The sequence below is a fragment of the Ipomoea triloba genome, chromosome 9 (genome assembly GCF_003576645.1).
Source record: "Ipomoea triloba cultivar NCNSP0323 chromosome 9, ASM357664v1".
Classification (NCBI taxonomy): Eukaryota; Viridiplantae; Streptophyta; class Magnoliopsida; order Solanales; family Convolvulaceae; genus Ipomoea; species Ipomoea triloba.
Window position 1 is genome coordinate 18973426 of NC_044924.1, and position 72089 is coordinate 19045514.

A 72089-nucleotide genomic window follows, 5' to 3' on the forward strand; every position below is an offset into this window, starting at 1 on the left:
CATTGTTTCTCTCAAATTGATGCAATTCGTCTTGCATGGCTATGACCCAATCCGAATCATTAATGCTTCGTCTATAGTTTTCGGTTCAATTTGAGATATAAAGCATGCCAGCATGCATTCCCGAATGGATGCACGAGTTTGTACTCTATCATGGATGTCCCCGATAATTTGATCTTGAGGATGATTTCTCAACCATTTTAGATCAGGTTGAAAGGTAGTAGGTCATGAGCACAAATGATGAGTGTAAAAGAAGGGTGTAATGTTGTTCCGCTGAGGATTGGTGTTATGGCACGAAACTGTGTGAATTACCAGGCACTAGAGTATATGAATTTATAGAATCCAAGTAACAGAGACTGAATGATGTGGAATAAAGAAAATCAATTAATTAAGGTGAAAACTATATGATAAAAGGTATGGGCCAGATTATGGGATTGTAATCTTGATGTTCCAACCAACTCAGGATTAGGGAAAGAATAATTAACCAAGGGATATATGGGCAATGCACAAAAGAATTCTACTCAGCTACTTTCGTAATCAATAAGAGAATTAGGCTAAAATTGCCCCACTGTCGTGATGCATCAATTATAACCTTAAACACCTAAGCATTGTAAGCCCCCAAAATTACCTCTACTTTCATAGCAAGAAAATTAGGTTGAAATTGGTAAGGCTCGAGGTCTCCATCCAACTTTCGTTGTAATGAATCCCTCTCCTAGACTAGCAATTAATTCTAGCCACAAACCAATAACTAGTGTAAAGAAATCCCAAATCAACATAAACCCTAGGCAAAAGATTCAATCCCTTTATGCAATTAATCATAAACCGAACATCAAGATTAACAATGAACCCCTAATCCAAACCCATAAGCGAATTACTCCCTCATGATGGGAGTAAACACAACAAAGCAAGAATTAAAGATAAACATTGCAAGAAATATAAAGGGAAGAGAAACTTAACTGATAAATAACAAATCCAACTTCAATCCAAGATTCCAAGCTTGAAATACAATAATCTAATGTAAAACTAGTCTAAACTATGCTGGGGAAATATAAACTAAAAGCTAGGGTTCAGAACTCTGTTCGGGAACCTCCTCTAATTGTAGAGAATAGGTCAAATATATAAGAGGTAGATGGGCCTTGGCCCATTAGGCAACTTTCAATTCTTTTCCAATTTGTATTCTTGTTTCCTTTCTTCCTTGTAATTCCCTTTTCTTCCAGAACTTGTCCAAAATGCTCCAAAATTCCTCCTTTGTAGTTCCTTGTAGATAATTCAACACTTGGACAATATAACACACAAACAATTCCCAATTTCACTAGGATAAGGGAAATACAATTAAAATAAGGGGTGAATTATTGTATAAAATAGTAGATATCAGTAGGTGGTGCTCCTTCATCTACTGTGGATTCAATGTGATTGCTTTCATCTTGTTGCACTTCTGGTTGACTTGTTTCATTTGCATCATTTTGTAATACTTCGGTTTGGGATGAAGTATTTGGTGGATGATTAGAAAAGATTGGATAATCATCTTCCTCTGATTCTGTCCCTTCGGATAGCTCTTCAATTTCTTCATCCTTTGTTTCATCAGCTTGTGTCTTTTCGGGGTTCACCTTATCTTCCTTAGATGATTCATCAAAAATCACATGTATTGATTCTTCAATCACCATGGTTCGCTTGTTTAGGACTCGAAAGGCTTTGCTCTTATCGGAATATCCCATGAATATTCCTTCATCAGCCCGTTCATCAAAAGCCTTAAGATGTGACTTTCTATTGTTATGAATGAAGCATTTACTTCCAAATATGTGAAAATATCTTACAACAGGTTTTCTGCCTTTTAGAGTTCATAAGGAGTGGCTCTATGAACTTTATGAATGAGAGACCTGTATTGAGTATAGCAAGCAGTGTTTATGGCTTTGGCCCAAAAACGTTTAGGCAAGCCAGAGAAGGCAATCATGGATCTTGCTGTTTCCTTAAGGGTTCTGTTTCGTTTTTCAGCAACACCGTTCTGTTGAGGAGTCCTTGCCGCTGAAAGTTGATGTAGTATTCCATGTTATCCACAGAAATCCTGAATGACTTTGTTCACGAATTCGGTTCCTTGATCTGACCGAATTTTGACAATGCTTAAGTCCTTTTCTGTTTGAAGTCTTCGGAGCAGATCTGGTAAAACCTTCTCGGTTTCATTCTTCTTCCTTAGAAAAGATGTCCACGTGTATCTCGTGTAGTCATCTACTACCACGAGAGTGTATTTTCTTCCACTCAAACTAACCGGATCAATAGGTCCAAATAAGTCCATATGAAGTAGACTTAAGGGCCGTGAGGTGGTGTTGAAAGATTTCGTCTTGAACGAAGACTTGATTTGTTTCCCTTTCTGACAAGCTTCACAAATCTTGTCCTTATCATAGATTACATTTGATAGTCCTTCAACCAACTCCTTTCTTGCAAGCTTGTTGATGGCTTTGAAGTTGAGATGGTTGAGTTTGTGATGCCATTCCGAGCTTAGATCTCTCCGGTGCCCACGGTTCGTCCACTTGAGTTCCCACCGAAGATTACTTTAGGACCATTCTTCGCTTTAAAGTTGCTCAATTCTGATTTATCACCTGTCATGTGTCTTGAGCATCCACTATCTACATACCAGATGGTCCTGTTTCCCCACATTCAAAGATTAGGTGTTTTTAGGTACCTATACTTTATTGGGCCCTTGACGGTTAGCGGTGAGCTTGGGCATCCATGCATACCTAGAACTTGTGAGGTTCATCCTTGGTCCATGATACCCGTTAAACACACGATAATCATAAAGGATAGCATAATAAGCTTGAGGTGACTTTGGTGAATAAACCTTTTGAAGAGGAGGTGTTTGTTTATTCGAGTTTATCCTTGTGTATGAGGTCTGCTTATGTCTATGTGTGAGCAAAAATTTTGCTCTTGTCATTGGCTCATAGTCCATGAACCAGTCCTCATCACTGGGATACAGTTTACCATCTCCGCCCATATGCTTGCTGGGAAACTTTTTGAAATTCTTGACACTATTCGGGTAAGAGTTCGGTCTTCCCTGAGGTCTACCTTTGCGTTGCCTCTGTGAATAGTGTTGCCTCTTATTGCCTTGGAATTTTCCCCTCTGTGAATAGTGTTGCCTCTTATTGCCTTGGAATTTTCCTTTAGATCGGTTATTCCCATGTGGTTGACCATTTGCAATGAAACCATGATGGTTTTGCATGTGAGGTCTACCATTTGCAATGAAACCATGATGGTTTTGCATGTGAGGTCTTGACACTATTCGGGTAAGAGTTCGGTCTTCCCTGAGGTCTACCTTTGCGTTGCCTCTGTGAATAGTGTTGCCTCTTATTGCCTTGGAATTTTCCTTTAGATCGGTTATTCCCATGTGGTTGACCATTTGCAATGAAACCATGATGGTTTTGCATGTGAGGTCTATACCGAGGGGTCTGATGACTTCTCGGGTTACCGTTTAGGGAGTTTCCTCTCGTAGGTTCCACAATTCGTGTTTCAGCCGAATCATTAGATTGGCTCATTGATTGTGGTTCTGTTCCATTTTCGGCGTTAATCACTGGCTCAAGATTTTCGGTTTGTCCTTGGACAAAAACAGAACTTAAACCTCCACTAGTATAAGGGTCAGTTGGTCATGTTAGGAGAACATGTTGATGAGAGCTGGAGTTATAACCGAGTCCGGTTCTACTCCCAGATGGTCTTTGATCATCTACCATTCGATCCATTAATCTGGATGAATTTGTAAATGTCGCAATTATCGCACGCAAAGTTTGCTCTCTATCATCCTTTGCTTTACACTCTTCCTTAAGAAGATTAACTTGCTTCTCAAGCTGGCTTATAGATTCAAGCATCTCAGCATTTTTGGACCTTAAGTCCTCGAGATCCTGTCTTTCTGCCAATAGCTAAGCATTCTCTTCCTTAAGTTTGAAGTGTGAATCCTCAATATCATCAAAATTCTTCATCATTCTTTCGAATGCTTCCCTAGGATTTTCATGATAGATGGATTCGGAACTATAATTAGATGAGTGGTTTTGTGAGGTTACCTCTTCTTCATCTGCCATGAGACATATTTCTTCATCCGAATCCTCTTGACTGAAGAGACATAGCAGTCCCTTTTCGTCTTTCGAACTGTCACTCTCAGAGCTAGAGCTAGACGTGCATGACTCATCGTTCTTTTATCCTGATTTCTCTTCCACAGCTAGAGCCTTTCTTCGCCTGTCATTCTTCTGATTTTTGTTTGTTTGCTCATCAGCATCATTGGATGTATTCTTCGGGTTGTTGTAGTTTCCCGAATTCTTCTTGTAGTTGTGCTCGTCTTGATGCTTATTGACAATGGGATAAGGACATTCTGCCTTGAAGTGTCCAGGCTTTCGGTAGTTGTAGCATAGCATTTGAACTTCTTCATTTTCGCGTGTTCTGGATCCACGCGGTTTGTCGTGGCTTCTATGCTTTGATCTTCTTGATTTGTCCGCAGAATCATATGACTGATTCTTTCTCATGAATCTTTTAAACTTTCTCATAAACAAAGCAAACTGATCGTCAGTGAATAAATCAGATGAAGGGTTAGGAATCGACCTTACTGTTGATGATGAAGGTTGTTGGTTTGCAACTAAGGCTATATTTCTTGTTTTGGGTTCTTCATCATTCAGAGTTTCCTTCTCAAACTCATAGGCTTTCAGATCACTAAAAATCTGAGCAGTGCTCGTTGTTTTGAGATCTTGGTGATCGCGCATAGCTACTACTTTCATCTCCCAACTTTTGGGTAGTCCTCGGAGAATCTTCAGATTTATCTCCTTTTGTGATAACTTTTCTTCATCAAGGTCACTTATGTCCATCAGTAGCTTCATGAAGCGAGCTTCCATTTCGGTTATGGATTCCTTTGGACCAAGTTTGAAATCCTCAAACCTCTTCATGTCAATCGTCAACTTGTTTTCCTTTTCTTGTTCGTCCCCTTCACCTATTCGCATGAGTACATCCCAAATGTCTTTGGCAGACTTGCAGTTTCTCACTCTTGGAAATAGCGATTCATCCAGAGATTTGTAAAGTATATCGTTAGCAATGTTGTCGAGATTCACACGGGTTCTCTCTTCAGTGGTCAGCAAGGATTTATCCTTCGGTATCATCTCTAGTGAAGTTGGATCAGTAAGTATTCGGTTGGGGTTTACTTGAAGGATCTTGATGTGTCCATCAGTAATCACGTCCCACATCTCATCATGGATAGCCGACAGATGAGCCTGCATACGAACTTTCCAGTCGTCAAATTTGTCTAAGTTAAACATAAGGAAATGCCTATGATGCTCCATTTTAGACATTGTGCAAAGCGTGAACACTTAAGGATTTTTCAAAGAGGATCACCAAGCAATATACACAGAGTGTTCACCGTTCAAGGTAACTGCTCTGATACCACTTGTTGGTCCCGATGGTAGCGATGTGAGTCTAGAAGGGGTGGGGGGGGTTGAATAGACTCACAAGGGATTTTTCAAAACCTTTTCAAGAGGATTATAACGCAGCGGAAAGATTATACCAAATTTTAGTTTTACTTTGCACGAAAGATCTTAAAAAAAAAGGTTTTACGTTTGCGTGAGATATGCAATGCAGTACGTGAATATAAAAAGATAGAGAGAGAGAGAGATTTTTATAGTGGTTCGGCTGTTAACTAAGCCTACTCCACTCTTCTTCACAACTCGTGAAGGTTTGCACTATATTCCCCTTGATAGTAAAAACTCCTTTACAACGTGCTCCTTTGATCACTTAGCCCGGCAGCCACGTTGATGTAGGTTTTTCAACTTCTCCCAAGTTTACTCCGCCTCTTTCTACTTCACACGTAGAGATGGTTGAAATATTGTGATGTTTCTCCAACTTTAAGTTTCTTGTGATTGAATATCTTGATGTCAACTTTGAGCTTCACAAGATCTCTTTAGAGCTGAATATATCGTATGAGCTTTTGGAATATTTTTATCACACTGGGAGTAATTTGCTTGCTTAACAATTTTCGCCTTTTCAACCTTGTCAAAGTGAGATGGGACAAGGGTATTTATAGGTGGAATTTCATATTCGTTGGAGGGAATATGAAATTCAAAACCTATTGACGTTTTTCAGAATGTCAGTACTTTTCTAGCCGTTTGTTCTCTTTTGTGCAAGGACAATTTGTCTTTTGTCCCACAAAAAAGGTGACAATCATTAAATGCTCCTTGGGATCGTTGCATAGGATCCGATTTGATATTCAGTTAAACCCATTCTCAAGGCAGTAGATAAGACAACTATCAGAGAATGTCTTTGTCTCGGTTATTTGAGAGAATGATTGACCTTATCATTTCCTTTGATCTCCTCGAAACAATCACAGTTTGATTGTTCGGTCACAAGAGTTCGGCCCTTCCATTCTTCGGCCTAAATTCTTTGCCTTCGGTTCTTCAAGTCTTCAACTCTTCAGTTCTTCGGATCTTCAACTCTTCGGTTCTAAGGACTTGAGTCCTTTCTATGAGAGATATTCCCGTGATGGCTCGTCATTAAGAGTTCGTCCAACCACTAGGACCGAGTTATTAGAGTCAAAAGATCTATCCTAGAAGATAAAAGAAAATTGGGGGTCTCCTCTGGGTTGTTGGTATCATCAAAATCAACAGCTCGGGGTTCCTAACAGCCTGGTCGTGAGGGTTTGACAGTGGCATTAGAAATACTGTACCAGGAGTTGGTATCTAGAGTCATTTCATACATTTCAATGTCGCGATCATATACTACTGCTTGAACTCGAGTTCCCTACATTTAAATATATCATTTATGATTATGCTTTTGATGAATGGAATAATAATAATAATAATAATGAAAAAGAAAGATAATGTTTGATTACTTACATTTTCATCTTCGAGGACAATGAGCATGTACTTTAGTCCGGTGTTGCAATAGCATTCTTTGTTTCATTTATCTTAATGACACGAACATTACAACTCCAATTCCTTGTTTGGGTGTCAATATCGATTATCTTTAGTTCAATTGTCATGTCTAATATCCTGATGCAATCAGTAATATTCAAACTATTGATATCACATAATATACTTTTAATTCTAATATATAAATTATGGAGTAAAGAGTAAGACAAATTATAGATTAGGTAAGCATGAGTACCAGATCATAAGATACAACGAATCAACTATACAAGTATGGTTTTTTTTTTTTCACAAAAAAAAAAAAAGAAAAAAAGTAGAATGAAAACACAATATCAAATAAGAGTCATGAGTATTTTAACATAATTGATATATATATATAATATTTGTAATTATACGGTCTAGGTATGATTCAAACCAAATATGGGCATAAGGGAGAACAAATAAAGATTAGGGCATAAGATATTAAATATACTAATATAGTTTGAGGGGATTCTAGCAGAAGGTTGAGTTTGCCGGCATATTGATCCCATTGTCACAGATTTGGGCATGCCTTGAAGGCTATTGAAGGTGGTGAGGCGGTGAAGAATGTCGGGAGGTTGGTGGAAGTAGAGGTGGGGCTGGTGGATCACCGGTGTGATGTGGGCAGGTGGCTCAACAGAGAGTCTTAGGAAGGTGAGGTTGGACGGAGGCAAGGCAATTTGCTTATATATAACATACCTGCAAAATTTTGTTGATGCTGCTGTAGAATAAGTTGGCCTTCCCTGCGGTTGATGTTGTGCTGCAGATTAATTTTGGTTTATACTTCTAGCCCGTGGCAATGGGTTATATATAGGTGTTCTGGGTTGACTAATGTAGTTAGAATTGTATAATGATTTGTGAGTTAGAATTCTATAAGGATCTATTAGTTAGAATCCTATAAGGATTTGTGAGTAGGGGTGTAAACGAATCGAATCGAGTCAAATATCTTATTATTCGATTCGAATTCGACTATTTTGAGAACTATTCAAATTCGTATTCGATAAATATTCCAATCAATTAAGATAAAATGTAATAAAATTTTAAATTTAAATAGAATAAAATTTTCTATTAATATACAATTATATTAATATTCTATTAATATATTAGTTTTTAATATATATATATATATATATATATATATATATATATATATATATATATATATATTCGAATATATTTGAATATAGTCGAATCAAATATATTCTTATTCGTATTCGATTCGAAATATGTATTCGAATAATTTGAATTCGAATCAAAATATTCGAATTCGAATCACGAATCGAACTAAAAATATTTGATTTGTTTACACCTCTATTTGTGAGTTAAAATTGTATAAGGATTTGTGATTTAGAATTCAATAAGCATTTGTATCTTCTAATATCACTATATGATCTTACAATAAATACAAAATTAAATAGTGATTTTTTTATTTTTATAATAAGAGAAGACTATCTTCTTTTGTCTTTTTTCTTTTTTCTTTTTTTTTTTCTGTTCAGAATTATTTGTAATGATATTCAAACTATTGATTGAGTTTACAATTACAGGCGGCAGCTTAGATGGTCACATGTGCGAAGCTTGAGAAGAAACATCAAGATCAATATATTATCAATTCTGTTTTATTTTGGTTGATATTTTTTTTAATTTCCTATTGGTTGTTGAGTGTAAAAATTCTACTGGTTGATACTTTCAAATCATTGGTTTCTAGATATTTTAATTTTTTATCCCATTAGTCGGTCATTTATTTAATATCCAAACTATATAGGTTTTAGTTTCTATTCGTTTTTATTCTTGTATGAATGAAATTGTTATTTTGTTATTTCCCTTTGCATAAATGTATTATTATTATTATTATTATTATTATTATTATTATTATTATTATTATAGAGTGAATGAATTTTACTCACATCAATCATTGAATCATTTTATTAGTACACTTAAAATTGGCAAAAAAACCAATAAACAGAGGAAAAATCATAAGATATTGTTAACTACCTGTAAATTTGAAGTTCAAATACCTTTTCTATAAGTACAATCAAGTTAATATATTGAGTTTCATCAATCTCAGTATAGAAGCCAACATTGCGTACATGACTATTGGAAATAAGTACTTATTATTTTTAATGAATTAAAGTAATACAAGACTCGTTGCTACAAGCTAGCTTGTTCAACTGTTGTAAATCTTAGAAAAGCAAATCCCTTATTCTTCTTGGTCTGAGGGTTCATCATAAACCTCACTTCAGTAACATCACCAACTTCACTCAAGACTTTCCTAAGATTATCCTCTGTAGCATCCTTGTCCAAGCCACCAATAAAAATTTCAAGCTCCTTGCGCTTGCGTCTTTCTTTAACAACTTCATCATGCTCATCCTCCTCAGCTTCATCAACCATCTGACCATGCTCCTCGCCAACATGGTCATCATCCTCCTCACTCTCAAGGTCCTCATTGACGTCTTCAACCTCCTCCTCAACCATATCACCTTCTCTCTCATCACCAATATATTCCTCCTCATGTTCTTCTATTTCTTCTCCCTCTTCCTGGACTTCCTCATATTCAATTCCCCTATCATCATAATTAGGGCCACCATACTCTTCGGTTTCATATTCAGGATAATTATCCTCCAAATCTAATCTTTCACCTTTTTCATATTCATCAACAGACTCTTTCTGTTCATATTCTTCTGCCATGAAAAAAGATACACATCCAGGACCATCAACAAGCTACCTTGGAATTTAGTCTGAATAGCTGGAGACTAAAGACTAAATTCCTATACCCCCAAAAAAAAGGTAGTTTAAGTAATACTGTAACATAATATATTTAATTTAGCTACAGAATAGTGAAAAGACATACGCACTGGAGGCCTGGCGCCCTGTTTGAGTTGACTCTTTTAAATTGTTGTAGGATAAATCACTACGAGAAATTGAAATAACATTTTTATGTAAAACTAAAATTAAAAAAATGCTATTTTCCCTTCATAAATTTTCCTCTCTGATTTAGTTGAATACATTTTGGCAAAACTATTAAGATAAGTAATTATGCAATCCCATGACTGACTACCAATACTTGTGGGAGTAGTGGTAATAAAAACTTGTGCTCATACTAACATGCTATCTTTGCTTTCCAAAATCCATCTGGGTATCTCTCCACTTAACATGTTATGCGCCATAAACCTAAATCACAAACAATAGAGTACTTATAAGGATGAGCAATTACTATGAAAATAATAATACTGTAATAAAATTTATTTATTAAAATAAAACTCAGATTGATAAGCATTCACAGGTGATGTACTTAGTCTTACACATTGCATTTTGTTGCCCATTGCACTTGGGATTTTACCATTCAGCATGTTGAAACTAAGATCTCTGCCAATGAATAGATCACACTTCAGAAACCAAGTAAATTACCATCAAAACCAAATTGTTGCTGATGGAAAACATTGTAGTTAGTCCAATTTTGGTAAAATGTCCCTCAATTATATTGTTTTTATGTGCAATATAAGTGCACCATAAGAGCCTATGATCTCAGAGGGATTTCCCCCATAATGTTAGACAAAAACAACTCCCAGTCATAAAAAACTCACAAACTTTTTAACTTGGGCATAACTCTTGTGTCTTTTGGGATGGTATCAGCAATCGAGCAATTCCTCAAAACTCTGCATTGGAAAGTGCATTAAAATACAAATATATCAAAGAGAAAATTTGATTGCCAGCAACAAAATATACTAAGTATATCCTACGCACAATGTTACAATATTCTCCATGGGAATTCGATTAGTAAGAGAGTGAAACAGCTAAAAAACCAAGCATATATATACCTGATCAATATCTTCGTAGATAGCAAGCTCCTCATGACCATAAGGACAACTATTTAACAAATAACAAAATCAGAAACATTCATAGAGGCGCGCACGCACAAACACACATATATATAGAGAGGACAGAGCTAATGCACTTACAATAGACCCAAATTAGAATATAACTTCTTGCGGTCTTCCCTAGTGAGCTCAGGGCCAATGCTGTATAAAAACCAAATAAGAAACCAATAAACAAAGTGCCCACACAGTATGGATAACATCATTAAGAGAATAAACAAATAGTGCTACTGTTTGGAAATAATAGTTTAAGAAATAACCTAGTAAGATTAATTGTTTGACCCACAGGCTGCAGTCAAGATTTCTTGATAAACAATGTTATCGGTGACATTTGTAGTACTTGTATCCCGATGATTATTGCAAATTAGCATCTTTACAGAATCTGCTTTTTTAGCTCTTGATAAGGCTACATATAATTGTCCATGAGAAAACACCGGTTGTCTCAAGTAAATCCCTACAAAATCAAATGTTTGCCCCTATGCCTTATTTATTGTCATTGCAAAACACACTTTAATTGGGAACTGGTGGCGTTTAAATGGGATTGAGCAATTTTCATTCTTTGAGGCTTCAAGTGGGACCTTGGTATGAAAACATGCTTACCGAATTGTTCCCCAGAAGCAATGACACAACGTATAACATGATCACGAAAGTCAGCACATATTAACCGTGTACCATTACATAATCCTGTTAGGAACATCATGTAATAGGTTTTGATGATACGAACTGTTAAGTGAAAATCCCCAAGTCTCGAAAGATAGGAATCAATGTAAGTTCGACAAGTAAACTAAGAGCGAAAATACAACCGGGTAACTTGAGCTCAACTCGGAAAATATTTAAGCTTGAGGTAAACTTGTATGAACATCTTAGAAGAATCGTGTTGTAATTTCATAGATAGATCAGTAGAAGGCACGAGACGACACTAGAGGAATAAGGGTCTGCGAGACATCAACTAAGTCTCGAGACATAAGCAGAGTTCGAGAGGTAGTACCTCTCGATACAACCATCCAGTTCGAGACATAAGCAGAGTTCGAGAGGTAGAGCTCTCGATGCTTGGGTTCGAGACATCAACCTTGGTCTCGATAAACTGACACTTCTCCAGTAATGCTGAATGACGGTCAGGAAGCATACTTAAAGTTTGGAGAAGAAGAATATCATGGAGATAAAATATTAAGGAGGTGCCAAAAGTGGACGCCACGTCAGAACTCCATAACAAACGGATAAAAGGTGCACCAATCCAAAGTCGGTCTTATTCCCTAAAACGAGGATCAATGGGAATTAAAAAAGAGTAACTTTTACCAAAAGTAGCAAGTGGAGCATGGACTCAAGAAAGTGGATTATGGAATATCCACTATCAAACAAAAGGTTCAAGTTACAAGACCACCACTCCATGAAGAATGCTGAAAAGATGCAAGTCCCATACACATCATGGGAGACAAATTTCAAACGGAATAATTTTCCCTCCAACGGAATTATTCCTCAACTCTCATATAAAAAGGACGTGAAGACACAAAGCGAAAAGAGGGGGAATAGAGTTGGAAAATTCGAAAGAAGTGTCTGATTCAAACGTTCAAGTGCAAGTGCTAAATTTGGAATATCATCCTGATATTCAAAAACAGCGAGAAAACACATCTTAGTGTTTGAGAGAGTTACATAACTTAAACTGCTACACATCTAGAAGGTGACCGAAGCTGCTCTACATCAAAGTTTATTCAACGATAGCTTGTGGTCAGATTGGAGCTTGTTACATTCAACTGTGACAACCAAAAGTCCTTGCTTTGGATTAAGCAAGAGAGGCGGAGTAACCTGGCAGCTGTCTAGTGAAGATCCTGAGGCTTGAGGCGGGCTTGNAGGCTTGAGGCGGGCTTGGTGATCAAAGCTCAAGTGCTCGATAGGTGGAGTAACAAGAAGCGGGGCGAAAAACCTGAGGCTTGAGGCGGGCTTCGTGATCAAAGCTCAAGCGCTCGATATTGTACTAAAAAGGGAAGTTTTAGTGCAATCCTTCAAGGGAGTTTCTGGAAGAAGAGTGGACGTAGGCGGGTTGGCCGAACCACTTAAAAATCTCTCTCGCATTTACTTTCTGTATTTATCTCTCGCTAACCTCTCGATTGCACTGCACATAAACACACCTCTCGAACTAACTCAAACTCGTGCTAACTAAAAGGGGATAACTTTTCCGCTGAGCATAAAACTTTGTCTTCTCCTCGTGAGGTATCGAACTGAAACATCCTTAGTTCGATACACACGAGAGGTCGAAAAGATTTGCAAAATCTTATACAAGTCTATTCACCCCCCCCCCTCTAGACTTGTACCCCATCCCCTTGGGACCAACAAATCCTTCTGCAGGATTAATATTCCTCAACAAAATTACAGGGCAATTCTTCTTTAGGATCAACTTGTTAGGAGGTAGACAAGGTACCGAGATACTATGCAAGAAGTCAGCAAATTCATTGTGGGAAGTAGAATCCAGCAACTCATCATAACTGACATAATATTTTTCCTCTCCAGGAAATCTAGCAATTAAAGTGTTGTTAATTTCATCCACATATTCATTCTTTGGTGTCAATATACCTCTCTTCATGAGTGGATAAGGATCACAACTGAAGTTCATTAAATCTGTGAAAACTATGTCAAGTAATGAATTGTAAGATTGCAATTCATTTGTATATGGGACAAGGAATGTTTTTGGAATTTCAATTGAATTGTGAACAACATATTTTTCTGTCCCATTTCACACTCGCATTAAGTATTTGCAAAAAGATGGATCTTCTTTAGCACGCATGTTTTCTGTCAAAACCAATCTCTCAACCACTGACCAAATTTTTTGTGATTTAACCAAACTTGCTTCTATGAAATCCCTTTTGCTTCCTGATCTTATTACAGGTAAAGTCTAGCGAAAATCACCTCCAAAGACTACAACTTTGCCACCAAAGATTTTGTCACAATTTGTGATATCTCTCAAAGTTGTTTCGACATTTTCTATGTCTCTACGGTTGGCCATTGTTGCTTCGTCCCATAGAATCAACTTGCACTCTCTAAGAAGTGCGGCTTCGGCACTTTGTTTCCCGATATTGCATATAAATTTATCATCTCCATTAATTGGTATTTTAAATTGAGAATGAGCTGTTCGGCCTCCTGGTAAAAGAGATGCAGCTACACCAGATGTTGTAGTTGCAAGTGCAATGTCATGGTTTGATCTCACTTTAGCCAAAAGGCACCTGTATAAAAACGTTTTGCCAGTTCCCCCAGGGCTATCAACAAAGAATACTCCTCCAGAACTTGAGTGAACCTGGGTAATTATGGTGTCAAAGGCTGCTCGTTGACTTTGGTTCAACTTCGTAATAGCAAGTAAATCAGCTTCATTAGGCAACAGATTCTTTTTTGCTTTTATTTCTTTTTGTATTCTTTGTTGTTTTGCAAGGCCAATATGATAAGAAACTAAAGCAAAGTCATTGATATTTTTACCCAACGATTCAAGTACATCACTTATCATATGGAGACACTTATTTTCAGCATCAATTATATTGATAGATGAGGAAATTAGATCTTCGCAAAGATGTTCCTTGTATTTCATCCACAAACCATGGGGAGAAGGAACATCACAAAAGACCAACATCGTAGCAAATAACCTTCGGAAACTTGTAGGCATTTGCCAACACATAACTTCCTGCAAACATTGATCTATCACTTGATCAATCTGCAACAATGTAACACCCCAATTTTCAACTCTTACTTGTATTACAAAATCACTGCTAATGCGTCGCGGAAGCTTACATCTAACCAGCAGAAAACTGGGTGTTACCGCCACGCTTAGGTATCTCTCCTATACCTAAACGTTAAGGCTAAACTTACAACCTCAAAATAACATCAAACTACAACATCAATATCAAACTTAATACATAAGGAAGTCCTCCTTCCAGAGTAACTATTCTAAGATAGAGTAGACCTCAACTTGTACTTCCCTTCTGTTCAGAGCTTGCTGGGCTACAGGGGTCCACACTAATCTGCAACTGATAAGAACACATTGAAGTGTAGTTAGCGCGACGGCTAAGTAAGGAAATCCAATGTCACTTAAAAGTAGACAAAGGTTTGAAAACACGCATAAGAGAGTTTTGTAACTATACCCATTTGATGAGATTTCACCTGAAAATAAGTTAACAATGAAGACTTGTACAAAAAGTGTTTAGTGAATCAACATTCACCTGTCTCTTACTTGAAATCCATCTACCTAGTTATACCCTTATATAAATTCCACTAACACTACATATATCCATTCTTAATACTATTATTATAATGGTACGAACCCATAGTCAACCATTTATGAATCAATCGATTCCTAGCACCATTCATATTAACATCCTTAATCTTACTCCTTATCATAAATTTCAGTCCATATTACAATCCAATTCTCATCGGTACTCCATAATCATACTCATCATCACAGTCATAATTATATAAGCATTTAAATAGTAATAACCAGCATTTACCATAATAAAGTTAAAAATATTCCAATTAACACCACCATTTCCTTCTCATTTCCACCACCTCACCACAACCTAGTTATTCCAACTAGGGGAAGCAGATCTAGGACCTTTAGTGTGCACACCCCTTGTTGGGATTCCAAGCCCGCAGGTTAGTCACTAGCTCTAGTAACCCTGGATATGTTTCTACAAGGTTACTCAACGTGGTTAACACCAATCACTTCAGGGCCCATTGTTTGTGAATCCATTGTGAATGTTAAAAGGAATAGTCTCCAACTTCACACCATAATTTCATTTTATCACATTCTTTTACTTTCTCACTTATGCACTTTAAACAGTATAAACATACTTTCGCATATATATATATATATATATATATATATATATATATATATATATATATAATAATAATAATAATAACGTAATTATGATCTCTTAACCCATCATCAATGTCAAAAATTACCATGATTAGAAACTAAGCCTAATTATCCTCTAATTATAGTAGCATCATCACCAACAATTATCATATCATGCTTCACATTTAATAATTACTATTAAACCATGAACCCCTCATTGCCACACACTTCATTATCACCATACGGTAATATGCATCCTCACCTATAATCGTCAATTAGCTCAACAACTTAGTGACATCACCATTATCAATAACATTATTCATTATTCCATCATCCTTATTTAACTCTATCCTTAGCAGTAATTTCACCACTAACAAATCATATAAACAGATCACTTCGACAACAATAATATTAACATCATCCCTAAGCCTCAAGCAACAACATCATCCATAACCCATAAGTAATTCATACTTAATAACTACTAATTACCTCCTCACTATACTTAATCCATATCTAACCCTTAACCTTAATTTCTTCATAATCCACCATCAATGACAACATTACAGTACCTTCAACACCACTAATTTATAATCTCATCCTCATTATTACTTCATCAAAATTTAATTATCATCACCCAATCATCAATATACTTAACATAACCAGTTCATCATTAATCCTTAATCATTCCCAAAATCAATAATATTTGCACTTAAACACCTCAACACAAAGCTCATAAATTCCTATTTCAACTATCACTAAGCATCCTTAATCATTATAAGTCCATAATCAAACTAATTAGTCACCATAACCCATAATTTAGCAATATACTAATCACCATTAAGCTTAATAAACGCCACCATCATCAGTATCAAAATCGGTCCAACATCATCATGTTTATACTCCTAATAATCTCTTAGGATCCTTACCATTCCATCATCTAACATCAACAACAATCAAGCTTAGTTTGATCTCACGAACATCAAACAACCACATCATCTAAACATCAATAATCAATAATCAAGCTTACACCATTTAATCTTACTCTCGAACCTACTGGACTCCACTGGACGCGCAGTGGACGCGCGTCCAGGTCCGCGTCCAACACGTTCTGCCTATTCTGGACAGTAATTCAGCTTGGCGCAGTCCGAAAGATTGAGCCGGTAAAAATAGTTCCCGAACTCTTTTTCACTTGAAATTTTTATGGTAGAACCCCAACGCATAGTACTTGATGTCCATAAAAAGTTTTGGTCATTTTGGTCAGCGAATGAACACATAAAATTCCATCTTTGCCCTTGGCAGTGTGCTGTCCATAATTTTTCTCTCTAGACCAGTTTTGGAGAAAAATTCGAAAACCATACTTCCACTACTCCGATCATTATGAAATTTTATATGCGGGTTCTACACTTATAGAACTACATGTCTAAAAACAATAGGATCAAAATACCTTACCAATTTTTCCCAATAAATCTCGGAAGTTACTGCCAGAATCTATCCTGATTTCTTTCAATATTTCCACAAGTATAAGCCTATGTGGACATAAATATAACATATACATGCATATCCAAGCTATGAACATGTATACAAAAATATTTCCAAAGCTCAAAAATACCATATTTCAACCAAATAATCAATTATCCAAATTCAAGTGACTAATCCAACTTAAGGGATTTCCTTACCTCAACCGGGTTACTAGTTCTCGTAGAAGGCTTTTGGAGTTGATTTCCCCAATTTCACCTTAAACCCTAGGATCAAAAGCACCACCATAACAAGAGATTTCAAGAAATTACTCTCAAATTCATGCTCTAGGAAGGAAAATAGAACTTTTTACCGAATAAAAACGAAGATTTACCGAATAAAATTGAGAGATGTGAAGGAATTTGCCATGGAAATTGAAGCTTTGTGAAGAAGATGGAAATGGAATCATCTCTCTCTCTCCTCACGAAATGGGAATGAAGAATTGAAGAAATGGGAAATTGCTTTTATATTGATCCCAATCTTATGTGATAAGCTTGGAAAAAAAATAATAAAATAATAAAATATCTTCCAACTTATCAGTTGGGGTCCAAACAGATAAAGTTTCGGTAGAAAATAATCCAGATAGAATAATTTCCGAAACTAAAAATTTATTCCAGACTAACCCTCAAAATTGGGCTAGGTTCGGTACACCGCGAAATTTAGCGATGTACGATCAAAATAAATTTTCGCTGCTATGAGCTGATTTAATTAAATAGGAAATTCAAGAATAATAGTATGGTGTCTAAAAATCCATTTCCTATGACAAACGGGTCCGAATACTAGCTCTTAAAATTTTTACGGTTCGTGACCGGTACGTAGGTTCGCAGCTTAATAACAACTATACTCACTTATAAAAATTCTTTTGAAATATCGGGATATCATAACTCATGTATGTCAATACCTTAGGATAAAATAATAATGTTAGGAAAATACGGGGTATTACAAACAATCCCAATTTCTCCGCTGCTTCTCTAAAAGTTGTTGTCATAGATTCTCCAATCATTTTTAAGTGTTCATATGATTTGGGTGCCCTGACATTCATCAACAACATTCTCAAATAATATCTCTCCCCTTCAATGGGATTAACACTTACCAGTCGACCTACAACTTCCCCTTTTTTCCTTAGATACCAGTGTTTATCTTTGCTTGACCAAACAAAGTACTCAGGAAACTCAGCATACAATAAATTCAATCTCTTAGTTGTTTCATTAGTCGCATTCATAAAAAAAAATTGAGTTAACATCGTCTTTGAGCTAAGTTGATTACAAGGTCACTCAAAGCTTGTTTGGCATCAAACCTCATATACTGGTAGTTCTCCAAATGAATCTGCAAGTCTACTGCGGATGGTTTTATTTCAGCAAGGGTAAACCCATATATTCTCCATGCAGCTTTAGGAGGTGATACCCATCTTGCATTTTGGTATTCTTTTATTTCATCAAAGTCAATGACCCCTTCTCCAGAAGATAGATTAATTGCAACTCTATCATGGCCTTTATATATATACTTGTATATAAACTTTACGCACTTAATAGTTGCACAAACTTCAACATTGATATGACAATCAAATTTAGATAACAAATATGAGTTATAGGGTATCACCCATTTGTTGTCCAATTGGTGACCATGAACGGTAACAAACCTTGAATTGTCCCGGCACTTATAAGTAGTATATGAATTCTCTCCTAAAACTGTTGCATTAGAAAATCTCTTGGGATATCTACTTTTGCAAAGTGAAACACCGGAATTCTCAACCATACATGGATTTTGAGGATTCAGAGAACCACATGGTCCATGTATCATGTGTTTTGCCACTAAGGAGTGCAAAGAAGGATTTTGAACTGGGTCGGGTATTTCTGCACTAACAATCGCATCAACATCCCTACCCGAGTAAAATTTGTGGTTTTTCCCAAGATTAATAAGAAATGAGCATGTGGGAGGCCACACTTTTGGAATTCAATCACATAAGTATATGCTATCACAACTCCAAAAAGCTTTTTTTTTTATGAGGTCAACTTTCAATTCTTCCAACTTAGCACGAAACACTCTTGAAATCAAATCAGGCCTATTCTGAGACTCATCACAATATTCAAGCGAATTTTTAATCTCAGGCCAATTTGGGTTACATGTTATTGTCAAGAAAATATCTGGCTTACCATATCATTGCACCAATGTCATAGCATTCATGTATCTTTTATGCATATCTCGTGGGCCTCCAATGAAAGAAACGAGTAAAATTACTCTGCGTCCCACATTCGATGCATTTGTTTCCCCACATGCAATGTTATCCACTAATCCTTGCATACTCTCTGTTCGAACATCACGCTGTTGTGTTCGGAAATAGTCCAACCTTTGTGTCTCAATTTTGATATAGGTGTCAAGTTGTCAACAATGAATTGCTGAAAGAGTCTTCCTGAATGTAGAAGCATAGATTGATCATTTGGCCGAATTTGAAAACGAAAAGCATAATATTCTCTGCATGAAACAGTGTTCCGCTTGCTCTGACCAACAAAGTTTTCATTCTCTTTGTGTAACAATGCTTGAATTGAAGAAAACCCCCCAGGCTGGAGAATACCTTCACAAATGGAAGAACTATTTTGAGATGATTTAGGAACCTTAGATATGCCCTCGTGCCAACCGCTCTCTCCGTGAGGGAACAACAGAGGATATTGCAATGGATCATAACAACCGTAATAGTATTTCACAGAATGTGATTGACCAATTTTTCCAAGGACTCTAATATCATGATTGTTCTGACCACTACCATCTTGTTCATCTACCCAAATTGCTGCAACTTGAGAAGAGGTAGGCATGTTGTAAACACGTTGATCTAAACTTGAATTTGAGCGGATCACAATATTACAATCGTTAAGACTTGATGTATCCTTGAGATTTCTAAAGAACTGTGAGTTTGGATTCCTTCCAAGTACGTCAATAAGGTTCTCAACAACACTTACCTCCATTCTATCTGCACCTTTGATTCTATTCTCAACCTCATGGTCAATATCAAAGAAATACAATTGCAAGTTTTTAGGAGGTTGGTCCCCTGGCACCAAATCATTGATAAAATGGTACATTTGTCCTTGGACCTTAAATGTATAGATCCCTTTATTCCTCCTAGTTAATTTTTTGTCATAGTTATGGATGCCTAATGAAGTAAATGCAAATGTGTTGTTGTAAGTTCTAACACATGCTTGAAATTGACGTGACACTTCATCTTTCTCAGAAAACAATTGTTTCAAGAGCGAAGGCATTTCATTAGACACCAAAACAACTTGACCAGATGAGCAACAAAATCCAGGTGGTTCATATTGGAATCTCCTTGCATTACAATAGGTGCAAGGAGGGCAATCTTTAAGAACAAAAGATTGGTATCGAATAGAAGAAAGATTATCGTTCTGTTGCAAACTTTCCTGATTAGATATATTGAGTACTATTTCTAATTGCATAATCAATTGATGAATAAATCTTAGACATGTTTAATAAGTTAGATCTCTTGTATATACGTTCATGAATTAAACTCACACAAAATTGCAAAACAGATATTTATCTCATCTAGCATCTTTCGTTTTTTATCAAGATCCATTGTTGAGTATGCATTTCGTCGTTTCAAGTTGTTCTCTACTCGTTCACTCTCATTGGAAGCATACGATTCCCTAGATGTTATACTCTTCTCCACACGGCTAGATTCAGCAATTTCAGAACGCCCAGACTCCATAAAGAGTGGTGCTAAAAAAAACACTATGTTAGGAATATATTGTAATTGTTTTGATGAACCAAAAATGTAATATTAGACCCCCAATTTTATTTTGAGTCTAGTATAGGATTACGTCAAGCACAAGCCGAATCGGTTAAGCGAAAATTACAATAGTATAAATTTTTAATTTATACTTGTAAGTCATTCGCTTCCACTTTATAAATTGAGGAGAATTTGGAAGATTAATCAAGACTCGAAGACATCCCGGAAAGTGACAACGGTTCGAATTGCAAGAATTAATTCTCTCAGAGAAGTAATTAATTCGTGATGAAGATGTTGCAATTAAAAGTCAAAATTGAAGTCAATCTGGAATGGGTTCTCTCACAAAATATTTTAGAGGCTAACTCATGCAAGGAAAATAATTTTGGTGATGAGGATGACCGTGCCTCTTTATTTTATGGAGATGAGGATGACTAGCTCAAAAATTTAAAGAGAGGATGACTTGGCCGAGAATTAAAGCAAGATTGGAGATGAGGTTGACTTGGCCGAAATTCAAATCAAGAATGGAGATGAGGATGACTTGAATTAAATCAAAAGGGAGATGAGGATGACTTGACCGAAATTGAAATCAAGAATGAAGATGAGGATGACTTAGCCTATTGGAATTAAATATGAGGATGAGGATGACTTAGCTACAAGTCATTATGAGGATGAGGCTAACTATGTACATTCTTGAAAGGAGGATGAGGATGACCTACACATAAAGGTCAACCTATTATGCCATGCATGAAGGATGATTTACGTGTGAACCAAAGCAATAGGGGGAAGCAGAAAAATTATTTTTGAGGCTGAGTATGGCATAACCAAGGAGAAAAATAGGATGGTCTATTTATTCCAAAGGAGTCCAACACTGCCAACAACACTTCTAAAAAGGGAAAATAATATTTTCCTAAATATGGCATGAGGATGACTCCAAAAGGTGAACCAAAGCAATGTGCGAATTACTCAGAGGAGTGCAGCTTTGTGCAGAACACTTGTGAACACTAAGTGTAGCTGGGTGCAAAACACTTGGTTGAAGGGCGTAGCTGGGTGCAAGACGCTCGTGAACGTAGATGGGTGCAAGACGTTCGGGTTTGAGTGTTGTTGTAGCGAAAGTGCATTCGGAGTAGAGATGTGCTAGAAGAGCACAGATTCACTATTGTATCTGGGTGATTGAAGATAGTGGAATCTCTCCTGGAGGAAGGAGAAAGTGGAGTAGAAGGATTACATCACCTCCGAACCACTATAAATTCCTGTGTCATTTACTTTATCTGCTTGCATATTTATCTATCTGAGCATTGCATGCATTGCATACTTTGTCACATTTATTACTATTGAGCTTTATAGATTCATGTGACATCCCTTTTTGCATGCAAGACATATTTCCAACTCAACCTCATCCTGTGAAAGTTTTATTTGTTGTTATGCTACGAACCCAACTATTCATTGCATATACTGTTTGATCTGGGTTTGATAGTTCCCACGTCCGCATGCGAGCCAAACTTTATATACCCAGTATTTGAGTTATTCCTGACGTTTCTAACGTGTTGCATGTTGTGAAGCTCTTCATTTTTGCGTAACTTTGATTATAGCACTTTACCGTATTATTTTCTACTGCGTAATTCAAGTTGAATTTATTCACTTGGATTCTCTCTGTTGAAGTGTTATAATATCTTTTGAAAAGTTTGAAAAGTCTATTCACCCCCCCCCCCCTCTAGACTTTTCCCTACCCTATCGGGACCAACAAGTGGTATCAGAGCAGTTGTCTATTTGAGTCAAATCTTGACTGCTAGACAGATCTCAAACCTTCAAAATGAAGAAAGACTTGACTCCTAACCTGTTATTTTCATTAGATAAATTTGATGATTGGAAAATCCGTATGCAGGTTCATTTGTCTGCACTACATGATGAAATGTGGGAAGTTATTAAAGACGGGCCGATCAAAATCTTAAAGATAAATACCGCTGTAGCACAAACGAGTACAACACCGCAGTACATTCCTAAACCCAAAGAGGAATGGGGTCCAGAAGATCGCACACGAAATAACTTGGACAACATTGCCAAGGATATTTTGTTCAAAGCCATTGACGATACAACTTTCTCGAAAGTTCGAAAATGCAAAACCGCGAAGGAAGTTTGGGAAGTTCTTGTGAAGATTAGCGAAGGAGACGAACAAGAAAAAGACAACAAGCTCACAATAGCATTAAAGAAATTCGAGGATTTCAAAATGCTAAGTGGTGAATCTATTACCGACATGGAGGCAAGATTTATCAAAATCATGGGAGAAATTGTCGATCTAGGCAAAGAGATTGATCAAAATGAGATATTGCTCAAAATCCTACGTGGATTACCATCAAACTGGGATATGAAGGTCACGGCCATGAGAGATCATAGAGATCTAAAAATGTTGTCAACCGACAAACTTTTTAGTGATCTCAAGGTGTACCAATTCGAAATGAAGTCAAGGATGGAAGAAGAACGCGAAGAGAAAAATGCCGCACTCGTTGTCAAACAACCATCCACGTCAAGGTTAGTTGAAAACAGTGAATTATTATCTGACGAAAATTTTGCTTTGTTTGTTAGGAAATTTAAGAAATTTATGAAGAAGAAAAACACAAGCTCAATGAGAAGACCCAGACGAAGCAACCCAGAAGAAGTTTTGAATTTATGCTACAATTGCAGAAAGCCTGGACACTTTATGGCTGAGTGTCCCTATCCCAAGGTAAGCAAAACAAAAATGATATTGTGCAGGAAGAGGCTAAGACAAAGGATAGAAGATTCAAAAAGGATAAGAGAAAAGCCTTGATTAGTGATCCATTGGGATCAAGCATGTCAGAGGAATCTTCAAGTGATGAAAGTGACAACTCTAAGGATGACAGTGCATTATTTTGCATGAGTATTTCAAGTGAGTCAACCTGTGAGGACAAGTGCTTAATGGCGCATGATTTGGAAGAAGATGAGGAAGTATGGTACTTCGATAATGGATGTTCACGGCACATGACTGGAAACAAATCTAATCTTATTAATTTCAAATCCATCGAAGGACCAAAAGTTGTATTTGGAGGAAACGATCGATATGGTTCAATAAAAGGAATCGGAACGATAGTACGAAACGGATTGAAAATAGAAGATATATCCTATGTGGAAGGTCTAAAATTCAACTTGTTGAGTACAAGTCAATTTTGTGACAAAGGATATCTAGTAGAATTCTTCAAAGATAAATGCCAAGTGAAGAACGAATCAACCAGAGAAGTCGTACTTGAAGGAACAAGAAATAAGAATATGTACGTTGTGAATTGGAGCACTACAAAAGATACAGTGTGCTTAGTGGCAAACAATTCAAGCATCACGTGTTGGGAATGACACAAGAAGTTAAATCATTTGAACTTCAAGACCATCAACAAGCTAGCAGCAAAAAATCTAGTCAAGGGACTACCCAACATCACGTACAAGAAAGATCAAATTTGCGATGCATGTCAAAGAGGAAAAGCAAATCAAATCTTCGTTCAAGTCCAAGATGCACAAATCAAGCTCAAGACCTCTTAGTCTACTACACATGGATTTATTTGGTCCAGTAGACCTAGTAAGTATAAGTGGTAAGAAATATACTCTTGTTGTTATTGATGATTTTTCCAGGTACACATGGACAATATTTCTCAACAAAAAGAATGAAGTAGAGAAAAAGTTGCCAGAACTACTCAAGCAACTTCAAAATGAAAAAGAAGTCAAAATAGTCAAAATCCGTACCGACCGGGGTACAGAGTTCGTGAATGGTGTGATTCAAGCTTATTGCAATTCTCAAGGAATTGTACATCAATTATCAGCCGCAAGAACGCCGCAACAAAAATGTGTAGCCGAAAGAAGAAACAGAACGCTTAAAAAAGCCGCACGAGTTATGATTACGGCCGCCGATCTACCGAAACGTTTTTGGGCAGAAGCTATCAACACTGCTTGCTATACTCAAAACAGAAGCATGATTCACAAGCTGCACGACAAGACGCCATATGAACTTTGGAAAGGGAGAAAACCTAACCTCAGTTATTTTCATATTTTTGGATGCAAATGTTTTGTTCTGATTAATGGTAAAACACATCTGAAAACATTTGATGAGCGTGCAGATGAAGCAATATTTTTGGGATATTCCTCCACCAGCAGCGCATTCAGAGTATTCAATAAATCAACAATGGTGGTAGAAGAATCAATACATGTTGTATTTGATGAATCAACAAAAAGCAAGGAAGCAGATGTCTCTAATATTGGTAATGTGCAAAATAATTTATTTGAGACTAATGATTCATCTGAGATTGAGATCTTGCAGGGAATAAGTGATTTGGAACTTGACAATTCCAAAATTCAAGAAATGGGCGTGACACTCACTAGGGGAGATGAGGCTAACTCTAGAAATGAAGAAATTCATGTTGGTGAGGCTAACCTCATTAATGAGACAAATTTTGAGGATGTGGTTAACCACATGAATATTCAAAATCATAGAAGTGAGGATGAGGTTGACCAAGTTAATCATGATGGATACTCACGTGACAATCAACCTCTACCCACTACCAACGTCCAAGAATTTTTCGAACTTGATAGAAAGTGGCTAAGGAGTCATCCACAAGATCTTATTATTGGAAATCTGCAAGAAGGCGTGAAAACGAGATCAGCTGCACGAGACACTTTATTTACGTGTTTTCTGTCTCAGATTGAACAGAAAGAAATAGATGAAGCTCTAAGTGGTTCAAGTTGGGTTGAGGCTATGCAAGAAGAGCTAAATCAGTTCACAAGGAATGACGTATCGGAACTTGTTCCTAAACCAAAAGATCATAACGTTATTGGAACAAAATGGGTTTTTAGGAACAAAGCAAATGAAGATGGAATCATTGTTAGGAATAAGGCGAGGCTAGTTGCAAAGGGCTATTCACTAGAAGAAGGAATTGATTTTGATGAAACATTCGCCCCAGTTGCACGACTCGAAGCAATACGAATTTTTCTAGCCTACGCAGCATACAAGAATTTCACGGTCTACCAAATGGACGTGCAAAGTGCATTCCTAAACGGACTACTTGAAGAAGAAGTCTACGTGGAACAAACACCCGGTTTTGAGGTAAAAGGTGATGTTGATAAGGTCTATAAGCTAAAGAAGGCATTATATGGGTTAAAACAAACACCACGAGCTTGGTATGATACTCTGTCAATGTTCTTAATTAGTTGTGGTTTCTACCAAAGGCCTTGTTGACAAAACCTTATTTATAATTCAGGAAAATAATCATATTTTATTGGTACAAATCTATGTTGATGATATTATATTTGGAAATACTAATAAATCCTTGTGTGAGAAATTTTCTAAGCTTATGCAGAACAGATTCGAAATGAGCATGATGGGTGAATTAAATTACTTCCTTGGACTACAAGTCAGACAACTAAAGGAAGGAATCTTTATCAACCAGGCCAAATACACAAAAGACCTGATCAAGAAATTTGGCATGGAAGGAAAAGACTCAGTCAAAATACCGATGAGTACATCACTTAGACTGGATAAAGATGATGAAGGAAAAGATGTCGAACAAACGAAATATCGAGGAATGATTGGATATCTACTATACCTCACTGCGAGTAGACCCGATATATCATACTTAGTGGGTGTATGTGCTAGATTCCAATCACAGCCAAAAGAAAGTCATTTTCAAGCTACCAAGAAGATTATCCGTTATCTCAAAGGAACTATCAATGTGGGATTATGGTATCCCAAAGAAGGTAATTTTGAACTAACTGGATTTTCAGATGCAGATTTTGCAGGGTGCAAAATAGACAGAAAAAGTACCTCAGGAACGTGCCAGTTCTTAAGGGGAAGATTGGTCTCTTGGTTTAGCAAGAAACAAAATTCCATTGCAACAAGTACAGCCGAAGCGGAATATATCGCAGCAGGGAGTTGTTGTGCACAAATTTTATGGATGAAGCAACAATTAAAAGATTACGGGATTAATTGCGATGACGTTAGTATTTTCTGTGATAATACTAGTGCAATTGCGATTACCCAAAATCCAGTGCTTCACTCGCGAACCAAACACATTGACGTGAGACATCATTTTATCCGAGATCACGTTGAAAAGAAGGATTTAAAGATCGATTATATACCCACGGAAAGTCAAATTGCTTATATTCTTACAAAGCCTTTATGCGAATCAAGATTCAATACTCTAAGGCACGAGATGTGTATGATCGAAATGAGCTAAGTATCAATTCTCTTTATCTTTTAAGCTCGCATTTTTTTAATTATGCATGTTTTTATGTTTAATTTGAGATTTTTTTTTACGTATGCATGTTCAATGTTTGTGATTTAATTGCTTTATTTGGTTATTTTCGTACGTAGGCATGTGTTATATTTTATGGTTTATCTATGTTACGAACATGTGTACATTTTGTGACCATATTTGCCTAATTGCGTACGTATGTATATGTGTGACCTTATTTGCTTAAATGTTTTTATGTGTACGTATGTGTCTTTGCATGTACTCCTATCATATCTATGCATTAGATAGTCACCCTATCCACTCATGTATGGTTCATGTGATTCTCATAACTTGTCAAGATTTCTATCACTTGCTTTTTGTCCCATCTAACCCAATCTTGCAAGGAATCTTTGTTGCATGCATATAATGCAACTTTTGACCAAAGAAGGAAACGGTTTTTGAGGGTTGAAGGGTTGGAAGTTGTGAACCGTCCAAGTTATTGAATGAGCATTCAATATTGGGAAGTTTCAACACCACCCTCTCACTCCTATAAATAGACCGACACCTTAACACATTTCTTGTAGAGTTGTCTTGTACTTTTTGCTTGCAGGAAATCATGAAGCCGAAGAAGCAAGCCGAGAAGACCGTGAGACGCACTTCCAGGAGGATTGCCGAACATATACGGATGGAAATGCTGAGGGTAAGGCGGATTGCTAACGGTGGACATGAGGTTGGTGACACATCCACTGACCCAATCATGGTAGAAGAAGAGCCTGTGCAATCCACTGAACTAGCCGAGGGAGAACAAAAGACCGGAGGATCTCGTTGAAGGAGAATTACCTATGAGACACAACCCACCGATTAGGAAGAGAAAAAGGAATCCTAGAGTGGAAATTAGAAACAGTGAGGAAGAAGTTGTGACCGGAAGGGAATTGGTGGTGACAAATCCAAGTAGTGACATTGGAGGAGACTTTATGGATGTTCTATTGGATGATCACATCACACGTGAAGTGAATGTTCAAGAAAATCAAGAAATTAGTCAACCCAAGAGAATAAAAAATTGGAACAAATTTGGTTGATATAAATGTTGAGGTCGAGAATGAGGAGTATGAAGTTGAAAATGTTCATGAAGTTGAAGTTGAGGTCAACCCAAGAGAGATTGATGATGACAACACTTTTGAAGTTGAGGCTAACTTGGACACAAATATTGGTGTAGATGAGGCTAACCAAGGAATTGAATTTATGTCACAAGTGGAAAGTGGTACACGTGACTATGGTGGTGATGGTGACCGTGGTGTATTTCAAGGTGAGAATGTTGAAAGTGACAATTTTGTGGCTAACTTGTATGTCACAAATGAGCATGTTGAGGCCAACCCACGTGTGGATGCACAAGGTGAAATTAACGAAATTTTTGGTGTTGAGGCCGAACAAGATCAAGAAGGAGTAGAAATTAATCCAAGCAATAGTGATGATGTTGATGTTGGACAGACTAGTACTCCTACACCTAGACCTGTGCCAATAAACATAGAAGACCGAATGCATCAAGCCAGGGTGATTTCAAATTTATCAAGGGATAATTCGAATGAAGCAATAATTGCAGCTCTTAAGGAATTCAAGGAAGCAGTAAGCAATACTGACAATACTTTGTACACAAATTGCTTAAAATTATTTGAGCAGATTGCAGGCATGGAACGAGGCATGAACAGATTAAACCCAGTAATCAAGGAGGAGTTGAATGGTTTCATTGCCAAGATGATGCTCATATTGGAGAAAGAAATGAAAGCTGTTAATGAAGTGGTGACAGCTTAGAAGGATGCAATTGACAAAAATGACCGTGTGGTGAATGGCAAATTGAGGCATATTATGACTCAAATGGAGGAATTGAAAAATGTGACATCAAGGAGCAACTTGTCACATGAAGCAAGTATTGATGTATTACAAGAATGCCTACACACGCTAGTCAACACCGTCCAAGGATTAGAGAAGAAAATTGAGGAAATGGACGCAAGGAACAAGGCCGACTCAATCCTGATCAAGGAGATGAGAGCACAACAGAAAGGTGACATGGTGATGTTCAAGAAGATTTTGGATGCTACCAAAAAGGGGGAAGAAAGGATACCCTCTCATTTTGGTGGATCATCTTCGCAGGGGGAAGCGCAAGGGGAAGAAGAATGGGTACCGCCTACATTTCGATTTGTTATTGATTTTTCAGGTACACCCGTGTGCGTTGATGAAGATAGAGTAATCAGGATGTTCAACCTTCACCTACCCAAAGAGACGATATTCACCGAAAGAATAACTCTAAAGGAGTGTGCTCAATGGTACACTAGAGGAGTATTTCTCTCTAGTGATCCAAAGGAAGTCATCAAGCACTACTTGGAAGGAAGAGTCAAGGAGAAGTTCCTACATGATGACTGCAAAGGTAACTTCAAGAAGCTTAGAGCTAGAATAAATGATATACTTGGACTTTATTGATTTCTAGTTCTAGTATGTTATGTACGTACCATTATAACTCTATAAGGCTTATTTTGATTTTAATGATATGGTACGAATTGTTTATGTATATAGTGTTTTATAGTTGTTTTATTGCTTTATTAATTTTTGGACACAAGTTTTAATTTTGTAACATGCAAATTTGAGGGTAAAAGAATTATTGACAAAAGTTAAAATTGAAATTAAAACCTCAAACTTTGCAACTTTTTGTACGTGTCTAAAATTATAGAGCATGTAGGGTCAGTCAAATTGTACTTGTCAAATTGGCTAGTCAAAATAAAATTTAGAAAAATGAAAAATCAATTTTTGATTGGACTATAGCCAAAATGTTCGGGTATAGGTTTTGGTATCATCAAAAAGGGGAAATTGTTAGGAATATATTGTAATTGTTTTGATGAACCAAAAATGTAATATTAGACCCCCAATTTTATTTTGAGTCTAGTATAGGATTACGTCAAGCACAAGCCGAATCGGTTAAGCGAAAATTACAATAGTATAAATTTTTAATTTATACTTGTAAGTCATTCGCTTCCACATTATAAATTGAGAATTTGGAAGATTAATCAAGACTCGAAGACATCCCGGAACGTGACAACGGTTTGAATTGCAAGAATTAATTCTTTGAGAGAATTAATTAATTCGTGATGAAGATGTTGCAACTAAAAGTCAAAATTGAAGTCAATCTCGAATGGGTTCTCTCACAAAATATTTTAGAGGCTAACTCATGCAAGGAAAATAATTTTGGTGATGAGGATGACCGTGCCTCTTTATTTTATGGAGATGAGGATGACTAGCTCAAAAATTTAAAGAGAGGATGACTTGGCCGAGAATTAAAGCAAGATTGGAGATGAGGTTGACTTGGCCGAAATTCAAATCAAGAATGGAGATGAGGATGACTTGAATTAAATCAAAAGGGAGATGAGGATGACTTGACCGAAATTGAAATCAAGAATGAGGATGAGGATGACTTAGCCTATTGGAATTAAATATGAGGATGAGGATGACTTAGCTACAAGTCATTATGAGGATGAGGCTAACTATGTACATTCTTGAAAGGAGGATGAGGATGACATACACATAAAGGTCAACCTATTATGCCATGCATGAAGGATGATTTACGTGTGAACCAAAGCAATAAGGGGAAGAACAAAAATTATTTTTGACGCTGAGTATGGCATAACCAAGGAGAAAAATAGGATGGTCTATTTATTCCAAAGGAGTCTAACACTGCCAACAACACTTCTAAAAAGGGAAAATAATATTTTCCTAAATATGGCATGAGGATGACTCCAAAAGGTGAATTCAAATTATCTTGCTACAAGGAGCTGAAGATCATTATGAGAAAAGTCAGTATACTTTTCAGAGGCATTAATTATGCTCAAGCAAGAGTCACTGAACGGATATATTTCAGAGCAACCTGACTTATGGATTATGAACAAAGTCAAGTGTTCACACTACCAAAAGTCAAGGATGGATGGCTACAAGTTACATGGAAAATTATATCAATGATTGCAGAGGAACGTTGGAGGATTACCAGAAGCAAAAATTCAAATTCATTTGACGGAGCCATCAAAGTTGACGAAGACCATCAGAAAGCATTTAATGCTCTGAAGAATTACAACGGGCAAATAGCTAATTTAGCTATATAAACCCAAGAAGAATTGATACACATCACGGGGAACAAAATACGGATGAGATATTAGCACTGAATACACAACAAGTAATATTAGTTTTGAAAGTGCTAAGCAGTGAGCTAAACACAAGAGAAAACAAGTCTTAGAAAAGAAATACACAACAAGTCTTTGTGCGAATTACTCAGAGGACACTACTACAGAAAACACCTTTAACGTCGGTTTTTTAGCACTTTTAACGCCGGTTAAAAATCGACGTTGTTCTGGCCGACGTTGTATATAAATGATACGGCGTCGGTTGTAAAAACCGACGCCGTATGTATTTTTTATGTTTTTAAAATAAATAAACGACGTCGGTTAATTAAAAAAACGACGTCGTTTATTTAAAAAAAATAAAAAAAAATACGAAAAGATGTCGGTTTTTTAGGAAAAACCGACGACGTCGTTTATTTAAAAAAAAATTAAAAAATGATACGACGTCGGTTAATAAGAATTAACCGACGTCGTTTATTTTTTAAAAAATAAAAATATATATATACGGCGTCGGTTATATTAAATAACCGACGCCGTTCTTAATTAATTTAAAAATATATATATATAAATGACGTCGGTTAGTTCTTATTAACCGACGTCGTTTATTTTTTTTTTAAATATTAAAATTATTTTACGAATCTACCTAAAACCTGTACAGTATATTTCAAATTCACACATAAGTTTCAGAACCTGTGTAACAAATTAACATTTATAATTCACAATTGATCAAACTAATAAAGTTCTCAATTAATCAAAGCTAATAAACATCACAACTTATCAAACTAATAAAGTATACTACAATAACTAATAAAACATTGAATATTCAACATAAATCTCACAATTCAATAACTAATAAACAACAAGTATTTAACATAAATTTCACAATTCATGAAGCTAAAGAAGTAATCTATCAACCCATTCATCAACTAAATATTGGCACCATATGTCTCTAACTTCATCAATTTCTTTTTGATTGTATGACAATCTTCCTTGTCTCTCCAAAAGCTATAAAGTTTAAAAGAGAATAAAAAGAATTAATAACTTAGTATTTTAAAAAACATGAAGGAGAAAGATATATTATTAAAGTACTTGCCTTATTCATTCCCTTGCATGTTCCCAATGAAATGATTTCCAAAATAAATTTCATCACATAATATCCGCATTCGGTACCTACTCTTTGTATGACACACTACATTTGAAATAATTAATATAATTAAGATTTTATTAATAAAAAACAATAAGATATATGTACTTACCGAACATGTAATCCATTTTACTTGACGACTTGTTTTCTTTCCACCTATTATGCTTGTTGCCTTCAAAGACCTATTAATATAAGACATATAAAATATACATAAATGTTTGACATCACTATATTAATAATAAGTATTAATTATATTTATAAATTTACATACGTTTCAATTATATCTTTAATATCATCACGTGGCGGATTACCAGTGGAATCAAACCAATAGATTTCATATAATTTAGGACAAATAGCCATCAACATCCAATGCCCCCTACAAATAAGAATTTTATTAGTTTATAGTATATTATATATAATGTATTGTATTTTAAAACATAATCAAATGCTTACTCGAAATTATATGGGCCTAAATAGCAATCTTTCATCTCACCATATCCCATGGTGTCACTTATATAGTTTATCCTCTCATTTCTAGTCAACAGTTTCGGTTGAATCCAACTTGGATCTAAAAATCCATACTTATAATTATGTTAAATAAAATTAAAACTATTTTGATCAAATAATACTAAAAACATATTACCTAATAAAGAACTGAATAATAGAAATATCTAAGGTATCCATATTCAATAAGCGCATGATTTCCAAACTCTCAAGTTGTAATTCATAATCAATTTTACCCACAACACCACGAGGCATTTGCGTCACCACATTGTGTTCAAGACTACAAGCAATCTTGTATGCCTTTAAGCATGTTCTACTCAGAGGATCCGGATCAGCTAAAGTCAATGGAAGATCAAAGAATATTGATTTCTTTTTCCACGGACTCTTCTCATTTGATGGTACATCAACATTAGATTTTGATCTCTTACTTCTTTGAGATTTAAGTTTTTGAGTCTTACCAAAAGTAACATTGATACACTCTACGCGTTCATAAACTTGAATCCCAGTTAATGGTTGTGGAGCATCTGTATAGTCTTGTACCCCATTGAAAGCTTTTTTTAATCTTCGATAAGGGTGAGATTTATCTAGAAATCTCCGATGCCCCATGTAAACTGTCTTTCTGTCATGAACAAGTTGATGATAACATGTATTATCTTCACATATGGGGCATACCTTATGTCCTTTGACACTATATCCAGATAGGTTTCCACAAGCTGGAAAGTCATTGATTGTGCAGAAAAGCACTGCATGCAACTTAAAACTCTCTTTTCGGTATGCGTCAAACACTAACACACCTTCATCCCACAAACTTTTCAAGTCTTCAATCAAAGGCGCCAAAAAGACATCTATATCATTTCCTGGTTGTTTTGGCCCAGAAATCATTAAGCACAATAATATGTATTTGCGTTTCATACACAACCAAGGAGGTAAATTATAAATTACCAACATAACTGGCCACGAGCTATGTTTGCTACTTAGGTTCCCGTGAAGGTTCATACCATCAGTACAAAGTCCAAGCCTAAGATTTCTCGGCTCGTGACCAAATTCAGGAAATGCATTATCAAATGTTGTCCATTGACGAGAATCAGCCGGGTGTCGAAGCTTGCCATCAGAAATTTTTTGATCTGCATGCCGTGTTAAGTTTTTCGCGTCGCTTGGATTAGCAAACATACGCTTAAATCTTGAGAGAATTGGTAGATACCACATAACTTTAGCTGGTGGACTTTTCAAACTTACTTTCCCAGTAACATTCTCTCTTGTTTTGAAACGAGATGCCCCACATACTGGACATGCATGCAAATCTTTGTAATCATTCCTAAACAATATGCAATCGTTAGGGCAAACATGTATCTTCTTATATCCCATACCCATGGGACACAAAATCTTCTTGGCATCATATGTACTCTTCGGAAGTTCATTATCATCTGGAAGCATTTCCTTTAATATCTCAAGTAACGCAGTAAAGCTCTTGTCACTCCACCCATTCCCAGCTTTCAAGTTGAATAATTTTAATACAGTAGATAATCGGGTATATTTACTACAACCCGGCCATAAAGGTAATTTTGAATCCTTCAATAATTCATCCAAATTGCTTGACCGATCAATGAACTCCTCTCCAACATCGCGAAACATTTCATCTAATTGATCTTCAGACTCATCATCTTCATTTTCTTCGTTGTCAACATACATGTTAGATGTTGTAGCCACATTGCTTTCACCATGCCATATCCATTTTGTATAAGATGGATTAATCACATGACAGATTAGATCATCATATACGTCTTTCACACATAACCTTTTCTGATTGCAACACTTCTTATAAGGACAAAGGAGCCTTTCATTACTACCCGGAAGGTTATTCTTTGCAAAGTTAATAAAATTTTTAACTCCATTATCGTATTCTTGACTAATTCGAGAAGCATTCATCCAACTTTTATCCATCCCAAGCCAATCTAAAATAATATTAATCCTAATTAAACTTAAGTTAACACAAATTCAACAAATTCTATAATAATAACAAACAAAGCATAAATAAACATAGACCACGGTGTGGCTAATCACCGGATGCAGAATATAAAGCCAAAGCATAAATAAACATAGACCACGGTGTGGCTAATCACCAGATGCAATATATAAAGCCAAAGCATAAATAAATATAGACAATAGTATTGGTAATCCCCGGATGCAATATATAAAGCCAAAGCATAAATAAACATAGACCACAGTGTGGCTAATCACCGGATGAAGAATATAAAGCCAAAGCACAAATAAAAATAGGAAAAAAACTTACCTCACCACAAAGTTATCCACGTCCGTAAATAAATCCCGAATCTAACTAATACAGTTATCCACGTCCGTAAATAAATCCCGAATCTAACTAATACCTACAAGTATTATTTGTAAATTAATATAAATCTAACTAATACCTACAAGTATTATTTGTAAATTAATATAATTCAAAATTATACCTACAAGTATTATTTGTAAATTAATATAATTCAAAATTTTAAATAATTCCTAAAAATATATAGTAATTGTTTAAAATTCGAAATTATGAATTTATAGGGCCTAAAATACATAATAATTCTTAAAATTCGAAATATATTATAAATAATTTCTAAAATACATTGAGATTTCTTAAAATTCGAAATTACGAATTTATAGGGCATAAAATACATAATAATTCATAAAATTTGAAATATATTATAAATAAATCCTAAAAATACATAATAATTTCTTAAAATTCGAAATTATGAATTTATAGGGCCTAAAATACATAATAATTCCATAAATTCGAAATATATTCTAAATAATTCCTAAATTACATAATAATTTCTTAAAATTCAAAATTATGAATTTATAGGGCCTAAAATGCATAATAGTTCNGTAATTGTTTAAAATTCGAAATTATGAATTTATAGGGCCTAAAATACATAATAATTCTTAAAATTCGAAATATATTATAAATAATTTCTAAAATACATTGAGATTTCTTAAAATTCGAAATTACGAATTTATAGGGCATAAAATACATAATAATTCATAAAATTTGAAATATATTATAAATAAATCCTAAAAATACATAATAATTTCTTAAAATTCGAAATTATGAATTTATAGGGCCTAAAATACATAATAATTCTTAAAATTCGAAATATATTATAAATAATTTCTAAAATACATTGAGATTTCTTAAAATTCGAAATTACGAATTTATAGGGCATAAAATACATAATAATTCATAAAATTTGAAATATATTATAAATAAATCCTAAAAATACATAATAATTTCTTAAAATTCGAAATTATGAATTTATAGGCCAAAAATGCATAATAGTTCCTAAAATTTGTCATATATTAACAAATAATTCGAAAATTAAAATATAATAAAAAATATAAAAACTTACCGGCGGTGTGCGGAGGAGGCGGCGTGCGGCGGCCGACTGTGGCGTGCGGTGGGCGACGGTGGCGGTCCTGCTGCAGCGACTGCGGCTTTGCGTCTGCTGTGGGCGACGGTCGCGGCGGGCGGTTGCTGTGCCGGGCGGTGGCTGCCGACCGGAGCGGCGGGTGTGACGGGCGGTGGACAGCAGTGGCGGGCGGTGGCTGTCGCGGACACGGTGGGGAGGGCGGTGGCTGTGTGTGCGTTCGGTTTTGGGGGAAATTTTGGCCAGATCTGATTTGTTTGTGAGTTCGGTGATGTGGATCTTTAATAAAAGGTTACGGCGTCAGTTTTCCCCAACCGACGCCGTAGGGTTTTATTTTCTTTTTAAAAAAAAAAAATCGGAAATTTGGAATTAAAAAATCAAAATTAAATATATACGACGTCGATTCTTAAGCGAACCGACGTCGTATATATTTTATTTTTTTAATTATAATATTAGCTGAACCGACGCCGTAATGTCTATTTTTAAAAAAATAAAATAAAATAAAATTATACGACGTCGGTTCGTCTAAGGAACCGACGTCGTATATTAATTAAATATTTTTAATTCGATACGACGTCGGTTAATTGGGAAAACCGACGTCGTATCCCTTTTTAAAAAAATTCTAAATTTAAATAATTTTTTGACGTCGGTTTTTTAAAAAACCGACGTCATTTAAGCGACGTTAAATGTATTTCCTGTAGTGGTGGGAGTGTAGCTTTGTGCAGAACACTTGTGGAGACTAAGTGTAGCTGGGTGCAAAACACTTGGTTGAAGGGCGTAGCTGGGTGCAAGACGCTCGTGAACGTAGCTGGGTGCAAGACGTTCGAGTTTGAGTGTTGCTGTAGCGAAAGTGCATTCGGAGTAAAGATGTGCTAGAAGAGCACAAATTCACTATTGTATCTGGGTGATTGAAGATAGTGGAATCTCTCTTGGAGGAAGGAGAAAGTGGAGTAGGAGGATTACATCACCTCCGAACCACTATAAATCCCTGTGTCATTTACTTTATCTGCTTGCATATTTATCTATCTGAGCATTGCATGCATTGCATACTTTGTCACATTTATTACTATTGAGCTTTATAGATTCACATGACATCCCTTTTCGCATGCAAGACATATTTCCAACTCAACCTCATCCTATGAAAGTTTTATTTGTTGTTATGCTACGAACCCAACTATTCATTGCATATACTGTTTGATCTGGGTTTGATAGTTCCCACGTCCGCATGCAAGCCAAACTTTATATACTCAGTATTTGAGTTATTCCTGACGTTTCTAACGTGTTGCATGTTGTGAAGCTCTTCATTTTTGCGTAACTTTGATTATAGCACTTTACCGTATTATTTTCTGCTGCGTAATTCAAGTTGAATTTATTCACTTGGATTCTCTCTGTTGAAGTGTTATAATATCTTTTGAAAAGTTTGAAAAGTCTATTCACCCCCCCCCCCTCTAGACTTTTCCCTACCCTATCGGGACCAACACACTATAAAACAATACAAAAGAGTATTAACTAATTTGAACAACTATGAGTATCATGGTTTTAAAAATCAGTTTCTAGCTCACTAATAGAATCAATTTTCTAAGTAGATTATTTTATGCTGAGTCTTACCCCTTTCCCCTTCCAGCAGATATGTAAGAGCAAACACATTCTCACAGTATAGGCCTTATATCCCTGCATGTCAGGGACCAGTGCAATAAAGGGCTTGAAGAAGAATGAATACTAATCCAAAGTCCATCAACAGAAGAATTCTAACTATTTCCATAGGATATCCAGTGATTTCTGAGTGATTAATGTTTAATGTAATGACCAGATTTTGTCATGTTCCGAAAGCCACCCTTTCTTTATCCTAGTTAAGGCACATGTAAATATAGACAATGATGAGGACAACTTGCTCTAAAGAATATTCAGGAGCATACAATATATTTTATTCAGTACAAAGTAGAGGAGTTGGATAGAGACATGTCCTTTTAACCTTACTCTGTGCCCTACCTATGACATTGATCTTTGCTATTTTCTTTTCTAGTCCTATTGTTTAAATTAGAGCTTTCAACACAAAACACTGATAAACAAAATTTCACATTCATAGATCAAAAAACCACAGAGAACAGATCATATAAGCTTTGTGTTTAGGAAATTCTAATGTCAATGACTCTTATCAGCAAAATTTACTATTCTTTTAAATTTAAAAAAAAAACATTATATTCCAACTCCAAAAATAAAAAGGCAGGGGAAGAGTACACTTTAAATGAACAAGCCAATCTTGCTGCATTAACAAAGAGGCAGCATGTTAACAACAAACTACATCACACACTTTAGCAGAAAGGCACTCAAAGGCCTTAGCAAGAAGTTGCGCGAAGAGGGTTAGTCATGGAGAAAGACAATCAGAGTTACAATAAATAATATTAACTCGTACTTTTTTTGAAAGTATAAAATCTAACTTGAATTAGCCATTAAAATACCTTCCACCCTTCTTTATAGGATTAAGAAATAGTATTTCAATAAAATCTATCTTAAGTTGATCATTATAAATTTATATTTATATGCTGACCTTTTCTATAAGATCAAGAATATCTTGGTTATCAACAAACTCTATATAACTCCAGTCAATTTCCTCTTGGTTATCAACAAACTCTATATAACTCCAGTCAATTTCCTCTTTGGTATACTCTTCTTGTTCCATTCTCCAGTCAATTTCCTCTTTGGTATACTCTTCTTGTTCCATTCTGAAGACATACTGCAAAAGGAAAATAGCTAAGGTAATATTTGTATTACTATTTCAGCTTTCATCAGTTTATTTTTTACGTTGCTATAAAAAGCTTGTGTGCAATGGAATTACTACCCAAGTTTGTTGAATATATGTGAGGTACAAACCTGGTTGAAATGTTGCTGCAACTTTTCATTAGTCAAATTAATGCAGAATTGCTTGAAATTGCATGAAAGAGATTAGCTTCATTCACAGAAAATATAAATCCAAAAGTATCAAAAACTACAGACTCTCAGACACAAATCCATTGACAAGGCTTATTACCAAACCTTCATAATAATGAAACGGAAAACAAAGTTAATAGTATAAAAGCTACCAACAAGGAAATATCATTATACCAAAAAAGGTTAAAAGAAAAAGAGAATCAGACAGGCTTAAAGAACAGTTATAACCAAGGTTATTTATAAGGATAAACCTAGCAGAAAAGTAGAAACAACATAAAATTCAAGGAGAGTTAATCAAATCAATGTATGAGGCAATGTATTTTAACTCTTCTAGTTTTGAATCCCTTTGCCTAATGGTGTATGCTATTATACTGGAATAGGTTTTAGATGTGGCCTCAACATCACCATTGTCTAGATACTTGTCTCCAAATGATGTGATTCATTCTGTAGATGGAATCCGCATTAACATTGTTCAATACTGGCTGTAGATTGCTACTTCATTAACTGAGCAGGAATACCAAGGGAATTACAATGCTTTTAAATCCAGCAATGACTTACTATGTTCTAACTAAAGCTAAAACATTGCAAACAGAAATCACATAAGAAATCAATAAGCACAAAACCACAACTTTGGTATTCAGTGTGTGCAAACCTTAACCAACAATGGAATTTAAAAGACCAAAGTATAAATAAATCCAACAAATAAAGAATATAATTCGACAACTTACCAGATGGGTGAGGCAACTTCTGATAGGGAGGGTAAAATCTGCGATTGGGCGCACCCGGAGGACTCGACAAGAAACAATCGATTTGGCGAAGCGGGAGGAATAAAAGTAGGGGAAAACCCAGTTGATTAATTTGCAAAGAGAATCGAATTGGCGCGGGAGTAACTACTGGATAATTGACGGTGATAGATCGATTTGGCGAAGAGTAGGGTGAAGGGTTAACGATGATGTTAACGGAGGAAGAGATAATTGACGGAATTTCTAACGGAAAATCATAAAAGTAAGGTTAAATTAGGTAATCTCTATTAATAATATTAATCTGAATTATCTTAACCATCTATTTGATTAAATAATTCATCTGGACCATCCATTTGATTACCGCCATTTTTTCTACCCATTTTAGGCTTGACTCTCTTTGGCTCTTATTAGTATAGTAGATAATAACTAGTTTTGCATGTGCATTACGCAAATAAGTTAATGTCTAATTTTATATTTAAATAAATATTTGGAAGTATATCAACGCAAGATTATATAAGAGAAGTTTATACCTAGGTAATTGAATATCGAATTTGTTTATTTAAATATGTAACTAAAGTATATGAATCGAAGATAATATAGAAAATTCATTATAATTGTCACTAAAATAAATGTTTACAACTTTGTAAAATTGATAGTCTAAATACTTAGTCTAAAAACGATAGTCTAAATAAATACTAGTTTGTTTTAACAAAAAACATACTATTTGTCATTGTCTAGTTTTTGTTTGAATTTTTCTAAGTATTCTTAATTCTTTTTTGAGTAACATTGTTGATGGTTTTTCGATCTTCAGGTGATCGGCAGGCGAGCCAACACAACCGGAAAATTAAGAAATAAGCAGTAAAGCACGCTAGGTTTTGTTTCTAAAAACTCTTTGTATTAGTCTCGCTTAGATCAGGTGTCCTTTCCAAATGATTCGTACAACTTCTAGGCCCTTGGGCCGTTACACATTGAATCCCTAATTAATATGGTGAATGAATACTCATAAAGTGCATTTAATACTCGCAATCATGGAGGCTATAAACAGAAATGTCCGTTGGACTTCTCAGATTCCTGGTCTCTTGGATTTGCTTTCTTTCTCTTGCTACCAACCAGAAGCCTTGATTACTTGGTCGTGCTCAGAGCCTCTCTAGTCCTCCGACCGACGCCCTTGATCTCTCAGTCTTTCCTTTAACTCGGCCTTCTAGCCACAAAGGCGGAGATGCGGATTTGAAGAGTGACACTGGTGCTATGCCGATGGGGATGGGTGATAAGGACGAAGTGGTGCGGGAAGCTGATGACGGTATGGCCTTGAATGTTCAGGACATTGATGCTTATTGGCTTAGATTCTCCTGCTCGTCCGATCTTTCGGCCGAGGGCTCGGACCTTACGGTCTCCCTTTCACCTTTAATCACTCATTGCCTCCATTCAGTCTGCCCTAACCGAGTCGCCCATCCGGCCAGTCTCATATCCCATCATCTAGTCCCTCACTTTCTTAGGTTTAAAAAAGTGTGACCTAGGGAAGTACATTTTCTGACAAATTAGATCCATATCTCTGCTACGTCTTTTCTTTCCTTTCACTCCACCCGTCAAAATCCCTGATTTTGCTCGCTTACCGGAGAAATCTTACCAAATCTGCATTTAGGACCTTCCTTCTCTGACAATCCGTCCTTTTTTATCTTTATCCCATTTGTTACCTTCCGCCGTCAAGTTCCCTCTCCTTTAGTCCTATAAATACTCTTTCCTTCCTATCTTTTACCTCACCTTTTGACTCGCTTTTGTACTCTGCAAGTTACGATGAAGAGAGGTGATCTCAATGATACCCCCAAGCGTCGCTCAAAGCGTTTGGCCGAGCAAGCTCAGCTTGAGTCACTCCGTCAACGGAAAATAGCTCACAGGGGTCACAAGATAGGTGACACCCAAGAAGATCCCCTCTTCATCCCTTTAGATGAAGAGAAAGAGGTGGTGGTCCTACTCCCTCCTAAGTCGAAGGTTTCATCTCCCGTTAACCCGGACTACGATTCTGACTACCAGGAATTTCTGGCCAAGTTTCTGGCCGATGAACCCCCGGTGATCGCTCCGCCAACACCTCCTCCGGCGGCAAAGCCCGACGCAAGCCCTTCTCCGACTCCGGCTCCGACCTCACCTTGGATTGACCCTCCATCCCCTCTCAATCCGGTGCCATCCTCCGTGACAGGCGACTCACCCGTTAGGGCCCCTTCTTCAACCTAATCCCATTAGGTTGAGAAGACTCTCCTAGTAATTGGTGTAAGCTTGTTGAGCCCATTAGGGCAATTTCGTAATCGGCATGGATGAACTTAATGAATAACATGCTCGCCTTATGTACTTTCCTTTTTCATGTTAGTACTCTTAGAATGACCGACCAAATCAAAGCACTACCCTTATGACCTCTTTTCCCACTCCCTTTCCAGGGAGGCGCGGTTGACCGAGTGCCGACTCCTCTTTCAGGAGTCTGGCCAAACCAAAGCGCCAACCTTATGACTCCATTTTCCCACTACCTTTTTAGGGAGGCACGGTCGACCGAGTGCCGACTCCTTTTTCAGGACTCCGGCCAAACCAAAGCGCCAACATTATGACTCCTTTTTCCCACTCCCTTTTCAGGGAGGCACGGTTGACCGAATGCCTACTCATTTTTCAGGACTCCGGCCAAACCAAAGCACCAACCTTATGACTTCTTTTTCCCACTCCCTTTTCAGGGAGGCACGGTTGACCGAGTGTTGACTCCTTTTTCAGGAATCCGGTCAAACCAAAGCACCAACCTTATGACTTCTTTTACCCACTCCGTTTTTCAGGGAGGCACGGTTGACTGAGTGCTGACTCCTTTTTCAGGACTCTGGTCAAACCAAAGCACCAACCTTATGACTTCTTTTTCCCACTCCCTTTTCAGGGAGGCACGGTTGACCGAGTGCCGACTCCTTTTTCAAGACTCCGGCCAAACCAAAGCACCAACCTTATGACTTCTTTTTCCCACTCCCTTTTCAGGGAGGCACGGTTGACCGAGTGCCGACTCCTTTTTCAGGACTCCGGTCAAACCAAAGCACCAACCTTATAACTTCTTTTTCCCACTCCCTTTTCAAGGAGGCACGATTGACCAAGTGTCGAGTCCTTTTTCAGGACTCCGGCCAAACCAAAGCACCAACCTTATGACTTCTTTTTCCCACTCCCTTTTCAGGGAGGCACGGCTGGCCGAGTGCCGACTTCTTTTTCATGACTCCGGCCAAACCCAAGCACCAACCTTATGACTTCTTTTTCCCACTCCCTTTTTAGGGAGGCACGGCTGACCGAGTGCCGACCCCTTTAAAACTTCAGCCAACCCTTGCAATTCCCGCCTTAAACTCAAACGTCCGCTACTAAATGTCACCACCTTTTCCCTTTCGCACCGGTTACTATACCGAAGATAATAACTTCCCGCGTACGTTTCACGTCTTTTTGACGTCATTTCCTATCAATCTCACTTTCCACGTGTCATAATCTCCCTTCATCTCACTTCGCCTATAAATACCCCCTTTCCACCGTTTTATTTTTACCCTTTTACTATTTTACTCTCTCTGGCGAACTTCACAGTGCTCTCATTTTCCGGCGCTACTCAACTTTCCCTCATTTTTTCCGTTCGTTCTCCGGGGACCCTCCGATCTACGCTTCTCACTCAGTCGCCCTTTCGAGTCGATCTCGTTCTTTCTACTGGTGTCATTCAGGTTGGTTCCTTTTCCTCTTTTCTCCCCATGTCTTCTTCTCCTAGCCGTGTTGGGGTTACTACAAACCCCAACGCTTCTACGTCTCTGAGGGCAACGGGGGAAGTTTCATCTTCTGCCCCCTTAAACCCTATGCCCATTCGGGCCGTCGCTGCTCTACCCCAAGGACTTCAAAAGGCTTCGGGTCTCTTTGAAGATATTGGACGCCCGACTGGGCTTCACTCCAAGATTTTAGCCCCTGAGCTGGAAGAGGCCCAGCATTTGTTGGGCCCAGCGGCCGAAATATACATCCCGCGCGACCGCTATATTTTTGAGCCTCCTTCCGGTGGATATGTGGGAGCCCACCTCCAATCTATTCGTTACGGGTTTCGTATACCCGTAAGTCCATTTGCTTCCCTCTTCTTTCGTTACTTTGCTCTTTCCCCCGGTCAACTCCTTCCAAATTCTCACCGCCTCCTCACCTATTTCCAAACCATATGCACTAATTATGGCTTTGACCTGACCATGAACTTGTTCCTCCAATTCTATTTAGTTATTAGGGTTGGGACCACTTCCCCGAGTTTTATCCAAATTTCCCAACGGGGTGACCACAAAACTTTTGACGGACTGGTCGACTCCCTCAAGAGGTGGAAGCCAGTCTTCCTCTTTGTGCGTTTGTCTCCTCACTACCATCCCTTTGATTTTCCTTTGACCTGGGGGTCTTCCTTCTTTAAATGTCTCAAAAAGCCTCCACCTAGCAAAGATACGACCGACTCGGTCGAAGTTCTCTTGGACTTGGGCCTCCTCCAAGTCAATGAATGGTCGAACCTTGCAGCCCTCAAAGCGGCCAGCCTTTTGCATGAAGGGGCGGCTACCAAAGGTGACGAACCATTTCTTAGAGTTTCTTCCCAATTTCTCCGCTATTTTCTTATCGTGTTTATTTGCAGGCGACGAACCAGAGCTAGTCCCGGAGGAGGAGGAAGAAGTAGAGGAAGAGGGTGAGGAAACGAGCGGAAAAGCTATCACAGACGACCCCAACGCTCTCCCCCTTTCTCAAGACGTGTCAAGCCGCCACGCCTTGCTGAAGGAGCGCACCAGGAGTCGCGCGTCCTCCTCCAACCCTATTGTTGTCAATGACTCACCCACTCGTTCTATTGAGCCTCCGCGCACTCGCCAGACTCGCCGAGTCCTGCCTCCACCTGCCACTAGTTCTGGCTCCAAGCATCCCGCTGATACTCCTTTAAAAGCCCCTCCTGCCAAAAAGGTAGCCCTTGGGCTTGAGGCCGATGCTGACGAAGGCATCGCTCAAGGTGCCTTCCCCGTGCATGACTGGCTGGACAAGGTGATTTTTCCTAAGGACGCGGCTTATTACGAGAGCTACTCCACCGAGAAAATATTTGAAGGCGTCTCTCGCTATTTGTACCGGGTTAGTAATCAGTCTGTACTCAAATTGTTTTCTCCTTGCTCATTTCAACTCATACTTCTTAACCCCTTTTTTGGTAACAGGCCCTGGCTGTCCAGTCCGAAATGCGAAGGAGGATGAAGCCTCTCATGGCGGACGCGGAGTTGGTGCCGACTCTCCAAGCTAATCATCAGAAAAGCATGAAGGAGGTGGATGATCTGGCATTTCGGGTGGGTCAACTGGAGTCGGAGCTGGAAGCCTAGAAGAAGAAGAATGCTGAAGCCGCGGATCTGGCCGTGGCCACTTATGTTTTCGTATACTATATTATTATTATTATTATTATTATTATTATTATTATTATTACTAGTATTTTCGCCCTGTGCGATGCACGGAATGGATTTTTTATAATATATAAAAAATCCTTGAGTTTAAACATGTCTTTGGAAAAATCAGAGAATCATCTTAATCCGTAACGCTAATCAAAGTGTCATTATTCATTTTCATAATGTACTTTTTCTCGCACGACTTAAACTTCATGCGAGAGGTTTGCACAACAAAATTGTGATTATTATAGATTTTCCCCTTGAAGAGTTTGTTGAGTTGTTTGACAAATTCTTTAGAAATTTGTAAATGGATACAAATTCCCATAAGGAATCACCCATAAATATTAATATTAATATTAATTAATAAATAAATATTATAAATTTTATATCCTTTTCTATCATGAATATACTAAAAAATAGTAATAATTCATTATGTGATTATATTCTGTGGATAACAAATTCATTATGTGATTATATTCTATGATGTATATTGAAGTTTGATTGTCTAATATACAACAAATAACATAAAGTAAAAATTCAGTATTCTAAAATAAACCATTTAACCAATATATGATGAGTATGAGTCTAAATTATAGTATAAGTCAAAACTATAGTATTAATTCAATATTAATAAATAAATAATATAAATTTATATTCTATGAGTGAAAAATTCATTTTGTGATTATATTTTATGGATAACAAATCCATTCTGTGATTAAATTTTGTGATGTATATTGAAGTATGATTGTCTAACATACAACATAAATTCAGTATTCTGAAATAAAACATTCAACCAATATAGTATGAATATGAGTCAAAATTATAGTATGAGTTTAAACTATAGTATTAATCCAATATCACAAAAATTCAATGCTGTAAAAAAAAAGTGTATAAATGCAATATGTATCTTGGAGTCATGGAATAAGCATGTTAGTGTTTGTTGGTTGATGGCAACACGTTGATATTCCTTGGCCAAATAACAACGCATCAACCAGAGCCTTATGAGCTTTTCCTTGTCCGAAGGGATAGGTTAGAGGCAGAGACGTAATTTGACTCCATTACTAAGCAATAAAGAGAAAGATGAGAAAATTGCAGAGAACAATAGCAAAATGTATAATGGTAGAATATCAGTCAATTAGTTATCCTTTTATATATTCCGCCAATTAGTAATATCATATTCATTTTCAATCTTTTTCTTTTCAGTCAATTAAAATATGAGATGCAGTGATATATTTACCTAATTTCCGTTCCATTTTTAATTGATGATGTAGAATATTATTATTGAAATATTTTCGTTTCATTTTTAATTTCCGTTCCTTTTTTAATTTACCTTTAATATTGTTTAAAATATGCTTTTACTATTGATGATGTAGAATATTGTTATTGAAATATTTCCATTCCTTTTTTAATTAAAATGCAACGATTTGACCATTTCCCTTTTTCATTTTAGTCAATTATGGATATTTTTTATTTGCAGTCAATTATTAATATTCATTTCCTTTTATATATTTAGTTAATTAGTAATATCAGATTAATTAACAAAAAAGAACACACCAGCAACGCCCCTATCACTCACAAGATCCTCCAGAATATGAACTGGAAACTGTACAAACTCAATCCAGTCACAGCCGCGGCTGATCGCTACCTTTGCTAAAGCATCAACTATCACATTATCCTCCCTGTGACAGTAAGAGATATGCATCATCCAATTCTCTTTCTTTTATTATAAATATTAATATAATACTTTATATTTAATTATATAAGTTTAGAGTGTGCATCGCACGAGATAATATATAGTTTTTCTTTATAGGAAGAGTTTGAAAACACATTAAGGGTGCGTTTGGTTCGCACATGGGAATCGGAATCGGAATTGGTATCAAATACTTGGTAAGGGTAATGGGTTTTGGTGAAAGTATTTAGCATGTTTGGTAGTTGGGTGGAATGGGAATGATTATTAATAGTTGGGGAAGAAATGATGAAGGAAGATGAAACCCTTATTTAATAAGGGTATGGGTTTTGCCATTAATGGGGTATTCCAAACCCATAGTAGCATTCACAAAACCTATCAACCAAACACTAACAATCACTTTGATACCCATACCTTATGCCTAAACCCCCCAACCAAACACACCCTAAGTGTCATGAATACTTATGATAATGACAAACGTAGCCTAAAAAGATAGGACTAGTTTTGAGGATAATAGCCCTAACACTCAAGGCTTGGGACACCAGCTAACAATTTGGGTCTTGGTCAATAGCAAGCTCCACGAAGCTAAGTCATGCATGCCTGAATGACAAGAAGGTTAGCCAATTGACCCGGGTCGATTGGGCTGACCAACCTTCCTAACCGTAATGGAGACACCTGGAACTTGTTACAACTTCCGTAGATTTCTAGTCGGCTTACCTAAATCTCAAGACAAATAACTTTAAGGCACATATAATGGTCTTCAGTCCTTATACCGTGGACCATGATCATGGGATGATACTGTAGTTGTATTGTACTGATACTGTAGTTGTGTTGAATTGATACTGTAGTTGTATTGAAAGGAAATTACAGTTGTGCGGAACATAGGCCGTTTCATCTGTCTGGAATTGCAGTTGTGTTGAACGGATATTGCAGTTGTGTTGAACTGATACTGCAGTTGTGTTGACGGATGAAACGGCCTCTGTTCTGCGCAACTGCAGTTTTCTTTCAACACAACTGCAGTATCAGTTCAATACAACTGCAGTATCAGCCATGACCATAGTCCATAGTATAATTTACGAACGATCTTTGTATAATAGAATAACGACTGCTATCTCTTTGTGAGGGAGAATTTCGGGAGAACCCGGGTTCGATTCCCACAAGTGACGATTCCTCCTAAGCCAGCTCCTGTGCCTTCCGGAGCAAATGTGAGTGGACCCGGACCATTTTTTTTATATCATAAGGAAAGGGGAGACCCATAGTACATATTAAAACCCGGACCATTAAACGAACAGAGAAATACCCAATGAATTTACCCAAAAAAAAAAAATAATAACTACAGCTAAGTGATTCTATAAATATCACATTGTATTCTCCTAAAAAGATGTTCGAACTTTTCTAATTTAAATATACTTTATTCTTGTAGTCTTGAGTTATAAAGAATTCTTTTTACTCCAATACTTTGTTTATTATTAATTGCTTCCTTGATGAGCCATTAGTCCCATTACTTTGTTTATTATTTATTGTTTTGATGAGCCAATAATCGATGTAGGCATTGATTTGCACCGACCTACTCAATTTATTTTGGTGATTCTGATTGTCGAAGCAAATAAATTTATCTTCAAGCTAAATCCAATTCATATTCAATGATTCTTGAATTTCTAGGTTCAAATGCTTAAGTTATTTCCAACTCTCTCTTCCTAGTTCCTAATACTATAACTCAACTGAACACAGAGGCTAGACATTTACTTGTTATAGCAATTGATGCAAAATTAAATTTGCAAATGTGAAGTATTAAATTAATAAAATGATACAAAATCAATTATATATTAATGAGGCCATAGGACCCTGGGCTGGGGTATCACATACAAGAAGGTAGAGGCCCTATTTGTTAAATAAATCAGCCTATCAGCCAATTTTAGCTTATTTGATCACTATTAGTTGTTTGGATAATAAGCTTTTTGTAACTCTAAAATACTAAAATTCAAAAGGCTACTCAAAGTAGCATTTTCAATTAGCTTTTTAAGAAAAAAAAAATTATACCAAACAGCTATCAGCTAACAGCCAACCCAATCAGCCAACTTTTTACAATCAGCTAATGTTATTAACAAATCATACCTTCTAACCCAAACAACCAACCTAATCAGCCAACAACCATTTACCAAACAGGGCAGAATGTTCTATTTATTTTTGTGTGGAGATCGTTGACATTCAGTCACATTTGTCAACCATCCAAAAGGTCTTCAGCAATATATAAGGCACCACTGCTTCCCCTTAAAGACCATTACTTGGATCATAATAACCTCCCTAGCTTGATGATTTTTGATCCTAACATCTAACCCATAACACCAGGATTTGATTCCTAACAACTGTATTATTATTCCTAGTCCACTATTTGAGCTATAACTTGAATTATTTATTTATTATTTGGACCGTCATTTTGAGCTAGATCAATAATACTATTACTTTCCTTCGTACCCCTGTTCTGTACTTTCATACCCGATTTATGGTGGACCCGATCTCAACAAAACCATCATATATTATCATAATAATTAAAAAACAGAACACCCACACACATAGCCTTCATTAAAATTCTATAGACACTGCATTCAAATGGTTAATAGAATAATACATAAGAAATTCATCTGAAGTCTATAATACAGAATATCAAGAGGAAAAAAAAAAAAGAAGAAAAGAAATTCATCCCAAAACATAAATAAAATTCTTTATTGTGTCCACAAATGAATCTCCTATGCACAAATAAAATACCATACATCATTCAACAAATTCTTCTATACAATCTTGCTAAATATTGAAGTGTACTTGCATTCAAGTATTTCCTCAAGTAACTTACTTCTTAATATTCTTCTGTGCAGCTCATACATCTAAAAATCAACAGAAAAGAGCCACCTTCCTGAATGCAATTTGCTGCTTCCTGGAACACAATCCCCCATCAGCATGTGGCATAAAAACCTGCTCCGTTTGGCATACATGAGCATATGTTTCTACACAGTTAACAGATATTTGGATCTGATAAATCCTTGCGGATGCTCCAAAGAATCTCCGTGCACTTCCTCATTGCAGGCCGGCTATGTCTGTGAGGAGCCAAGCATAGTAAAGCTAATTCAAGAATTCTTTCTGCAATCATACTATTTGCAGCAGATCTTTCCAGTCTTGGATCCAGAATTAAAATTGCATCTCCTTCAGTGAATTTTTTCACAGCCTGCATATGAACCAATTTTTAGTTCCAAGAACATAATAGTTCTATAACTTTTCTTCCTAAATAGTTTATAGCCAGCATAGAGCATGCTTAAAAATCAAAATAAGGGAAACAAGGAATACATTCTCTGCAGAATGGTTGAACTTTAAGCTTTACTTGCTAGCACAAACAATTTTGCTGTCATGAACTTTATATTATTAGATTAGAAGAACAGAATCATACCCATCTAGCAGTTATACGCTCTTTGAGTTCTCGTGTAGGCTCAATGGGACGCCTGCCTGTGACAAGCTCGACAAGCAATACACCAAATGAGTAGACATCACTCTTCTCAGTAAGCTGATAGGTTCTGAGATATTCTGGGTCCAAGTAGCCAGCAGTTCCTTTAACTTGGGTAGAAACATGTGTGGCTCCAGACTCGCTATCAGCTGCCAGCCTTGCGAAACCAAAGTCAGCCACCTTAGCTCGGAGGTGTTCAGTTAGGAGAATATTAGAAGACTTGATGTCTCTATGGATAATTGGGTGATCTGCATGAAAAACAACCCATTCTCTGAAAAGGTGTCACTTAAACTGAAACCTGCAAGATACTCGGGTACCCCAGTTTATACCTGTGTATGTATGTAGGTATGTGATTGCGTGGGCAACATCTATTGCAATGTCCAGTCTCTTGGGAAGATTTAGAACATTTCCATTGATACCTAGATCATTTAATGTAATCAAAGGCAAGCAGTGAAATAAGTTGAAAATCTGAAAACAAAAATTATGAGAGGTTCAGAGAGAACTCACAGTCCAAGTGTTCCCTAAGAGTCCCATTTGAGACGTACTCAACAACAACAATCCTTTCCTCTCCATGTTCCAAGAACCCATAAAACTTGACTAAATTTAGATGCTCTACTTTTGCCAGGGTTTGGACCTCACTTTGAAATTCAGTTCCTAAATGCTTATCATAAACAGACTGCAGTAAAGCCAATTTAGGTGCTTAGGACATTTCTTCTGCAATATGTTTTATGATAAAAACTGTGATTAATTGAACCTCCACCTTCTTGGCACGCTTGACTGCAACAAGAGTTCCATCTCCAAGGCGACCCTTGTAGACGGTCCCAAAACCACCTTGTCCAATTTTCAGGCTCAAGGAAAAGTTTTTTGTAGCTTTAATGATTTCTTCGATAGTAAATTTCACACTTCCAGGCTCTTTCATGTGGGTTGAATTGTTTGGATGAGCACAAATGTTCTGATTCGAATTACGTCTCCTCTCACTGCCAGTGCCTGAATAAACTAGAAATTCCCAAATGTACAATTAATTCAGCCTTATGGAATACAAAACAATTCATCTCAGTCATCCAATTTTTCATTGAATACTCTTAACTCAACCAGATTTCCCATCACTGAGAATACAAGCCACGAAGCCAATAGCAAAAACGCTAATGTCAGAAAAGAAGTAAAATCAAAAGGGACAAATAACTTGAAAACAAAAGCAAGAGGCCAAGAGAACACCATAGAAAAATGCCAAAAGTTAAAGATCCGTACTAATTCTCGCTATTATAATATTTGTATTCTCAGCAAGAAATATTTTTAAATATTATGAATCTATCTATACATTATCAAAAAGCTTTTTGAAGTTCAGATAAGAACTTGATTATCTATGCGAACTCCCCCTGTATAAACAATGTTCTAACTCTAGAACATCATCAAGGCATTGCATCAAATTACTGGCAGATCTTGAGAAATTTATTGTTTTGCGCAACAGAATAATGATCAAACTAGAGCGGGAAATCAGAACGAATAGCCTTAATACATGTATAACATCATGAGCGAGAGAGATCATAACAATCGCGAATCTCCAAAATTAGCTTTTCTCCGAAGAAAAGCTATGAATAGTGAAACTCAACAGCACGGCACAGATTAAACTCGTTCCCTTTCGTGTAAGCGGTAAGTATGTATACGTATTACGGAGTATATGTGTATGTATACTAATGCGAGTGGAGATTATTTACCAGAGGGAGGTTTGAAGGAGTCGGAATCATCAAAATGAGTGGAGTCCTTCGAATCTGGAGGAGCAAAACAAGCTGCGAAAGCTCCGGCGACGGTCCGAGCGGCAACTTTGACCGGGTTGCCAGCAGAGGTGGTTGACCTGTGGGAGGATGAGGATGAAGAGTAGCTGGGAGATTGGGAGAAGCGGTCCGGCGTACGACGGCCGACAGATCCGGAGCTGGAGCTCGGGTTCCGCCTGCTCCGATTCATCGGCGAGAGAGAGCAGAGTTGACGTGTAATGGAGGGTACGCACTACGCAGTAGCCGTAAAATGTTTCGAGTTTTCAACGAGAGCAGCCAAGTTTGATAACATTCTGTACGGCCAATTGGGCTAACGTGCGCCTGCTTTGGTCGGTAGTCGTTTTAATGCGTCAGAGCAACTTGCCCAATGCCCCGTCTTAATGATAGAGACAAATTTTACTTTTAATCATTTTTTTTGATTAATTCACCATGTCTTTTTCTGTCCGTTTGTATTCGTTTCGAGAGGTACGGGAGCTGGCCCAAGGAAAATTGTTACTTGTGAGAGCTCACTTGTCACTTGAGCTACCTCATTGGGTTAATTTGTCTTTTAATCATTGATGGGGGATAGACTAAGGCTCGGCATTAGGAGCTCGGCGTAGAAAAGAAGGGACGATTGATGAAGAGGGAAAGAGGACTCAGAGGAAGGTATGACAGTGCGGTGTAGGTCAGTCGATGATCGGTTGATCGGTTGAGGGATCGTTGAAGAGGTGACAAGGCAACTGAGGATCTTAGGCTCAGAGTGATTGAACATTGCTATTGAAACAATTAACTACCATGGAAGAAAGGGCGAGCTAAGGAGTGAAGGGGAGATGAATTGGCCCAGACCGACCTAGAAGCAGGCCGAGGCATGGAAGGCGGTGCAAGGAAGGTGGTGTAAGAAATGCGGTCATAAGAGTTTCCTAAAAGGGCCGGGTGGCGAAAGGAAGGCCGAGATAGGTTAGGAAAGTGCCTAAATGTAATAAGTAAAGATTTCCTAAAGTAGTTTAAAAGTTTCCTAAAGGAGAAATCTCTATTAGCTTGTATAAATAGGGGTTCTAAGCCTTGAGAGGGGCATGAGCAATTTTTCCACACGCATAAGCCATTCATTGTACTCAAAGGCAATCTATAATACAAAGAGGACTGAGAAGTCAGTCTAGTCTTACGGTCGTGTTTGTCGATTTTCCGGTGGTGTTGGCCTGCTGTTCGACTATTCCGTGGGAGATAAAACCAACATTGGCGTCATCCGTGGAGATCGAACAAAAGGTTGTGTGGTCTCTAACTGACTGAGAAGGTTGGAAGTACATAGCAATGGTGACTACTAGGAGTCGTCAGGGTTAGGGACAAGGAAGAACGCAAGTCTAGGTGCAAGCGAATGGTACTGCTAGGCAAACTGTTTATCAGGGAAAGGACCTACAAGAGCAGTTATCCCGACCCCGTGCTGGCGACCTGTGAGAGCAGCTTAATCACCAAAACTCTTGTGCTCAAAGCGAGCAAGTGCGAATGGAAGACCCTCCTGTTAATGGGGTCCAAGTTGGAGAGGCGCCTCCGGCTCCTTCGCTAGTCGCACCTGATCAACTCGTGCAGTTGGGGATTTTGGGGACACTCACTCGATTAGCAAACATCTACGAGCGAGAGGTGCATCTTCGTGAGAGAGATAAGCCTCCGGCGGTTCAGCCAGCAAGGTCTGTCTGATCGGTAGGGCAAAGGTCAGCCGCTTCGCGCCGATCTCCGTTAAGGTCAAGAGGACCGCGTCAGTCTGTCTTTGACAGATTGGCAAACCGGCAATGAAAATATGAGAGAGGTCGCTCTAACGAGCCTAAAAATAGGCGAGAGCGAAGGTATGATGAGGTTCAAAGGCAAATTGAGAAACACTCGATTCATGAGAGTAGCGGAGAGTCTGCAGCTGGTCGGGGTCAAAGGCCGGAGGACGTTGTCGCGTTAGCTCGGCAAGTTCGGGACTTACAGAATCAAGTGATGGAAACACAGATGATGCTCAGTCTTTCCTGCGAGCGTGTCCATTCTCTCGGGAGATCATGGCCTTTCAGACCCCACCAAAGTTTAAATTACTTGAGAATTTGACGTACGATGGGACTAGAGATCCTCGGGAACACCTACTTAGTTTTCAGGCTCGAATGCAGATTCATGGTACTGAAGATCCTTTGATGTGTAAAGCCTTCCTAACGACTTTAACCGGTTTAGCGCAAAGGTGGTGCATCAGGTTGCCCGAGCATTTTGTGAGCAGTTTTACGCAGTTGGTCGAGCTCTTTTTGACCAACTATGCCGCTTACCTGCGTCCTAAAAAGAATTTCATGTACTTGTCCGGGGTTAAGCTGGACCCCAATGAGTCACTTAGGTCGTTTCTGGCGAGATGGCAGAAAGAGGTTCACACAATAGACGATTTGGATGATTAAACAATGTTAATCCTTTTCATGGAAAATCTAAGGTTGGGGAAGCTGTATACCAACCTCCACACTGAGTGGTCGAGCTCGTACGCTCAAGCCATTCAAAGAGCCAATCGGCACGCTGACGCTGAAGACGTGATTAAGCAGAAAAGGATCCAGGAAGGAGGGTCGTCCCAACCCAAGAAACCTTGTATAGAGAAACCGCGAACCGGAAGGTTTGACAAGAGTTGACTAGGCCAACAAGAGACTGGCCGGAACCTTGAAAGAACGAGTGTCCCACCATTTCGCCAGCAGCCGGTCGCGGTTCAAGAAGTTCAAACTCAACCTCCGTTAGAGTCACGACCGACTAATATGCCTCTGACCGCTGGGCAAATCTCAGGAATTGGCAAGTATTGTCGGTTGCATCGGTCGGCCACTAATTCGACCGAGGAGTGCGACTTCTTGAAGAAAGAAATGGAGGCTATCATTCAAAGAAGCACTCCAAGCCAATGGCGTCAGGGCGTGCCCTGGCAGTGCGGAAACCCGTGATTAGGGAAAGCAACCTGCTACAGGGAGTGAGGAGGCAAACTGGAAGGGGAAGGACGTCATCAACATGATCGTCGGAGGTCTTGAGAGAGGTGACTCGGCTGGATCGAGGAAGGCTTGGGCTCGACAGCTGTACATCGGAGCTGTTTATGGAAGAGAGGCTAATGTGAAAAAGGCATGCTAAGAGCCGGTCACTTTCACAGATGATGAGTTGCCCTTAGGGGCCGGGCCCCATTAAGATGCCCTAGTCATAACAATAGACATAGTCGGTACCGTCGTGAGATGGGTATTGGTGGATACGGGTAACAATGTTAACATCCTCTATTTTGACACTTTCAAGAAGTTGAGATTGGATCAAGACATCCTTAGGTCGGTCATGACTCCATTAGTGGGGTTCACGGGTGACTCCATCGAAATCGAGGGTTCTATAAAGTTGTTGGTCGAGCTAGGTACCTACCCTAACGTTACTACCGTGGAGATGGAATTTGTAGTTGTTCACCTAGAGTGTTCTCATAACGCCATCCTTGGAAGGCCGGGGTTAGAGGATTTGGGAGCTTTGATATCTTTGAAGCATCTATGCATGAAATTTCGAACCCCTGTCGGGGTGGGAGTGGTACGGAGCGATCAGAAGATAGCTCGTGACTGTTATTTACAATCCTATCGCCAGATGGGAAGGTCAGACCTACAGATCCACACCATCACTAAGAAAGAGGACATGAGGGAACACACTTTGGAATAACCCGAGCCGTCAGTCGAATTAGAAGAGGTAGAGATTGATCCGATCCACCCTGAAAGACGGGTGAGGATTGGAAAGGGCCTTCCAGATATAGTCAAAAGGCCGATCGTGCAAGTATTGAGGAAATACAAGAAAATCTTCACATGGGGACCAGAAGATATGCTAGGGGTGGACCGATCTATAATCACTCACCGGTTGGCGGTAGGCTCGGCTTATCGACTTGTTGTTCAGAAGAAAAAACACCTCTCAACAGATCGACGAGAGTTTGTGAAGAAGGAAATTGAATTCCTGGTCACTGGGCACATCCGAGAAGTTAAATATCCAAAATGGCTGGCCAATGTAGTATTGGTCCCGAAGCCTCTTGTATGAAGGATGTGTGTTAACTACACCGACCTAGACAAAGCATGCCCAAAGGATCCGTTTCCGTTACCAAGGATCGATCAGATGGTTGATGAGACAGTCGTGTGTGCACTACTAAGCTTCATGGATGCCTTTGGGGTTACCACCAAATCTTCATGCATGCCCCGGACGAGGAGAAAACCGCCTTTGTAGGGGTATACTGTTACCGAGTCATGCCCTTTGGCCTGAATAATTCTGGTGCGACCTATACCAGGATGGTGTCTCAATTATTCAAAGACTTGTTGGGTAAGTCCATGGTTGCTTATGTGGATGACATGTTGGTGAAAAGCCTCGAAGAAGAAAGTTATGCGAGTGACCTTGTTGCTAACTTCCGAGTGATAGAGAAGCACAATCTGAGATTGAACGCGAAGAAGTGTGCTTTTGCTGTGCAAGGCGGGAAGTTCCTAGGGTATATGGTGACTCGGCGGGGAATTGAGCCAAACCCAGAAAAGGTTAGGGTTGTACTGGATATGCAGCCACCTAAGACCATCAAGGAGTTATAACGTCTTACAGGTCGGTTGGCAGCATTAAGCCGATTTCTTTCTAAATCGGCCGACCGATCCTTACCCTTCTTCGATGCTCTGAAGACTAGGGAAGGATTCGTTTGGTCGGATGATTGTTGCATATTTTTATAACAATTCAAATACCCGGAGTATTCCGGGGTATTGATCTACAGGGAAGCGGGGCGTATCGAACACTAGTTACTAACATACTCTTATGAAGCTAATCCGAACGAAAATGGTGTTTGAACGGTTGCAAATATTGTAATAAAATAGAATAATGAAAGCTAGTTGATGAAAACAATATAGAGAGAGTGGGATTTCCGGGTTTAAGTGTTTAATTTCCTAATGCCAAACTAAGGTCAGATATGTAATTTGGGTTCTAACAAATGTGATTGATTGCATTCACAAAGGGGAAGGAATTACTCCCATAATTCAAACCCACAATAAAGAACTAATCAAGAACAAGCAATCTAAACGAAATCCCTTAACAAATTTGCCCTCTCCCAAGGTGCAAAAGTCAAGTGCAAAAGTGAGTGCTCTAATATATGCCCTAACTCCCATTAAGACACAACTATAGATCAAGACCCCCACACTTAGACATTTCAATGTAAAATGTTGCTTTCTAACTATAAGCTCCATAAAAATCTCATCTACAAGAATAACAAAGATAAATGCTAAATTCTCTCAAGGGTGGAAGGGAATATATTTGGCTAAGGGCTAAGGGTTTGATGATGATGGTTAAACAAGAAAAATTCACGAAGAGGGGTTAAGTGCTTAGCACTTATTAAACAAAGAAAAAGGGTCAAATGGGACACAAGGGATAAAAACATGTGATAAGGGTAGGTCTAAAGGCTAAGGGTGAACAAAAATGGCCTAAATCATTTCTAAGCATGCAAACAATTAGACTACATTTTAGAGGAGTATTGAGGCAAGTTCCATAAAGCCAATTAATGAGGCAATACCGGAATTTCACATAAACTTTCACTAGCGAAGCACGAACCACTAGATTAGGAATTATTTCAATTATTAAACGATTAACAAGGATATTGGCAAGAAAATAGTTCAATCATGTGCTTCACTTTGATTTCATCAATGACACATTGGAAAGCAACAAGTTCAACCAAACAAACCACAAATCGACAAGAGAGAATAATTGCAACTAGATGCCATGACAAGTAATTTATCAACAAGAAGATCATGAATCATCCAAGCAAAAACATGACATATTTACAAAAGTTCAAGTGGGGAAACCAACAAGCTCATGAGCATATTTTTCAACATAGAAGCACAATTTTTCATTTCAAAGAAACCCGAAAAGCAAGACAAATAGGAGTAAGAGTTCAAATTCAAATCAGGAGAAGTTTTAAAAACAAAATAAAACTAAATATTAAAAACAAAGCTGAAAATATAAAAAGGGAAAATCAATTCAACCTCTTCCCCCCACACATAAAGAGTTACATTGTCCCAATGAAACAAAATAAATCGGGGGAAAGGGATTGAAGGGCATCCCTTGACCTGCTACTGATGATCACCTTCGGGTGGTGGTGGTGGGAAATAAGATCTGTAGAACTCTGGGATGTACTGGGGATCCTGAAGCCATGGTGGTGGTGGTGGGAACTGAGGGGTCAAGCCTTGAGCTGCTAGATTATGTTGATGCGCAGACGTACCAACAAACCAATTGATGTCATCGCTCCTCCTCATATAACCCTCGTGCATCGTCATAAGTCCTCCTGCCGCCTCATAAACTCCTCCTGTTTGGCAAAGAATTGGTCCATGTTGTACTGAGGAGGGAATTGATCCGGTGCAGGTGCGGCAGGTAGAGGAATATTTGCAGGGTCCTCCATTGCTTCATCATTAGCTTGTTCCTCATTTTCCTCATCATCAGGGTCATTGACGGGCATTTGTCCATGCCCATATCGGCTTTGAATATACTGCTGAGAGAGAAAACACTGAGGATGGACCTTGATTTCCTGGTGAGGATCTATTGGCACTCCCGCAAGATGGCAAAGCTCTGTAATAAGGAACGGGTGGCCTAAAGGGCAACGTGATTTTTTATCCGAGGATGCAGTCTCACGTATGATGTGATTAATAAGAGTCCCTACGTCAATGGTTTGACGCTCCTTAATACAATAGGCCAAAAGGACCTAGTCTCTGCGAACGTTTCCCCTATGTGAATGGGGGATGAGCTTTGCCTTGACGAAGTCTAGGATGCCACGGTCTTGCGGGGTGAAGTACACATAGTTCACGTGAGCTATCGTCCCACTTTGGACGTTCCATTCGGCATCACGGTGGAAGGATCTGGCAATTTCATTTAATGCTCCAACTGTAATCCTGCCAGGCATCAACTCATTGTGATAATAATCCTCTCCATTGTAATTTCTCGTACCGTAGTATGCGTTGATTGCCCGTGGAGAGAAATTCACTTCCACACCTCTTACTATGCATACATTATTGTGTGGCCCATCTTTGGCATTAGCATAGAATTCACGGACCACCGCAGCAAAGGCCTCACCCGGTTGAGCCAATAATAAAGGACCCCAATTCCACCTTTCGGGGACAACATATTCTAATCCCCTTTCTTTCTTGAAATCTCTTGTAGAGATCCAAGTTTGGAATCTTTCCAAAGCTCCTGGGGTATTAAAAATTTCAGCTTGCTCCCTTTGGGGTTGTTCTTGAGGTTGTTGGGATGATTCACCCCTATTCCTCTTGGGATTTCTAGTTTTTGGGGCCATTTTGAGCAACTACACACCAAAACCAAAACACATTACTTGCAAAAATTCAAAGAATTTTGAATTGAAAAGCAAAATGCAAATAAATAATACCAAGACTTCAAAAATTCTCACTTTGGCATTTTATCAAACACTTTATATGCACAATTTAAAGCATGAGAATTTGAATCAATTAAGTATGTCAATCCATCCCATTTTTGTTCAACAAAGGATACCACCAACAAGACAATTCATCAAGCACAAATACAAAATATACCTACACTAATAATGAAAGAAAACTATGGGCATTAAGCATGTGAATTCATGGGCAAATAAAGAGAATAAATCAATGTTCATCATTCAAAATTCAAGTGTAATGTAATATTAACATGTAAAAACAACACTTATAGTAAAATTAAACAAAGAAACACTAACCCATAGCATTTTAATCCAAAAAAAATCGAAAATTAGGCAAAATTCGTAGGTTAGGTTTCATGCCCAAAAACTATGAAATAAAGAACAAAAATAAAAGAAATTGATGGAGAAAATGGATCAGGATGTTACCTTGATGCCTTAGGATGAGTTTGGAGTGAATAGTAGTGTGTTTTGAAAGCCAAAATCGAAGAGAATGATAAGAATGGCGTGTTGGGTGCTGCTGTTCGAAGAAAACTAAATGAAGAATATTGGGAAAAATGGTGTTTAAAGTATCAGTCAAGGTCTGACCAAGGGGGGCTCGACGCGTCGAGCCCTATAGTTTTTTCTAAAAAAACATTCGGCATGAGTTCGACGCGTCGAGAATGGTTCTCGACGCGTCGAGACCATCTGAAATTTCAAAAAAATGTTACGGCAAAAATTCGACGCGTTGAGGCTAACTCTCGACGCGTCGAAACAGATCAGAATGCATTTTCACAATGTTTTCAACTGTAAAACATGAAACTAACTCCCAACACGAAAACAACACTCAATAAGCAAAAATTCCACTCCAAAATCATGTTAACACAAAAACCTAGGCTCAAAAATTTTCCAAAAAAATTGTTTAGCATCACGTAATTTCAAATTAAAGCAAGTAACACCCTAATTCATATTCAATTTCTATCATGCGAAATAAACTAACAAAAATTAAAATGCAAGAAATTAAAAGGCTTGGGTTGCCTCCCAAGAAGCGCTCATTTAAGGTCATGAGCTTGACCCCTTTTTCACAATTCATCCCGGTTGATCCGTGAGGCTACCACCGTAACTAGCCTCATTGAAGTTCCCAACACAAGCTTTGTGTCCCAAAAGACATCCTTTTTCGACTTTCTCCATATGTGTAAAATTAGCATCTCCATCACGAGTCTTGCTACCCATCACATCGGCCCTATAACACTTTTCAACAACACGAGAATTAGGATCTTCAAGAACATTGAATGCCACTTTCTCTTCTCCAAAATCAAAGATCATTGATCCTTTCCGTGCATCAATTATTGCTCCCGTTGTGGCCAAGAAAGGTCTCCCCAATATGATTGGAGTATAGGGATCTTCTCGAATATCCATTACCACGAAGTCACAAGGCACAAAATACTTGTCAACACAAATGGGAACATCCTCAAGAATTCCAATAGGATTTTTGGTTGACCGGTCGGCAAATTGAAGTGTGAATTCGACCGGTTGTGGCTCTCCCAAATTGAGCTTCTTGCAAAGAGATAAAGGCATTATATTAACACTTGCTCCTAAATCACAAAGTGATCTATTGATGGTGGAACCACCAATAACACATGCAATTGTGAATCTTCCCGGATCTCTAAGCTTTGTAGGAAACTTTCCATCTTCACGTGTTAAGGCTCGGTACTCTTGTGTCATCGCAATCATTTCTTGATCACCAAACTTTCTCTTTTTAGATAGAATCTCTCTTAAAAACTTCCCATAAGAAGGTGTTTGGGTGAGCAAATCAAGCAATGGGATAGAGACTTTCAAATTTTCCACAATATCCAAGAATTTGGCCCATCTACTGTCTTTGGTTTGCCTTTGAAATTTTTGAGGGAATGGAAGTGGTGGCACATACTTTCTCTCGGGCTTCTCTTTTTCATCTTTTTCATGACTTTGAAGGCTCGCATTCAAAACAGGATGGTTAGCCTCTTCTTCCTCAAGTCTCTCTTCAATCTCAACATCAATGATTTTACTTGGCCTTGGTTTGTCAACCGGAAGCGGTGGTTCTTAAAGTTTCTTGCCACTTCTTGTTACAATGGCATTGACATGCTCCCTTGGATTCTCGGGACAAGCGGGCAACTTCCCGGTGACTTTGGTGCTAGAAGTTGAGGCTTGATTTGCTATTTGGTTCTCTAGCATCTTGTTATGAGCACTCAATTGGTCTAGCCTCTCCGTCACTTGTCTAAATCTTCCATCACTTTGCAATTGAGATTTCACCATCATTTCCATCATAGCTTCCCAATTCGGTGGAGGTGGAGCTTCCAAAGTAGGTAGTGGTGGACTTAGTTGAATAGTCAGAGCTTGGGGTTGAAATCCTTGAGTTGGCCTAAATTGTTGTGTAAGACCCCCTCTAAAATTTTGTTGACCTTGGAATCCCGGAGGTGGGTTTCTATTGCCATAATTTTGGGGATTTGCCGCCCCATTTGGGTTACTCCATGAGAAACCGGGATGGTTCCTTGAGGTATTAGGATTATAGGCTCCTTGAGGTTGAAAAGATTGCTGTGGCCTATTGTATCCCACCAAATTAATGTGTTCCATGGAAGATTGAGAGCTCGTGTCATCATTAAAGCATTCTCCCGAGTTGTGCCCTCCACCACAAAGATCACAAATCAACACTTGTCTTGTGGGAGTAGAAGGAGTAGAAACATAGCTCACATTTCGATTTTGAAGAGTGATTTGAGCTAGCTTCTGCACCATTGTTGCAACATTATCCACTTTAGCCGATAAAGCGGATATTTGCTCCACTTCATGAATACCTCCTCCCAATCTTTGTGAAGATCTATCGGAGTACCAAGTAGAACCGTTCATTGCAATTTTTTCTAACAATTCCTCGGCTTGAATAGGTTCCAAAACCGTGAATGAACCTCCCGAAGATGCAGCTACCAAAGTTCTTGAAGTGTCAAATAATCCCTCATAGAAAGCCATCATTAGATCCCAACTTTGTATACCATGATGTGGACATTATCTTCTTAAATCTTTAAATCTTTCCCAAGACTCGACTAAGGACTCATTCGGCAATTGCTTGAAGTTTTGGATTGCTCTTCTCATCCTTTGAGTCTTTGAGATTGGGTAGAACTTCTTCAAGAATTCCCGGTGAAGTTGGTCCCAACTGTCAAAATAATTAGCCGGAAAGGAAATGAGCCACCCGTGAGCTTTGTCCCTCACTGAAAATGGAAAAAGTCGGAGTTTGATCGCTTCAGTAGGAACTCCGTTCATCTTAAAAGTGCTACAAATCCGGAGGAATTTAGTAATATGAGCATTTGGATCTTCCCTGGGTGATCCTCCAAATTGATCCGATGCAACCATTTGAATTATCGCCGGTTTAATTTCAAAATTGTTGGCCTCTACGCCCGGAATGTTGATACTATCACGTTCTTCCAAGTCTGGTGCAATATAATCGGACATAGCTTTCCTAACCAGTGGGGGTTGATTAACTCCATTCCCATCACTGTTTCCATTTCCATTTCCATTGCCATTTCCATCTCCATTAAGATTTACATTGATATTTCCTTGAGCTTGTGCCATCTTTCGTTGCTTTCTAAGGTACTTTGCTCTCTTTTCAATTTCAAGGTCCAAAGGTAATAATCCTTCTTTCCCCAATGACCGTGTTTGCATGCAACAAGTACCTAAATCACAAGATCACAACTAAACAAAGCAAATTTGTTATGGGTAAGTAAAATTATAGAACAATAATGGATTAGACTCCTAGAATAAAACTTTCGCTAATGTCAATACTTAAACTCCACTTCCCCGGCAACGGCGCCAATTTGATTGTAGCATATTTTTATAACAATTCAAATACCCGGAGTATTCCGGGGTATCGATCCACAGGGAAGCGGGGCGTATCGAACACTAGTTACTAACATACTCTTATGAAGCTAATCCGAACGAAAATGGTGTTTGAACGGTTGCAAATATTGTAATAAAATAGAATAATGAAAGCTAGTTGATGAAAACAATATAGAGAGAGTGGGATTTCCGGGTTTAAGTGTTTAATTTCCTAATGCCAAACTAAGGTCAGATATGTAATTTGGGTTTTAACAAATGTGATTGATTGCATTCAAAAAGGGGAAGGAATTACTCCCATAATTCAAACCCACAATAAAGAACTAATCAAGAACAAGCAATCTAAATGAAATCCCTTAACAAATTTGCCCTCTCCCAAGGTGCAAAAGTCAAGTGCAAAAGTGAGTGCTCTAATATATGCCCTAACTCCCATTAAGACACAACTATAACAAGATACAAGTAATTTAGGCCTTTAATCACAAGCATCACATTAGAAATCACAATTGCATCATAAGTTATAAAACCCAAATATAAACATATCATTAAACATGAAGAACAAGGCAAATAGGATTCATAAACACCTATCACCCAAAAATCCCAAAATTACTTTAGCCAATCATGGCTAGGATAGAATTTAAAGCTCAAGTAATAAAGAGTTTACAAAGACTAAGAAAGTAAAGGAAATGAAAGGAAAGGAAATTCTCCCGAATATAGCTTTCCAAGCTTTCCTTCTTCCTCCCAAAGCCTTGATAACTCCTTGAGATGACAATCTTCTTCTCCAAAAGTGGTGGATCCCTCCTTCACTCTATTGAAGAGACAACACCTTTCACTCACTCCTATTTGTCTCCAAAAAAGTAGCTTAGGTCTAGGGTTTTGGAAAAATGAGCCTTATATAGTGGGAGCAAAAATAGGGGCAAAATAGGCAATTCCGCGCAGCAGAGTTCTGGACTGTCACATGATTCTCGATGCGTCGAGTCTTCGAATAATTTCCAAAAATTCCTAGGCATGGACTCGACGTGTCGAGTCTGAGGCTCGACGCGTCGAGCCTGGCTTTTGGCTCAATTCATCACGCATTGAAGTATTTTGTCACGACGGGCGGGATTCCAGACGCGTCCAGCTCTAAAATCAGCATTCTTCATTCATTTTTACTCCAAATCATGCCTTCAAACATCCCTTTGCTTTGCGTTTGATCTAAAATGGCTTCAAAATAATAACAAACGCCTTAAAAGCACCAAATTCAAATAATAAATCATGTCTACACTAGAAAGCAAAGAAACATGAATTGGAGATAGCAATATAGTACATTTAAGCTCAAAAGTTGATCTAAAACACTTAGAAAAATATGCACAAATGAGGTCATATCATTGGAGGAGTGTCAGACTGCCTTCGAAGGTCTCGAGACATGCTTTCCTCTCCGCTACTGTCCAAACCGGTGGAGGGTGAGACATTGTTTCTTTACTTGGTCTCCTCTCAGTAGGTTGTTAGCTTGGTGCTAGTTCGAGAGGAAGAGAATGTTCAACAACCCATATACTATGTGAGTAGGGCCCTGAAAGCTGCCGAGGTTCGCTACTCGCTACTTGAAAAGGTGGTCTATGGCTGGAGTCTTGAGGAATCCAACCTCCTTCGGTCGATTGGTCAAGTGGGCAGTCGAGCTTACCCAATATGGATTTGAGTACCAACCACGACCCGCCATCAAAGCCCAAATATTGGCAGACTTCATAGTGGAATGCACGACACAAAACTTAAAGGACGACTCTACGACCATTCCCGAGTCCGAGGGGTGGTGGGAGATGCATGCTGATGGTGCATCAAGTTAGAAACACCATGGAGGGGGAGTAATGTTAAGTACCCAAAATGATTCCGACTATACTATACTTTGGAGTACCAGTTCAAAACTTCCAACAATGAAGCTGAATATGATGTTGTCCTCGGTGGACTAAGAGTGGCTAAAGCTTTAGGAGCCGAGAAGCTTCGCATTCGGGCCGACTCACATCTGGTGGTCGAGCAAGTGAAAGGATCTTATGAGACTAAAGGATAAAGAATGGTGTAGTATAAGGAAGTGACTAAGGGACTCTTAAAGGAGTTCCAAGCTTATGAGATTGACCACGTTCCTAGAGCAGAAAACTCAGAGGCAGATGTTCTGTCCAAGATAAAGTTGGGAAGATCACTAGAATATTTAGTGTGCATATGTCGGAAAGAGATAGTGGAACGACTAAGCATAGAGACTCGGGATAAGGTTGTGGAAAATGTAAATGTGATAGGTCGGCCGGGACGAAATCAAGAAGAAAGTAATAGTGAAGAAGGGAGTTACTCTAGAAGCGTAGGTATTGGCCGACCTTATCATGTACAAGGTCAAGGTCGAGCTGCTCGATGATCCTATAGAAGCAGCTAGAATAAAAAAATGGCACCGTCCTATGTCGTGCAGGACGGAAGGTTATACAAAAGGTCCTTTGGGGGACCCCTACTGTTTTGCCTATTTCTGCTCGATGCGGAAAAAGTAATGGAAAAAGCACACTCAGGGATTTGCTCGGCTCATCAAGGAGTTCATACTTTGGCACGAAAGTTAGTATTGCAAGGGTATTATTGACCAACCATGGTCAGAGACTGCATCCTAAAGGTGGCAAGGTGCCTTGTTTGTCAAGCCTTCGCTCGGAAAGAAACAACGCCGACTTCCTTCTACACGCCGGTCACAACTGCTATTCCCTTTGCAAGATGGGGCATTGATTTATTAGGCCCACTGCCAATTGCACCAGGGCGGCACATGTTCTGTATAATAGCCGTTGATTACTTCACTAAATGGGTTGAGGCGGAGCCATTAGTCACGATCACTGAGTATTAGTGCCGGAAATTCCTTTGGAAAAATATAATTTGTCGGTTTGGTATACCCGAGCATTTGATAAGTGATAATGGTCGGCAATTTGATTGTCGGCCCTTTACCGAGTTCTGTGAGCAGTTCGGGATCCGACACACCAAGGTATCCGTAGGCAATCCCCAGGCAAACAGACAAGTAGAGAATGTGAGTCGAACTATTGTGGATGGTATACGGAAGAAGCTACGTGACCTTAAAGGATGTTGGGTGAGTGAGTTAGAACGAGTGCTATGGGCTTACCGCACGAGTCCAAGAAAAGTGACTAGAGAAACCCCTTTTCCTTGACATATGGGTTTGAGGCAAAGGTACCAATTGAGGTGCTCGAACCTAGTGACCGAGTTACGCGGTACACCAATGAAGCGAATGAAGAAAGTATGATGATAGAAAAGAACTTCCTTGAAGAGAGAAGAGAGGTAGCTTGACGTTGGATGACCGAGTACCAGAGGTCGATAAAGAGATACCAGGACAAGCGTGCTACCTTGCTTTTTCCTTGAAGGGTACTTAGTACCCAAAAGTCGGACCGCTAGCCAGCCTAATGAATGCAGAAAATTCGCGAAGAAATGGGAAAGACCTTATCGCATAGCCGCAATTGTTTAGCCAGGGACATACAGACTGGAAACAATGAGAGGTTGACTGGTAGAGAGGATCTAGAACTCGTATCACCTCAAGAAATTCTATCAGTAAGGGGTGAAAAGTCCGAGCTATTGTAATGGCTGAAAAGTCTAAGCTATTGTAAAGACTGGAAAGTCTAAAATTTAGGGTAGGCTGTAAAGTCTGCCCATTTTTAGGTCGAAAGACCCATAGCTAGTTAGTGGCCGAAAGGTCTATTATACTTAGCAGCTGAAAAGCTTATCTCATGTAATGGTTGAAAAGCCTAATAGTTCGATTATTTTTAGAAATAAAAATATCTATTCTGAATTATCTCCTAGTGTAAAAAGGCGAAAGCTCGGTGGTCCGCCAGCCTTCAAGTGGCGCGAGTTCAAACAAAGTCGGGTGGTCTGCCAGCCTCCAAGTGGCGCGGGTTCTTTAAGACGAAAGTTGGGTGGTCCGCCAGCCTCCAAATGGCGCGGGTTCTTTAAGAAGAAAGTTGGGTGGTCCGCCAGCCTCCAAATGGCACGGTTTCTTTAAGACGAAAGACGGGTGGTCCGCCAACCTCCAAATGGCGTGAGTTCTTTAAGACGAAAGTCGGGTGGTCCGCCAGCCTCCAAATGGCGCGGGTTCTTTAAGACGAAAGTCGGGTTGTCCGCCAGCCTTCAAATGGCACAGGTTCTTTAAGGCGAAAGCCGGATGGCCAGCCAACCTCCAAATGGCGCGAGTTATAATAAATGGTTGGGAAATCGACACTGGGGAAAAACGCATGAAGGAAAGAAGAACGAGCTATGACAGAAGGAGGAGAAAAGGAAAAATCTAAAGTTTGAAGTCCAAAGAAGCTAAAAGGAATTTGAGTGTGGGAGTTCTACCAACTCGTGAGGGCATCGCAAGACCCGACTCTAGAACTAAACTTAGCCTCATAACGCATGAAATACGCATGAACCTCGGAGATCAGGACCTGAAAACTCAAGAACAGTCTGAGTCTAAAACAAAGGCGCTTTGCCGAGTGACCATATACAAGTTTTGAGACATGGATCAAATTTGAAGCAAAAGATTCTAAAGGGATTGAAGGGTCCGAGATAAGACTTAGTCAATTTCGTGAATAATGATTTGTGAGCCAATGGCCATAAGGGAGTGGATGCTGAAAATGCCTGAGCAAGGTTAGCTCGGCGATGCGATTGTTGTACTTAGCAGAAAATCGAAGCATGAAAAAAAAGGCAAAACAAGGAAAGCGAAAGAGTTATTCATTCAATATAAAAAAAAAACCCTATCTCTAGTACAAGGCGAATAAAAGCGGAAAGCAAAAGCAGCCATAAATTTTAGGCTTCAAACTAAGAGATATCGTCCGTCTCCACCTCTGTTGGTCCAGTAGGCGGATTACGCTCGGAGTCCTTGAGCGTTGGCAGTTCAGTTGAAGAACAGCTGATGGGTCTTCCTCTTCAGTGGCGATCGCGTCCCCTTAGCCGTCCTCAGCAAGAGTCGGAACCGGGTCACAATCCATCCCAGCCACGGAATTCAAGTTGGCTGATGAGTTCAGATACGCGCTATCTATCGGAATCTCACCGCCAGTTGTATCCGCCGAGGCATTTAGAGTTATTCCTCAGCCCCCTGGTCATCATCGGGGGTAGCTGGGTTTAGAAGGCCCCAAGCAGTCGGAGAGAAGGTAGTGTCCCTGGCCTTGAGTTGGTCGAAGATTTCCTTCTAGGCATCCTGGTACCCCAAGCCGTAGTCAGCCTCACCGAGGTCGAGCAGGAACTGCTTCCCGACCTCACCCTCCAACCACTTATCCACCATGGTCCGAGCATGTATATCGGCGTGGGCCATGGCTTCCTCATGAAAGTCTTCCGACTCCTTAAATTCTGCCAGCGCATCCTCCCGGGTCGACTTTAGCTCCTCCGTCAGCTTCTTCGCCTTCTCCCATCCTTCAGTCGAGCTGGCGCTCAATTTGGCTACTTTAGCCTTCAGAGTCTTCACTTCCTTGGAGTGAGTCGCCTTGGCAGACTTCACCAGCTCAGAGTCTTTGGATAGAGCCTTGACAGCGCCATGAAGCCCAACATGAAATTGTTGAGCTTGAAAGAACGACAAGTGTAAGAGCTCAGACTTGAAAGGGCAGAAATCTGCGAGTAAGAAATACTACAAGAGAAATCGCGATTCGCGACAGAAAATCATGACGGAATAATTTCTGTCGCGATATCGCGACGGAATTAAATTCCGTCGCAAATTAACGACAAAATTGCGACGGAAAATAATTCCGTCGCGAATTGTGGCGCAAATAAAAAATAAAACCCGGGGAAACTTGGCGGCTAAAAATCCGCGACCGAATTTATTTCTGTCACGAAATGGGAATAAAATGACAACGGATTTAATTTCCATCGCGAAATAGCGATGGAAATCGCGACGGAATTTATTCCCTTGTTAAAAGAAATAAATTATATGAAAATGCATAAATATTGTGACAAGATATATTCTGTCGCAAATTTGTTTCAATTTTTTTTTTAAAATCAAAGCATGTTAAATAAAAATTAAAAATTAAAATGTAAAGCCCCTTAGCCTTAATTTAAGTTTCAAGTTTCGCCGTTGCCCACACCATCGCCAAACACATCCGAGACTAGCTAGCCGCACGCCACACCGTCGCCCACACCATCGCCAAATTCGCCCAGCCGCGCCCTCGCTCAGTTCGCCCACCGTCGACCCAGCCGTGCCGTCGCCCAGTTCACCCATCGCCTTTGCCCAGCAACCGTCGCTCACCTCTCGCCTCCATCGTCTTCTCTGCTCGTCCATCGTCTTCTTGCCTCCATCTCTCGCCGCCGCTCGCTGCTATCGTCGTTCGCTAGCCGTCGCCGGTTGCCGCAAGCTCGCCGGTTGCCGCCTCAAGATCTTTGGACCGAGGTAATTTATATAACAATCATATTTTTATATTTATTTACTAGATATACGTATGTATATATCTATCCGCCACACCGGTGGCCGGTCGCTGCCTTACCGGTCAGAAGGACAACAGGAGTCCTCGTTGGTTCCGAATCTCAATCTCAGGTTGGTGGCTAATTTTTTTTTGCCCTAATTTCTCTAATTTTATTTTTGCCCTAATTTTATTTATATGATTATTATGAAGCTTTTATATGAACTTTAAAAATCATTACATACAAAGTGTATATAACATTAGGGTGTCTAACATAGAATATGGGCTCATTCATGAGGAATGGACTATCCAATTAAATATTAATTCAATTAATATAAGGCATGGTCCTTCAAAGATTGGGCCATTGAATATTTAATTTACTATAAGGAATAAAATATCCAAATGGAAAAGCCCTTACAAGAATAAATCAAGGAATTGGGTCTTCTTATTAATTAAATCAATTAGAGCATAGAATATATCTCTATTTAAAGAAACAGAGTCCAATTAATAAAATTAACCACACGGTAGAAATAATTACCGGGGTTCAAGGCTTGAATTAAATCCGGGGTATCACACTCTACCCCCCTTAAAAGGAGCTTCGTCCTCGAAGCTCAAAGCCTATTGGAAACGGAATTATGTCAACAAAGTAAAGGTTAAGAGCGCTCTATGGCGCAAAGATGATAACAAGCAAATGCGGATTCATGAAGAAGGATTGGATGCCAAAAGATGAGTTCGAAAATGGATTAGGAAAACCAAGCCAACGAATATGTTGGGAAAGAATTCTATTCATAACTCTAAGACTTCAATCTAGCTAATGCCAAACACTAAACTACCCAATCCTAAGCGAGAGAAATAACACACAACCTAAAAAGAATTCTACCTAAAGCTTAAACTTGCCTACCTTGATCAAACAAAGCTAGAAATGCTTTCTCATCTCATCCTCCAACTCCTAGGTCGCTCCCTTGGCCTCATGGTTGGATCACACCACCTTCACCAATCATTACTGCTTTTTGGTGCGCTTCTTTTGACTGGGTGACAAAATTCTCACCGGCTTCTCTTCATAAGGTAGAGTACCTTCAAAGGTTATGACTTCAAGCTAGATATCACGAAGCGCATCATGCACATATTTCTTCAGCAGCAACATGCGAAACGCATCATGCATCTAGTCTAACTTGGTTGTCATATGACTGCTATCGGTCATTGGCGGCTTTCATTCTTTCTCGGATCAACTCAACTTTTCCGATGACACTTGCAGACACTACGGTCCTACGGTTACCCTATTTACCAAATCTTCCCAACCGAATAGGCTGTTATGCTTCTTTGCATTGACCTTCTGACAGCTTAGGCATTTACTTGCGAAATCTACCACCTCTTTCGCTATGCTCGGCTACCAAAATGGTTTCATGACATCTTTGCCGTCAACAAAACTTACTCTTATCTTATTTAATTTTGCATCTTCAGATTGTCCACTCTTGATCACGGCAAGCGGAGATGGCACAACTCCCATGCCATATAACCTAATCTCGGCACTAACCTGACCTTGGTCCTTCACATCAAGATTCAATCTTTGGAAAATCCTTGTGTAGAAATGAGGTTGAAAAGACAAAGAGGATTTCTCAAGCAAGGGAATATCAAGTTCTTTAAAGAAAAAGAAAAGAAAAGAACTTGGCTTCAAAAAAAGATAGGGACGAGGTTTGAAAATGCATAAATGGTTTTCCAATGATAGGATATTCAGTTTATTCAAGAAAAAGAAAGAAATTAGGTTCCAAGAAGAGTTAGGAATGAGGTCTAGAAAGACAGAATGATTTTTCAACGATAGGGTATTCAATTCTCCAAGGAAAAGAAATAAATTCAGTCTCGAGAGGAGATAGGAATAAGATTTAGAATAGGTAGAAGGGATTTCTTAACGAAAGGATAATTGGGATTCCAAGGAACAAAGAAGAATTCAGCTTTAAGAAGGATAATGAGTCTCTCAACTCCAAGCGATTTCCTCAGCCTAACGATTTGATCGCGACACTTGGATCAATTAACGGGTCTTGACCTTGCTTTCCACGCGACTTGAATATAAAATTCTCATAAGCTTCACTTCATAAGCTATGCCCCGCCCATCCTTATCACTACCAGGGAAGCTGAAGGCGATGAACCACAAATATCCTTCTTCA

At 38.5% G+C, this 72089-nt stretch overlaps 5 protein-coding genes across 5 annotated transcripts; 2 read left to right on the forward strand and 3 right to left on the reverse strand.

The window, feature by feature from the left end:
- The first annotated feature begins 22663 nt into the window (after positions 1–22663).
- LOC116029668 lies at positions 22664–24213 on the forward strand. The gene is made up of 2 exons (XM_031271716.1): positions 22664–23393; positions 23573–24213. The coding sequence occupies exons 1-2, from the start codon at positions 22664–22666 to the stop codon at positions 24211–24213; spliced, it is 1371 nt and encodes a 456-aa protein (XP_031127576.1).
- A 7915-nt stretch (positions 24214–32128) lies between these two features.
- LOC116029669 lies at positions 32129–34823 on the reverse strand. Its single transcript, XM_031271717.1, has 4 exons — positions 33881–34823; positions 33022–33739; positions 32491–32560; positions 32129–32239 (listed from the first exon to the last, which is right to left on the reverse strand). Exons 1-4 carry the CDS (start codon positions 34821–34823, stop codon positions 32129–32131), a joined length of 1842 nt encoding a protein of 613 aa, XP_031127577.1.
- An 8268-nt stretch (positions 34824–43091) lies between these two features.
- On the forward strand, positions 43092–45436 carry LOC116030667. The gene is made up of 3 exons (XM_031272982.1): positions 43092–44547; positions 44615–45093; positions 45174–45436. The coding sequence occupies exons 1-3, from the start codon at positions 43719–43721 to the stop codon at positions 45330–45332; spliced, it is 1467 nt and encodes a 488-aa protein (XP_031128842.1). The 5' UTR covers positions 43092–43718; the 3' UTR covers positions 45333–45436.
- Positions 45437–49688: 4252 nt separating this feature from the next.
- LOC116030668 (calmodulin-binding receptor-like cytoplasmic kinase 2) lies at positions 49689–52639 on the reverse strand. The gene is made up of 6 exons (XM_031272983.1): positions 52288–52639; positions 51333–51568; positions 51080–51248; positions 50902–50991; positions 50519–50820; positions 49689–50299 (listed from the first exon to the last, which is right to left on the reverse strand). The coding sequence occupies exons 1-6, from the start codon at positions 52532–52534 to the stop codon at positions 50090–50092; spliced, it is 1254 nt and encodes a 417-aa protein (XP_031128843.1). The 5' UTR covers positions 52535–52639; the 3' UTR covers positions 49689–50089.
- An 8160-nt stretch (positions 52640–60799) lies between these two features.
- Positions 60800–62707, reverse strand: LOC116029670. Its single transcript, XM_031271718.1, has 2 exons — positions 61817–62707; positions 60800–61735 (listed from the first exon to the last, which is right to left on the reverse strand). Exons 1-2 carry the CDS (start codon positions 62705–62707, stop codon positions 60800–60802), a joined length of 1827 nt encoding a protein of 608 aa, XP_031127578.1.
- Between the last annotated feature and the right edge of the window lie 9382 nt (positions 62708–72089).

Excerpts from the sequence above, each read along its gene's own strand:
- LOC116030668 (XM_031272983.1), bottom strand. The coding sequence starts at position 52,534 with ATGAATCGGAGCAGGCGGAACCCGAGCTCCAGCTCCGGATCTGTCGGC. Across the intron at positions 50,992-51,079 it reads TCTTAGGGAACACTTGGACT|GTATCAATGGAAATGTTCTA; the intron begins GTGAGTTCTCTC and ends TAAATGATCTAG. Across the intron at positions 50,821-50,901 it reads ATACCTACATACATACACAG|ATCACCCAATTATCCATAGA; the intron begins GTATAAACTGGG and ends TTTTTCATGCAG.
- LOC116030667 (XM_031272982.1), top strand. The coding sequence starts at position 43,719 with ATGTCTTCTTCTCCTAGCCGTGTTGGGGTTACTACAAACCCCAACGCT. Across the intron at positions 44,548-44,614 it reads TGAAGGGGCGGCTACCAAAG|GCGACGAACCAGAGCTAGTC; the intron begins GTGACGAACCAT and ends GTTTATTTGCAG. Across the intron at positions 45,094-45,173 it reads TCTCTCGCTATTTGTACCGG|GCCCTGGCTGTCCAGTCCGA; the intron begins GTTAGTAATCAG and ends TTTTGGTAACAG.
- LOC116029668 (XM_031271716.1), top strand. The coding sequence starts at position 22,664 with ATGAAGAAAGACTTGACTCCTAACCTGTTATTTTCATTAGATAAATTT. Across the intron at positions 23,394-23,572 it reads GTCAAGGTTAGTTGAAAACA|GTAAGCAAAACAAAAATGAT; the intron begins GTGAATTATTAT and ends CCCTATCCCAAG.
- LOC116029669 (XM_031271717.1), bottom strand. The coding sequence starts at position 34,823 with ATGGATAAAAGTTGGATGAATGCTTCTCGAATTAGTCAAGAATACGAT. Across the intron at positions 33,740-33,880 it reads GCTTGGACTTTGTACTGATG|GAAATGATATAGATGTCTTT; the intron begins GTATGAACCTTC and ends CAAAACAACCAG. Across the intron at positions 32,561-33,021 it reads ATTATTCAGTTCTTTATTAG|GTCTTTGAAGGCAACAAGCA; the intron begins GTAATATGTTTT and ends TTATATTAATAG.
- LOC116029670 (XM_031271718.1), bottom strand. The coding sequence starts at position 62,707 with ATGGCTTTCTATGAGGGATTATTTGACACTTCAAGAACTTTGGTAGCT. Across the intron at positions 61,736-61,816 it reads GGGAGCATGTCAATGCCATT|ATTGAAGAGAGACTTGAGGA; the intron begins GTAACAAGAAGT and ends ATTGATGTTGAG.